The 69,215-nt window shown below is 53.2% G+C and overlaps 2 protein-coding genes across 2 annotated transcripts; one reads left to right on the top strand and one right to left on the bottom strand.

The window, feature by feature from the left end:
• Positions 1-13,740: 13,740 nt before the first annotated feature.
• Positions 13,741-42,396, top strand: KANK2 (KN motif and ankyrin repeat domains 2). Its single transcript, XM_060253223.1, has 11 exons — positions 13,741-13,777; positions 15,465-17,030; positions 18,624-18,716; positions 18,805-19,012; positions 19,336-19,563; positions 24,638-24,725; positions 27,440-27,659; positions 32,833-32,975; positions 33,814-34,014; positions 41,421-41,513; positions 42,346-42,396. Exons 1-11 carry the CDS (start codon positions 13,741-13,743, stop codon positions 42,394-42,396), a joined length of 2,928 nt encoding a protein of 975 aa, XP_060109206.1.
• A 4,861-nt stretch (positions 42,397-47,257) lies between these two features.
• Positions 47,258-65,923, bottom strand: LDLR (low density lipoprotein receptor). Its single transcript, XM_060253222.1, has 17 exons — positions 65,767-65,923; positions 64,505-64,627; positions 62,538-62,909; positions 62,210-62,332; positions 61,402-61,524; positions 59,861-59,980; positions 58,761-58,886; positions 56,719-56,890; positions 55,677-55,904; positions 55,389-55,507; positions 53,998-54,137; positions 53,183-53,324; positions 52,895-53,047; positions 52,574-52,807; positions 51,979-52,056; positions 50,367-50,524; positions 47,258-48,735 (listed from the first exon to the last, which is right to left on the bottom strand). The coding sequence occupies exons 1-17, from the start codon at positions 65,921-65,923 to the stop codon at positions 48,700-48,702; spliced, it is 2,604 nt and encodes an 867-aa protein (XP_060109205.1). The 3' UTR covers positions 47,258-48,699.
• Positions 65,924-69,215: the final 3,292 nt, after the last annotated feature.

The following is a 69,215-nucleotide window of genomic DNA, read 5'->3' as shown; positions in this document are numbered from 1 at the left end:
AGCCGGCAACTGAGCTGCTCTTCCCCTGACTTGCCTGGTGCGGCTGCTGCTGCTGGCGTCGTTGCCCAGTTTGCCTCTCTCTGCCTCTCCCCTGCAGCTTGGTCAAAGGGGCTTTGGAGGAGGGGCCTGCAGGCTTCAGCGGGGGTCACGGTTTGGAGGGGGGCTCTGACTCTGAGATAATTAGCCCTGAGATTTTGACTGGGGTTCAGTCTGGCCCTGCATGTTGCCTCCCTTCAAGGATTCCTCCACCCCCATCATGGTGGCACCTGCCACCCTCGGAGCCTGGCCACTGGGCAGAGGCTTCCCTCCTTGCGGTGTTGCTCTCAGCTTCACGGATGCTCTCAACCCCGCCCCCCCAGGTGTCTGTGCAAGGGTGGGGGAGAGGCAAACAGCGCTAGGCGCTTCATGTGAGTCTGCAGTTCTGCATCCACACCTCACCTTGGCCAGGGTGAGGATATGTGGAGGAAGGAGTATCGTGCTCCATGCTGTCTCACTCGGAACCAGACCTGTAGTTCTGCTTCTTGCTAACTGTGGAAAAGGCAGAGCTCAACGGGGCAAGAGGGCAGTGCCAACTTGTCTCTGGGGTAGGCGGGCAGAGGGGAGTCAACCTTGAGATGCCCCCTGGCCAACTCCTCTGCAGCTCTGGCAGGAAGTGGCTTCAGCCCTGCTGGAAACAAGGAGTGCGAGGGGGGGGCAGAGAGAGACCCCACACCTCCTGCTGCTGGAAGGAACCAGCCTTCATAATGTGATAGGCTAGCCCTGCCCCAAGAGGCCGCTCTGTCTCCAGCAGAGCCAAAGTTTGAACGGCAGCGGGAGGAGCTCTGATGTCTCTGATGCTTGGGAAGAAAGATGGAGTGACCCTTGAGGCAGATGATGACCTCCCTGCCCGAATGATCCCTGGAAGGGAATTCCGATGGTCATCTTCCTTCCTTCCTTCTGCTGCAGGGAGAGGCGACCTGAAAGCACAGAGCCCCCTCCCCTCCGTCCACTTCCTGCTCTGGGAAAGGCCTGGCTGCCAAAGCCCCTCCTGTTTCCTTTCTGTTTCCCTCCCCCTTCGCTGCCAGCATTGCTCGGCCAGCAGGAGGAAATTCTCATGTAGCCTCTTGCAAGCTTGTTTATTGTGGGAGAAAATTGCTTCCATATGGGGGGGAGGGGGGGCCAGGGTAGACCTGCCCTTCTCTCCAAGGATTCCCACCGGCTCCGCTCTGTGCCCCCTCCCTCCCTCCCCCCCACATGTGTGGCCACAACCTCCCCCTTCTCCTCTCTGGGGTGCTCTCGCTGGTCTGCCTTCTGCCCGTAGATGCCCTTCCACTGTGCTTCCTCCTTCCGGTGGGCTCCCTTCTTCCCCCCTCCCTGGCTGCTTGAGGGGTGGGGTCTGACCCAGCGCCAACGGCACAAATAAGCCCGGGGGCTGCTTTTGGAGAGGGCGGCAGTGCTGGGGGGTGGGGTTGAAGGAAGAAGGGTCCCACAGCTGAAGAGGCTGCTGGCTTTGTGGTACATTTCTTGGCTTACCCAGCATCCCCTCTGGCAGTGCAAGGGGTCCTGCAAGGCAGCCGTGGGGGTGGGGGTGGCGGAGAGAGACAGTTTGTGTGCTAGAGACGCTTCTCGGGCAGCTCGCTGTGTTTTCTGAAACTGGTTCCTCCCTTTTTGGGCCCAGATTCCCCAAAGAACTCTCAGAGGAAGCCAACTGGGAGCTTGGCCATGGCCTCCACCCCGAGACACTTGATCTCTCCGCTGTCCAGCCTGGTTGGTGGGGGCGGGGGGTGGAGGAGATGCTGGCCTGGCAGACACGGATCTCGGCTGTTGTCTGGGCCCAGGCCTGGAAGGGCCACTGGGGAGAAAGGGGCACGGCTAGCTGCCGTACCTGCCTTCCTGCCTCTGTCATGCTGGGTTAATCTACGCTTCATGGCCCTGCAGGGCTGTTTCGACCCACAAGAAGCTCCCAGCCTTTCCTCGGAGGGTCCGCAGCAGACAGGCCTGACACGAGGGAGGGAGGGAGGGGGAAGCGGGCCCAGCTGCTGTCTCCTGACGTGGTCCGTGAGGGATTCTTTGGTGGAAAGGAACCTTCGAGTGCCACGTGGATCTGGAAGGCTGCAGGGCCCAGGCAAGGGGCAGCCTGCTGGGGAACCAGACCCGCTCTCCTCCTCTTCACCGCGTTCCTTCTAAGCACTCGCTCTGCAGAGCTTCCTGGGCGTTGGCTGCTCTGTGAAGAGGGCGGGACTGGAGCTTTGGAGAGGAAAGGAGGACCAGACCCCTCAGGCCTCCCTTGTGCCTTTCCCAACATGGCGTCCACCCACCAAGCTTTTCAGAGAGTGGGGGAGGCATTTGTTCTGGGCAGCCTCTTTCCAGGTGGAGGGTTTTCCCTGGCTGGGGTAGCAGGATCTGGCCTGGGGCGTGCCCCCTTCCGGGGTTCTTGTGAGATCTGAGCCCCCCCCCCCCAGCCCACTACCCAGCTGTGACTTCTCCCCTTGCCCCCCAGCCATGGTTTCAGGCTGCCTCCCAGCTGGTGGTGAGTGGTCTGGGCTGCTGACTTGGGCAACAGGTGCCCAGGCTGGCCCCTCGCTGTGCCACCCAGGGTCTCTTTGCTTCCCTGATGGCCCTCCTTCCACCGCCCTTTGTGGGGTGGGGCCAGAGCTGCTGGCTGCAAGTGGCCCCTCCGGAGCGGGCCTCTCTCCCTCCCTCCCTCCCGCTGCTTGAGGTTTTGTGCCTCCGCCCCTCCTGCCCTTTGCTGCTATTTTTAAAAACTGTTGTTTTCCTTTTCCATTGGATGGTGGTTGTGTGTGTGTGTGTGTGTGTGAGAGAGAGAGAGAGGAAAGGCCTGGGGTCAGGGTGTCCCCCCACCCACCCTTCCTGGCATGGGCTCTTCTCCATCTCTGCCAATGGCCACGGGGTGCGGGGGGAGCCCAAGCTGCCTGCTCAGCTGTGGTCTGGGAGGGGCCAGTTTGTCTAGCTGCCCCCCCCCCAAATTTTTATTTAGTTATTTGTTTTGCAGAACTGCCTCTCTGAAGAGAGAGCTCCGTTTGCTTCCCATTCCCAAGAGGGGGAACGGAGATAAAACCATAAGCAAGAGGTCAGTTCAACACCCTGCCCCCCCCCCCAAGGATCCGGACAGCCCTTTGGGAACTGGGTTCATGTGCCTGGGGGCGGCTCAGCTCCAGCAGGAAACACTCAGATCTCACAAGAGCCCCCTGGGGAAGGGGGCAGGCCCCAGGCCAGGCAAGAGAGGGGGCTCCAAAGGCAGGCTGGGTGGGTGGGGAGATGTTGGCAGCCCCATCCTTTGCTCTCAGCTGCCCAGGCTGCTTCATCATCCTTGTCCTCAGAGGCCGCCTCTTCTTCCTCAGCCACAGCCGCTGCAGCAGCAGACGACAGGGCTTGTCCCTCCTTCTCCTCCCCCCACCAGCTGGTCACAAAGCCCTGGTGCTCCTCAGGCAATGACTGGAGGACTTTGACTCACACCAGGGGATCTTTCTTCCTCCCAGGCGCCATTCTCTACTCCCACTGGCCATTCTCTACTTGCAACCAAAGCCTCCCCCCCCCACCCCCGCTGCTTTGTCTTCCTCAGGCTGCTCTGCTGACCCATTGTGGAGCTGGTGGAGGTTGGAGGGGAGGAAGCCAGAGCTGCTGCTTCCCACGTTATGGGGGGGAGGGGGGTGTCACAAACTGTAAAGGCTGGGTGAGTGGGCGTCAACATGGCAGATGAGGTTCAATGTGGCCAAGTGCAAAGTAATGCACATTGGGGCCAAGAATCCCAGCTACCAATACAAGTTGATGTGGTGTGAACTGGCAGAGACTGACCAAGAGAGAGATCTTGGGGTCGTGGTAGATAACTCACTGAAAATGTCAAGACAGTGTGCGACTGCAATAAAAAAGGCCAACGCCATGCTGGGAATTATTAGGAAGGGAATTGAAAGCAAATCAGCCAGTATCATAATGTCCCTGTATAAATCGATGGTGCGGTCTCATTTGGAGTACTGTGTGCAGTTCTGGTTGCCGCACCTCAAAAAGGATATTATAGCATTGGAGAAAGTCCAGAAAAGGGCAACTAGAATGATTAAAGGGCTGGAACACTTTCCCTATGAAGAAAGGTTGAAACGCTTGGGGCTCTTTAGCTTGGAGAAACGTCGACTGCGGGGTGACATGATAGAGGTTTACAAGATAATGCATGGGATGGAGAAAGTAGAGAAAGAAGTACTTTCCTCCCTTTCTCACAATACAAGAACTCGTGGGCATTCGATGAAATTGCTGAGCAGACAGGTAAAAACGGATAAAAGGAAGTACTTCTTCACCCAAAGGGTGATTAACATGTGGAATTCACTGCCACAGGAGGTGGTGGCGGCCACAAGCATAGCCAGCTTCTAGAGGGGATTGGATAAAAATATGGAGCAGAGGTCCATCAGTGGCTATTAGCCACTGTGTGTGTTTATATATATATAAATTTTTTGCCACTGTGTGACACAGTGTTGGACTGGATGGGCCACTGGCCTGATCTAACCTGGCTACTCTTATGTTCTTATGAGCCTCCGGGAGACACAAAAGTCCCGTCACAGGCATTCGGCAAGGCTCTCCTGTTGCTTCCTCACCCCCCAGGACTGTGTAGTGCGTAGATGGAGAGGCTGAGAGCTGTTTTCCCCCTCCTGCCCAAAGGAAAGCACAGCTCAGATGGAAGCTCACAGCAGCAGGCCAAATCTGATGCCTCTCTGCGGATCTTGTGGATCGCAGAGTTTGGAAGCATGAAATCCACCCCTCCGCCTGCCTCATTCCAAGCCCCCCCCACACACACACACGCAGAGCACATGACCGAACCACATGGAATTTTGCTAGGAGCTGCCTGGCTGGAGCGCTGGAAAAACCTCATGCCTGAGTTGGGCAGTTTCCACATGGAGGTTTTTCTCTGCCTTCGCTTTAAAATGAGGGTGGGGGGGGGAGAAGCGTCCCCAGGATCATGTCACAGTCTCCCCTTGCTCTGTGCAGGTTTCCCCATCTCTTCCCCACCCCAGACTCTGTCCTTCACCCACTCTGCTGAGGCTTCAGGGGAGAAAGCAGCCTCCTCTCTGGACGGAGGGGAGGGCATAAATTCTCCAGGGATGCCCACAGGGATGTGATTTTGCTGCCATCCTGGTTGTCGTCGTCTCCACAGGCTTTTTAAAAACTGGTCATTGTGTGGAGGCTTTCTAGGGCTGGAACGGCTGCCAACCATTTCTGAAGCCCTCAAAACCTCCTTGTTTGGTGGTCTGCTGGGGGAAATGGCAGCCACAAGGAGCTGAGGGCAGGAAAATGCATCGGGAGCTCCTGTGCGGACGCTCTGCTGCCCCTGCCAGTGGGTGTCTCTGCCTCCTCCCCAGCAGCGAGGAGAGGAGAGGAGCAACGTGGTGGAGGCAGCAGCCCTCGCCTCGTCCCTGGCAGCTGCTTTGCCCGCCACCCCTGGCCTGGCCTGTGTGAGCTGCCACTGCTGCTGGGTTCGGATGCCTTCCTTGGCAGGCTGCCTGTCACAGATGTGCTTTGCTGGCCCCCAAATACCAGGCAAAAGAGCAGGAGCTTCAGAGTCCGGAGGCGGGGGGGGGGGGGCGGGGGTGTTTGTGCCAAAAGCCAAGAGGACTCAGGCACAGCCCAGAGCGGAGCGGGGACTGGGAAAGCAGCTGAAGTCCAGCTGTTCTAGATGGGCAGATGAAACCCTGGGTGCACGGAGGCTGCCTCCCCCAGAGAATGAAGCATCGACCCTGCCTGGAAGTCAGTCACTCCATTCTGATCTGTGCTTTCATTTGCACCTTCTCCTGTGCAGACACCAATTGCTTCCGTCTCCTCTGAGGGCCAGCTCAGAATCTGTCTAGAGGGTGGCAGCCACGTTGTCCTGCAGCTGCAGAAGTGCTGGATTCAAGTTCAGAAGCAGCTCAAGAGACCAACAAGGTCTGAGGCGGGGAGTCTTTCGAGAGTCAAAGCAGCTCTCTGATGAAGGGAGCTCAAATCTAGCCGGCAAAAATATTTTGTTGATGGGGAGAAGATTTGCCTGAGTAAGCCCCACCCAGAAGTGAACTTAGGATGAGCCCATCTGAACCCATCCAGGAGGAATGGGGTGCTTTAGCCTTCTCCCCGCCCCCAATCTGTCCGCTGTGTCCCCTGATGGGCTGGGGGTCAGAAGAAGGAAGCGCCAAGGCCTGGGGACTTTTCCCCAATGGGAAGGAGAGGAGAGGAGGCTGCCGGCCTGGGCTGGGTGGGAAATGCCAGTGAGTCCCCAGGGGTTGCCTTAGTGGGAAATGCTATTGTGGCTTTCAGTGCAAAGGAAGATTTATAATCAAATAAAAAGAGCACACACGTGGTCTGTTCACCATCAGGCTGAGCAGGGATACAAAGAAAAAGTGAAAACACGCAGTCCTCTAAACCTTAACTCTGTACCTCTAAACCCCACCTTAGGATATGTTAGTACTATTTGAAGTGGCAGCATTTAAAAGACTCCATTGCCTCTGTTCTCAGAGTTGGGATTTCTGCACCCTGGCCCTCAAGGCACAGTCCAGACAGAGTCCTGAGGGGAAGGTGTGTTGTGCCCATCCAGGAAGATCAACAAAGGAAAGAAAGATTCCTTTTCTGTCCTGAGACAGTCTGTCCCCCTCTTCTGGGGCCAGTGCTGATCTTCCTGGCCTGAGAGGAAGAAACAGGATCTCGGCTTGGTGGCTTTGGGGGTGTGGTGCTCTGGCAGAGATGCTGGTCGGGAGACCTTTGGTTCCGCTGAGGCCGGCTGGGGCCACGAGCATCTCTGACCCCTCTGAGCGTTCTCAATGCCTCGCCTCTTTCCCAGCTTCCAACTTCCAGCTGGACTTCTGTGCAGGGATTATCGAAATGCCAATGAGATCTTGAGGGTGGAGGGCAGTTCTTCCCAGCTGATATGATCAGTCTGGCCCCACCCAAAGGAAGGTGTCAAAAGATTTCCTGGGACCTTGCCTGCATGGCTCCAGAGGTATGTCTGGCCCCTTTTCTGCATGGCATTTCTCCCTCCCCGGACAAAGGGGAGCCTTTCCAGCATCACCCTTCAGCACCCCAAACTAGAAGGGGCTGCAGCAGCTGGCTTCCGTTCCAAAGGCTGCCCTCTCTCCCTCCTCCACATCTGGAGTCAACTCCGCAAGACCTTCAGCTAGCCTCTGCCATCCTCTACCCCCAGTGTGCAGGAGGGGAGACCCTGGTTCGAATCCCCTCTCTGCCACGGAGGCTGGCTGAGCCAGTCTCACCCTCTCGGGGGGGGGGGGGGAGGAGGGTATTCTGAGGCTAAAGTGGAGGCCAGGAGGACACTGTAGCTCCTTTGCGGCAGGAGAAAGGTAGGTTATCAACAAAGAAGACAAAGAAATGCCCAGCCGCCACCCACTCTGCTTTGCCAAGCAAACATAGAGCTGGTCTGCAGGCTGAGGACTGCATTTCAGCTGCAGATGAAGGAAATGGGCTGCCGTCCCTACAGCGGGAGCATTTCAGGCATGTGTTGGGCTCTTATTCAGCTTATTTGCCCGCTTGTCTGTTGTGAAGCCCTAAAGCCCTTTGTGCACTGTCTATAGTGCCGTGGGCAAGAAAGAGCCCCAGGATACCCTTGTGGAAACAAGCAGCCAGAGCAGCTGTTGAACCAGGCATAGGACTCCCTCCCTCGCCATGGGCTGCTGGATTTCAGCACGGGAGCTGAGCCACCTGAAACGCCCCCGTGGCTGCAGGGCAACATCCCTCTTGCAAGCAGTGCTGGACGGACGGAGCAGCCCCAAGGCATGGCAGGCGATGGCTGGGAAAGAAGGCCACCAGAGACCGTATGGAAGGTGGCTTCCAGACTCTGCTTCAGGGGCTTGTTTGCCAGCCCCCCCAGAAGTCTGGGCTCTCCCTCTGTTCCCCATTGGTGGCCAGTGAGATGTCTCCCTGTGGGAGCAGGACGGGGAGGCAAAGGCCTTTCCCTACCACACGTCCCCACCCTCCGGTGAGGAGAAGTGCACTGCCAGGTCCCCTCTGGAAACAGTGGCTCCTCCATGTAGCCATCGTGGTCAGTATGGAGCTGTGAGGAGCTCTGTGTTGGCGTGGCTAAGGAGAGAGCAATCTGGCGATAGCAGTGCATGGGCCGGCCTGGGGGGGGGGATGGTCTGGTGAACCCCCCGGAGGGCCTGCTGCTGGCCTGAGCTCTGTGCCAGGTGAGCCTCAGATGGGCCAATTCTCTTGCCTCATGGGAAGGAGCTGCAGCCTTGCAGACTCTGAGCATGCCCCTTCTCTCGTGAGGCAAACATAAGAACATAAGAGAAGCCATGTTAGATCAGGCCAATGGCCCATCCAGTCCAACATTCTGTGTCACACAGCGGCCAAATATATATATATATATACACACACACACACACTGTGGCTAATAGCCACTGATGGACCTCTGCTCCATATTTTTATCTAACCCCTTCTTGAAGGTGGCTATGCTTGTGGACGCCACCACCTCCTGTGGCAGTGAATTCCACATGTTAATCACCCTTTGGGTGAAGTACTTCCTTTTATCCGTTTTAACCTGTCTGCTCAGCAATTTCATCGAATGCCCACGAGTTCTTGTATTGTGAGAAAGGGAGAAAAGTACTTCTTTCTCTACTTTCTCCATCCCATGCATTATCTTGTAAACTTCTATCATGTCACCCCTCAGTCGACGTTTCTCCAAGCTAAAGAGCCCCAAGCGTTTCAACCTTTCTTCATAGGGAAGGTGTTCCAGCCCTTTAATCATTTTAGTTGCCCTTTTCTGAACTTTCTCCAATGCTATAATATCCTTTTTGAGGTGCGGCGACCAGAACTGCACACAGTACTCCAAATGAGACCGCACCATCGATTTATACAGAGGCATTATGATACTGGCTGATTTGTTTTCAATTCCCTTCCTAATAATTCCCAGCATGGCGTTGGCCTTTTTTATTGCAAACGCACACTGTCTTGACATTTTCAGTGAATTATCTACCATGACCCCAAGATCTCTCTCTTGGTCTGTCTCTGCCAGTTCACACCCCATCAACTTGTATTTGTAGCTGGGATTCTTGGCCCCAATGTGCATTACTTTGCAGTTGGCCACATTGAACCGCATCTGCCACGTTGACGCCCACTCGCCCAGCCTCAACAGATCCTTTTGCAGTTCCTCACAATCCTCTCTGGTTCTCACCACCCTGAACAATTTAGTGTCATCCGCAAACTTGGCCACTTCACTGCTTACTCCCAACTCTAAATCATTTATGAACAAGTTAAAGAGCATGGGACCCGGTACCGAGCCCTGCGGCACCCCACTGCTTACCGTCCTCCACTGCGAAGACTGCCCGCTTATACTCACTCTCTGCTTCCTATTACTCAGCCAGTTTTTGATTTCATTAAGCCTTGCTTTAATGCAACACAACCTATTCATTTTTTAACTTGTGGTTATGTTTGAATGGTGGTCAGGGAAATTGACAAATTGTTGTAAATTGACAAATGTTGGTCAGGGAAAGTTGGAGTGGAGGGCGGGATATACCGGTAAATCCAATATCATCTTCTTCTTCTGAAGGAGCTTCTGAAGGAGTTTAGCCTGGAGAGGAGGCGGTTGAGAGGTGATAGGATCACCATCTTCAAGTACTTGAAGGGCTGTCCTATAGAGGATGGGGTGGAATTGTTTTCTGTGGCCCCGGAAGGCAGGACCAGAACCAATGGGTTGAAATTAAATCAAAAGAGTTTCCAGCTCAAGATTAGGAAGAACTTCCTGACCGTTAAGAGTGATTCCTCAGTGGAACAGGCTTCCTCGGGAGGTGGTGGGCTTTCCTTCCTTCTGGATCAATGTTAGGAAGAACTTCCTGACCGTTAGAGTGGTTCCTCAGTGGAACAGGCTTCCTCCTCGGGAGGTGGTGGGCTCTCCTTCCTTGGAGGTTTTTCAACAGAGGCTGGATGGCCATCTGACAGCAATGCAGATCCTGTGAATTTAGGGGGAGGTGTTTGTGAGTTTAGAGCGGTTCCTCAGTGGAACAGGCTTCCTCCTTGGGAGGTGGTGGGCTCTCCTTCCTTGGAGGTTTTTCAACAGAGGCTGGATGGCCATCTGACAGCAATGCAGATCCTGTGAATTTAGGGGGAGGTGTTTGTGAGTTTAGAGGGGTTCCTCAGTGGAACAGGCTTCCTCCTGGGGAGGTGGTGGGCTCTCCTTCCTTGGAGGTTTTCCAACAGAGGCTGGATGGCCATCTGACAGCAATGCAGATCCTGTGAATTTAGGGGGAGGTGTTTGTGAGTTTAGAGGGGTTCCTCAGTGGAACAGGCTTCCTCCTGGGGAGGTGGTGGGCTCTCCTTCCTTGGAGGTTTTTCAACAGAGGCTAGATGGCCATCTGACAGCAATGCAGATCCTGTGAATTTAGGGGGAGGGGTTTGTGAGTTTAGAGCGGTTCCTCAGTGGAACAGGCTTCCTCCTCGGGAGGTGGTAGGCTCTCCTTCCTTGGAGGTTTTTCAACAGAGGCTAGATGGCCATCTGACAGCAATGCAGATCCTGTGAATTTAGGGGGAGGGGTTTGTGAGTTTAGAGCGGTTCCTCAGTGGAACAGGCTTCCTCCTTGGGAGGTGGTGGGCTCTCCTTCCTTGGAGGTTTTTCAACAGAGGCTAGATGGCCATCTGACAGCAATGAAGATCCTATGAATTTAGGGGGAGGGGTTTGTGAGTTTAGAGGGGTTCCTCAGTGGAACAGGCTTCCTCCTGGGGAGGTGGTGGGCTCTCCTTCCTTGGAGGTTTTTCAACAGAGGCTAGATGGCCATCTGACAGCAATGAAGATCCTATGAATTTAGGGGGAGGGGTTTGTGAGTTTAGAGGGGTTCCTCAGTGGAACAGGCTTCCTCCTTGGGAGGTGGTGGGCTCTCCTTCCTTGGAGGTTTTTCAACAGAGGCTAGATGGCCATCTGACAGCAATGAAGATCCTATGAATTTAGGGGGAGGGGTTTGTGAGTTTAGAGGGGTTCCTCAGTGGAACAGGCTTCCTCCTTGGGAGGTGGTGGGCTCTCCTTCCTTGGAGGTTTTTCAACAGAGGCTAGATGGCCATCTGACAGCAATGAGGATCCTGTGAATTTAGGGGGAGGTGTTTGTGAGTTTAGAGCGGTTCCTCAGTGGAACAGGCTTCCTCCTCGGGAGGTGGTGGGCTCTCCTTCCTTGGAGGTTTTTCAGCAGAGGCTAGATGGCCATCTGACAGCAATGAAGATCCTGTGAATTTAGGGGGAGGTATTTGTGAGTTTACAGCGGCTCCTCAGTGGAACAGGCTTTCTCCTTGGGAGGTGGTGGGTTGTCCTTTCTCAGAGGTTGTTCAGCAGAGGCTCGAGGGCCACCTGACAGCAATGCTGCTTGTGTGAATGAGGCCGGCCATGAGAGGGAGGGCAGGAAGGGCAGCACGAGGGCTTAGTTCTCGTGGCGTTTCTTACATGCCCAGAGATTTATCGATCACCACTTTGGGGTCAGGGAGCAACTTTTCTCTCGGCCAGTTTGGCTGGAGTCTTCTGGCCTGGGGCCCGCAGGGGTCACTTGGGGGTGCCTGTGTGTGGGGGAGGGATTTGCGAATTTCCCTGGAGTTTCCTTCCATCCGGATGGTTCTGTGACCCCCACCTTGTGTGGGGTGAGTGTGGCTCTCAGTGTGGCACAGGCCGGGCTATGACTGGCTTTGCTCCACACAGCCTGGGGGCCGACCAGGCAGGCTCTTTCTGAGCTGGGGGTGGGGGCCCTTCTCCATGGCCCTTCTTCCTCTTGCCCAGTAAACACAGCCAGGTTATCGCTTCTGGGCCCCTGTGTGAGCGTGTGCAACCCGTCCTGCCCACTCATCCAGTCCGAACCTCCAGGGCTCTTCTGCCAGGCCCTGGAATGTCCCCCTCCCCCACCTCCGCCTTTGTTCTCTCGCTGGGCCTGACAGAAGGGTCCTTGTGAGATGAAGAGCTGCCTCGCCTCCTTGGTGTTCCCGCTGCTGACAGGCTGTGGGGGAGGAGGCCATCCTCTTGCGGCTGGAGAGCCTCTCTCACCTTTTTGGAGGGGGCAGGGCGCCCTGCCACTGTGACTGGGCAAGGGAGGCAGGAGGTGGCAGCCGCTGGCCGGGTCACTGGCTCTCGTATGGGCCTCTACGGCGGGGGTTGCCATCTTTGGAAGGCTGCCGAGGGCGGAGGCGGCCAGGAACAAAGAACAGGCCTGGAGCGCTCCCCTGCCCGGGTTTTCCAGTCACAAACCTCTCCTCCTGGCACAATGCCCCCATTCCTGCCACGGAGCAGGGGGTGTTTGGAGGGCAAGGCTGCTGCCCCTTAGAAGAACTCCGGATTTCAGGCTCCTGGGATTGGAGACTTCAGCTCTGCAGCCCCTCAGGCTGAGCTGGGCCCCCCTCATTGACACCCCCTCCCCTGCTGACCAGTGAGGAGAGAGCCCCTTGTCCCTGGAACCTCAGAGGCACCACACCAGCCTCCTTCCCAGAAGCCCAGAAGGTGGGACAACTAATCCAAGATGCAGTAGAGAGAATTTTAGGTATCAGGCATTATAGCAACCAAACGAAAAAGTCAGCAGCTAAACTGTCTTCAGGTGCGCATAACACATTTAGCACATTGGAATTATCAGTTATCAAGGGGAGACTGGTCTTAGCAGTAGTCTGTGCGAAAAGGATCTAGGGGTCTTAGTGGATTATACGCTGAACATGAGTCAACAGTGTGATGCGCTGGCTAAAACGGCAAATGCAATTTTGGGCTGTATCAACAGAAGTCGAGTGTCCAGATCACGTGATGTGATGGTATTGCTTTACTCTGCTCTGGTAAGACCTCACCTGGAGTCTTGTGTTCAGTTTTGGGCACCACATTTGAAGAAGGATACAGACAAGCTAGAAGGGGTCCAGAGGAGGGCGACGAAGATGGTGAGGGGTCTGGAGACCAAGTCCTATGAGGAAAAGTTGAAGGAGCTGGGCATGTTTAGCCTGGAGAGGAGGCGGCTGAGAGGTGATAGGATCACCATCTTCAAGTACTTGAAGGGCTGTCATCTGGAGGATGGTGCAGAGTTGTTTTTGGTTGCCCCAGAAGGTAGGACCAGAACCAATGGGTTGAAATTAAATCAAAAGAGTTTCTGGCTCAACATTAGGAAGAACTTCCTGACTGTTAGAGCGATTCCTCAGTGGAATAGGCTTCTTCCTCAGGAGGTGGTGGGCTCTCCTTCCTTGGAGGTTTTTAAACAGGCTAGATGACCACCTGATGGCAATGAGGATCCTATGAATTTAGGGGGAGGTATTTGTGAGTTCCCTGCATTGTGCAGGGGGTTGGACTAGACCCTAGAGGTCCCTTTCAACTCTATGATTTTTACTTAATTTACGAGAGAGAGGATGAAGTTGGGGTGGTGGTGGTGGAGATTAATTTGCTGTCACAGAAATTTCTGGCTTCCAGCCTTCATCTGTGCTTGATAAGGACACACCCTCCAGATCTCTGTCATGTTTGACTACTGAGGTGTCAAAGGATTTCTCAGTTCTCACTCTCTCACACACAGTTAGCAAGCACAGCAGACATAATTTTAGCTCACTGATAAAAAGGTCTGGTTATCTCTTCCCTCCCAATAGACATGTGATGTTTGGGGAAACCTTCCCTTTCAGCTGCTTCAGAGGAAGCGAGAGAACAGGCTGCCCCCCCCCCCTGCGGATGTGAATTGGTGGTCTGGGGGCTCTTGAGCATTGGGACCTGTGATTGTCTTTGCAGGCCGCACAACCACCAAGAAGACTCTGCAGCTGCTTTGGATGCCCTCTCTGGATGTGAGACTAGGCTGAAGAATGGCGCAAGTGCTGCGTATGGATCCCGGCTTCCCAGGTGGGTTGGCCAGCTCAGGAGGGTGGGTGGGCAGGTGGGTGCTCACTCTGCAGCTGGGGCTATTAGAAGGCCCTCTTCCCTTGCTTTGAGAGACACGTCAGGGAAGGCTGCTTGGCATCCTTGTTTTGTGGATCTGAGGCGGGGGGGGGGGTGGTGCTGATGGGAGGTGGGATGGAGTCGGGGCTCTCGTTGTTCATGGACAGTGTAAACAGTTTGCTTTTTCACCCAGGGCTCAATAAAGTCCAGCTGCATTGATATCAGAGTTAGCACAGTGTGCCTGCTGCCTTGGCAAATGCTAAGCATTGAGTCTCCTTGGTGCTTCTGAATGCCAGGTAGCTGGATCCCGTCTTGGAGGCCCACCTGCTGAGCACATGCCCTGCTCTCACTTGGCCTGGGCACCACAACTCAGTGCTGTACTGAATCAGAAAAGGAACAGTGGCTCCGTGGACACTCCAGCGCTTTCTGTTTTGTACTGGTAGCTTGTCAGATCCCAATTGCGTTGATAAGAAAATGAGCAATTAACAAAAACAGCCCAATGAAAAGAGTTTTTTGCCGTTTCTGGAAGATACCTGGAGTTTGGTTGAGCATCTGGTTGAGGCAAATCCATAATTGAGAACTGGTCACCAAGGAATTAATGCCTCTCTATGTGTTACCTCATTCCTGACTTTGTGCATGAATGGGGAAACCTCTCTCAGGAGAGCCGTTACTAGGACTGTAGATTAAACAAAGCACCAGATCGATACTTTAACATTTACATTTGCAGATAATAACAGTTGATCTGCTAAGCAAGCAGAAATTAGGGGAGGGACGGTGGCTTAGTGGTAGAGCCTCTGTTTGGGAAGCAGAAGGTCCCAGGTTCAATCCCCGGCATCTCCAACTAAAAAGGGTCCAGGCAAGTTGGCGTGAAAAACCTCAGCTGGAGACCCTGGAGAGCCGCTGCCAGTCCGAGTAGACAAGACTGACTTTGATGGAGCGAAGGGAGTCTGATTCAGTAGAAGGCAGCTTCATATGTTCATATGAACAATGGATCTCCCAAAACCTTCAGGGGAGAGATGGTGGCTCAGTGGGAGAGCATCTTCTTGGGAAGCAGATGGCCCCAGGTTCAATCCCTGGCATCTCCAACTAAAAGGGGTCCAGGCAAGTAAGCGTGAAAAACCTCAGCTTGAGACCCTGGAGAGCCGCTGCCAGTCTGAGGAGACAAGACTGACTTTGGTGGACCCAGGGGGGTCTGATTCAGTAGAAGGCAGCTTTAGAGGCTCATATGTTCAGAATTGTAGGGCTTATTATATTATTATTGATGATTTATATTTTTAACATTAACATTTTGCTTTTAACATAAAATATACCATACTGTTTTTACTAAGTGATCTGCCTTGGGCATGTTTTTGGGAAGCTGGCAGTTGTTGCTGCAAGAGATCTGCTTTGCTTGAACAAAGATGTCCTCTGTTCATGGGGGGGGGGGGGCGGGGGAGATGGTAATGCCATAGAGGGTCCATAAACACCCCAGTTGCTCCTAACTTAAAACCCTCCATGCGCAACTTCAGTTTATTGATGTATTAAAACATTTGTGTCCCTCCTTTCCTTGTAGTTCTACATCATGTTCCTCAATCTTGACACAGGTTGCACAGAAGCACTGTGGGGTGCTGGGAATGGTGCCGCTGACCTCTTTCCTCTTTCTGTTGTGCAGGGAGAGCCGACCCCACCTCTGCTCTGTCCTTCCATGGGAAGGGTCCGGAGGCACATTATTCAGTGGAGACCCCCTACGGCTACCGCCTGGACCTGGACTTTCTCAAATACGTGGATGACATTGAGAAAGGCCACACCATCAAGCGCATCCCAGTCCACCGCCGGCCACGCTACAGCTCCCTGCCCCGGGGCTATGGCTACACTGGCTCTTGGTGGACTTCCACGGAGTCGCTGTGCTCCAATGCCAGCATGGACAGTCAGCACTCCTCCTATTCCTACTGTGGGCGCAGCTTCTACCCTCAGTACAGCCACGCCATGTCGAGCGGCTTCAATGCCCGTGTGGAGAAGACCTTGCTGGATGCCCGGAAGAAGCTGGAAGACCAGGCTGGCTCCGGCGAGGAGGACAGGCCCGGCGGCAGCAGCAGGGCGAGCGGCCTCAGGAACCTGGGCAGCAGCAGCAGCTTATCCGGATCCAGCAGCTCCTTGGTGGGAAGCCAAAGCCTGTCCCGCCAGGCTTCTTCCAACGGCACACAGCAAGGCACTGCTGGGCAGTTCACTCCGGTGGGTTCTGGGCTGTCCACCCCCGTCTCCCCGACCCCCGGGCACCTCCAGCACGTGCGGGAGCAGATGGCCGTGGCCTTGAAGAAGCTGCGCCTGCTGGAGGAGCAGGTGAAGATGGTGCCGGTGCTCCAGGTGAAGATCTCCGTGCTGCAGGAGGAGAAGCGGCAGCTCAGCGTCCAGCTCAAAAGCCAGAAGTTCCTGGGCCACCCGGGGGGGCTGGGCAGAGGCAGGTCCAGGGGGGAGCTCTACATAGACATTCCGGAGGAAGGGGCGGAGGGCAGCGCAAACAAGAAGGAGGTGAGGTCAGTGGCCGTGGGGAGGTCGGCGGAAGAGCCGGAGGGGGGCAAGTGTGATGTGGCCGTGGCAGTCAGGGAGGAGGAGCTGGGCTTGCTTCCCCCGGAGGAGGAGCGGCAGAGCCCGGTGGCCACACAGGCCTTGTCAGCCAAGATTGTGGTGCTGGAGAGGCAGCTGAAGAGGGCCCTCCAAGAGCTCCAGTCTGCCCACCAGAGGATGGAGCAGCAGGGGGCCAAGGAGGACAAGTGGACATCCACGGGGAGTGGCCTGAATGGCCTGCCAGAAGGGGGAGCTCCAGAGCAGCAGGAGGCTGGAGGGTCCCCCCTGAGGCACCCCCAAGAGGTCAGTGTTGAGGTTGTCCAGGTGGGAAGTGAGCCCAGGGTTGCCACGAGCACTGCCACGGGGCTGGACCACAAGGCACACAAGGCACAAAGCTTGGAGACAAAGGAGTCCGGCTCCAGCCTCAGCTCCTTGGCAGGCAAAGATCTGGGAGCCCAGGAAGCCACGATGCCGCTCTGCCCCACACATCACAGCAGAGAGGTGATGGAGACCACTTTCCCTGTCCACGCCGGCCCTGTGACCACGACGGCCACGTTCCACTCTGTGAAGAAGATCAGCATCATCAGCGCAGAGGAGGATCGGATGGGAAGGCTGGGAAGAGGTAGGGGAGAAGTCACAGGAAAGAGCGGCCATGTCTCCTCCCACACCCAGAGTGCTGAGAGATCCAGAGGGTAGGAAAGGGCAAGAGTGGCTGCCGGGGAGGGGCTCTTGGGAGTCACTGGGGTCTGCAGAAGGACGCTCCTCCCGGCCCCTAGCCTTGGAGGTGCTCCTGGCCGTGCTCATGAGACAGAAGGAGGGCAGCCTGGCCGTGTGGAACAGGTGCCCTGCCGGATGGCTCTGCTGAGCGGAATTCAACTTAGCCCCATCAGGGCTTCATCGCAGCAGCCAAATGCCCACCAGCCCAGGAGGCCTGAGAAAGATCCCACCCTTGAGGAGTCTCCAGGGCAGTCGTCGTCATCTTCCCCTTGCCTGAGCCCACCAGCCATCCATGGGGAGTTCTCAGTTCCACAGACAGCGAAGCCCTCTTTGCCAAAGCCCCTCCCCTCTGACAGGCTGCCCTGTGGGAAGAGAGGCTCCCAAAACAGCCTCTGAGGTTCCCAGGACGAGACCAAAGAATGTTAGTATGGAATCTCCTGGCCCTCTCCCGTTAGGGCCTCTCCTCTCCTTCCTGGCTGGGACTGGAAACCAGACCTGGGCTTCATTTGGCTGCTGGCTGTGGGATAGGGTTGCCAACCCCCAGGTGGGGGCAGGGGATCCCCCCGCTTCAGGGTCGTCAGAAAGCGGGGGGAGGGGAGGGAAATGTCTGCTGGGAACTCTTGTTATTCCCTAGGGAGATTTATTCCCATAGAAAATCATGAAGGATTGATCCGCGGGTATCTGGGGGGGCTGTTTTTTGGGGTAGAGGCACCACATTTTCAGTATAGCATCTAGTGCCTCTCCCCAAAATACCCCCCAAGTTTCAAAACGATTGGACCAGAGGGTCCAATTCTACGAGCCCCAAAAGAAGGTGCCCCTATCCTTCATTATTTCCTACGGAAGGAAGGAATTGAAAAGGTATACTGTCCCTTTAAATGTGAGGGCCAGAACTCCCTTTGGAGTTCAATGATGCTTGTCACAGCCTTGATCTTGGCTCCACCCCTAATGTCTCCTGGCTCCACCCCCAAAGTCTCCTGGCTCCACCCCCAAAGTCCCCAGATATTTCTTGAATTGGACTTGGCAACCCTTCCGTGGGATGAGCTGTCTCGAACTCGGTTTCTGGGCCTGGGATGTGGGGGGAGGAGGGTGCTGTTCAGTGCTCTTGGTGCTGTGCCAGGTTTTCGGGTGTGGTGGACCCACAGGAGGAGAATCCAACTGCAGGTCCGAAGGCCTCGGAGTTTGGGAGGAGGCGAGCCACACGTGGCCATGCCGTGTGCAGCTGCTGCGCCTCAGGTGTCGAGGGCAGGGCTGTAGTGGTTGCTGTGTCTGACACAGGAAACGAGGAGACAGCGTGTTGGCATCTGAGCCGCTGCCTGCCGTGGGGACTCCCCAGGCTATGTGGCCATCTGGTGGGGCTCCTCTGCTGCTCCAACAACATGGAAGCAGCAGGGAATGTGACGTGGCCTCAGCTGGGCATCCCTAGGAAAGGGGAGGGTGTACTAGTGAAAAGAGGGCCAGTCTTTGAGTTGAGCAGCTAATAACTGATTGTTCAGTTGACCAATTAAATTTTGCCTTGCCTGTAACTTCAAAAATGGCTTTCCTGTTTCAGAAACCCCCGACTCCCTCGGCATGGAGCAGGCAGCTCTCGGTCCCTCCCAGCGTGAGCCTCGCTCAGATGCACCAAGTGAGCAAGAGGACCGAGGTAAGGAGGCAGGAGGGGTCCCTTGGCCGTAGCATCCTCTGCCGCGGCCCCCTCTGACTGCTGCTGCCCTTCTCCCATTTCCCCATAGCTGCAGTCCCAGCAAGGACCCGGCCAGTCACAGAGGTGGAGGAGGTAGACGGCTCCACAGACCTTCCTGGGGGTTGCCAGAAGAACCTGCAGTTGGTGGGAGTCAATGGCAGGTATGGCAAAGCCTTGGTGCTGCAGCACCACCCGGGGGAGGCTTTCCGGTCCATTCCGGACTTCTGGAAGGGAGCTACGGCCTCAGGCTACGTCCAGTGGGCAGCTTCTCTCTCTCTCACACACACACACACACAGACACACATGCTCCTGGTGTCCAGTTGAGCCCTGAGCATGGCATGTGAGGCTTTGTGGGAGCTGGCTTGGCAGTTTCCTCTCAGTGCAGCTTTCAGACTGTGCCGCCCTTCCTCACGTGACGCCTCATCCTCCGTTCCCTCTGCAGGAGTTCCAAATGGACAGGGGAGATTGGATGGGCCAGAGCTGCTCCCTTGGGCTCTCCCCTCTGCTCTGGGCAAAGTGTCCTGGCCTTGTTTCCTGAGCCAGTCTGACCTTTCTTCTCACTCGCTGTTGCCCCTCCCAGGTACGACTCCTCCTCAGAAGACTCCAGCACGGCAGAGAATGTCTCAGACAATGAGAGCACGGAGAGCGAGTACCACGAGGCAAGCGACGGGCTCCTTGCAGTGCAGACCTCTGCGGCTGAACCCCCAACGTCCCCTCGGGCAGCTACAGAGCCAACTCCTCCGGGAGTCCCCACTGAAGGGGAAGGAAGACCAGCGACCAGAAGCAAGGAGCAATCCGGCAACACTGGGTAAAAGAGAGCTACCCTTTACTGCAACTGCGGCTTCCCTTGTGGTCTTCTGTGCAGTCCTGCCTTCGCCTGCACCCTGATGCAGGACTTCACAGAAGCCACAGTGACCATCAGCTCTCATGTTCAGGGCTGCCAACTGGACTCTCTGCCCTTTTCATGGTTCAGCCAGACGACCTGACTAACTGCTACATCTGAAAGGCCCCCTGCACATATGCCCAAAGGCATGGGTTCCTTAGGTCCAGGCTGTAGTGCATTTCTGATGCCAAGTGAAGAACAGCAGGAAAAGGAAGCTGGCTATTGTGAACTCTCTAAATTTTTATAGCTTTTCAAAGAATGCTGGAAGTCCATTTCTGATGGGTGGGAGGGATGGAGAGAGTTGACAAAGAGAACTTTCCTCTCCCTCTCCCAGAACACTAAAACTCGAAGGCATCCAATGAAGCTGATGGGCAGGAAAGAACATAAAAGAAGCCCTGTTGGATCAGACCAGTGGCCCCTTCAGTCCAACACTCTGTGTCACAGAAGAACATAAGAGAAGCCCTGTTGGATCAGGCCAGTGGCCCCTCCAGTCCAACACTCTGTGTCACAGAAGAACATAAGAGAAGCCCTTTTGGATCAGGCCAGTGGCCCCTCCACTCCAACACTCTGTGTCACATAAGAACAGAAGAGAAGCCCTGTTGGATCAGGCCAATGGCCCACCCAATCCAACACTCTGTGTCACATAAGAACATAAGAGAAGCCATGTTGGATCAGGCCAGTGGCCCCTCCAGTCCAACACTCTGTGTCACATAAGAACATAAGAGAAGCCCTGTTGGATCAGGCCAATGGCCCATCCAGTCCAACACTCCGTGTCACATAAGAACATAAGAGAAGCCATGTTGGATCAGGCCAATGGCCCAACCAGTCCAACACTCTGTGTCACATAAGAGAAGCCATGTTGGATCAGGCCAGTGGCCCCTCCAATCCAACACTTTGTGTCACATAAGAACATAAGAGAAGCCATGTTGGATCAGGCCAATGGCCCATCCAGTCCAACACTCTGTGTCACATAAGAGAAGCCATGTTGGATCAGGCCAGTGGCCCCTCCAATCCAACACTTTGTGTCACATAAGAACATAAGAGAAGCCATGTTGGATCAGGCCAATGGCCCATCCAGTCCAACACTCTGTGTCACATAAGAACATAAGAGAAGCCCTGTTGGATCAGGCCAATGGCCCACCCAATCCAACACTCTGTGTCACATAAGAACATAAGAGAAGCCATGTTGGATCAGGCCAGTGGCCCCTCCAGTCCAACACTCTGTGTCACATAAGAACATAAGAGAAGCCCTGTTGGATCAGGCCAATGGCCCATCCAGTCCAACACTCCGTGTCACATAAGAACATAAGAGAAGCCATGTTGGATCAGGCCAATGGCCCAACCAGTCCAACACTCTGTGTCACATAAGAAAATAAGAGAAGCCCTGTTGGATCAGGCCAGTGGCCCCTCCAGTCCAACATTCTGTGTCACATAAGAACATAAGAGAAGCCATGTTGGATCAGGCCAATGGCCCCTCCAGTCCAACACTCTGTGTCACATAAGAACATAAGAGAAGCCTTGTTGGATCAGGCCAATGGCCCATCCAGTCCAACACTCTGTGTCACATAAGAGAAGCCCTGTTGGATCAGGCCAGTGGCCCCTCCAGTCCAACACTCTGTGTCACATAAGAACATAAGAGAAGCCCTGTTGGATCAGGCCAATGGCCCACCCAATCCAACACTCTGTGTCACATAAGAACATAAGAGAAGCCATGTTGGATCAGGCCAGTGGCCCCTCCAGTCCAACACTCTGTGTCACATAAGAACAGAAGAGAAGCCCTGTTGGATCAGGCCAGTGGCCCCTCCACTCCAACACTCTGTGTCACATAAGAACAGAAGAGAAGCCCTGTTGGATCAGGCCAATGGCCCATCCAGTCCAACACTCTGTGTCACACAGTGGCCCAAAAAACCCAAAGTGCCGCCAGTGGGGCCAGGACACTAGAAGCCCTCACACTGTGCTCCCCCCAAGCACCAAGAATACAGAGCATCACTGCCCCAGACAAAGAGTTCCATCAATACCCTGTGGCTAAGAGCCACTTTTGGACCTCTGCTCCATATGTTGATCCAATCCCCTCTTGAAGCTGGCTATGCTTGCAGCTGCCACTACCGCCTGTGGCGATAAATTCCATGTGTTAAATACCCTTTGGGTGAAGAAGTACTTTATTTTATCTGTTCTAACCCGACTGCTCAGCAATTTCATGGCCCATGAGTTCTTGTATTGTGAGAAAGGGAGAAAAGTCCTTCTTTCTCTCCTTTCTCTATCCCATGCATAATCTCGTACTCAGGTGACGTTTCTCCAAGCGAAAGAGCCCCAAGTGCTTTAACCTTTCTTCATAGGGAAAGTGTTCCAAACCTTTAATCATTCTAGTTGCCCTTTTCTGGACTTTCTTTTGAGGTGTGGTGACCAGAGTTGTACAGAATACTCCAAATGAAGCTGCACCATTGCTTTATGCAGGGGCATTATGATACTGCCCCTGCAAGACACTGGCTGATTTGTTTTCAATTCCCTTCCTAATGATTCCCACCATAGCATTGGACTTCTTAATTGCAGTTGCACACTGTCTCGACATTTCCAGTGAGTTATCAACCATGACCCCAAGGCAGAGAGCCAGTACCAAAAGGAAATGCTACTTGTGGAATTGGCTGCCAGAAGATCTCTCTCTTGGTCAGTCTCCACCAGTTAGGATTTTTGGCCCCAGTGTGCATTACTTTGCACATGACAGATGACACTTTGCACATGGCCATGTTGATGCCCACTTGCTCAGCCTCCACAGATCCTTTGGAGTGCCACTCAAAAGGAAATACTACTTGTAGAATTGGCTGCCAGAAGATGCAGTGATGGCCAAAGGCATAGACAGCTTTAGAAAGAGAAATTAATAGAGGACAGGTCTATCAGTGGCTACTAGTCATGGTGACTAAAGGGAACCTTCATGTTCAGAGGCCCTAATCTTCTGAATCCCAGAACAGCCAAGAGGCAACATCAGGAGAACGCCTCAGCCGCTGTCCCTTCTTACTGCTCCTCCAGAGGACCTGCCTGACCACTCTGAGAGACAGGAGGCTGGACTAGAGAGAATATTGGTCTCATCTAGCTGGGCTCTTCTGATGTTCTTAAAACATCAGAGGAATGGTTGCTCACTGGCTTGGTAAGCAGTGGCTTGGCAAGTGGCTTGGTAAGCAGAAAGTGCCAGGTTCTATCCCTGGCATCTCCAACTAAAAATGGTCCAGGCAAGTAGGCATGAAAAACCTCATTTGAGACCTTGCAGAGCCACTGCCAGTCTGAGTAGACAGGACTGACTTTGATGGACCGAGGGTTGTATTCAGTATAAGACAGCTTCATAGGTTAATAAAAGAGGAAGGCCTCAGCCACTGGGCCCTGTTGTTGGCCCTCCAGAGGAACAGGTTGGCCACTGCGTGAGACAGGAGGCTGGACTAGATGGACCCTCACTGGTCTGACCCAGCAGGGCTCTTCTGATGTTCTTCTCAGGGGAAGGCCTTGGCCTCTCTGCCCTATTGTTGGCCCTCCAGAGGAACTGGCTGGCCCCTGTGTGAGACAGGAGGCTGGACTAGATGGACCCTCACTGGTCTGACCCAGCAGGGCTCTTCTGAGGTTCTTCTCAGGGGGAAGGCCTGGGCCTCTCTGCCCTGTTGTTGGCCCTCTAGAGGAACAGGTTGGCCACTGCGTGAGACAGGAGGCTGGACTAGATGGACCCTCCCTGGTCTGACCCAGCAGGGCTCTTCTGATGTCCTTCTCAGGGGAAGGCCTTGGCCTCTCTGCCCTATTGTTGGCCCTCCAGAGGAACTGGCTGGCCCCTGTGTGAGACAGGAGGCTGCACTAGGTGGACCCTCACTGGTCTGACCCAGCAGGGCTCTTCTGATGTTCTTCTCAGGGGAAGGCCTTGGCCTCTCTGCCCTATTGTTGGCCCTCCAGAGGAACTGGCTGGCCCCTGTGTGAGACAGGAGGCTGGACTAGATGGACCCACCCTAGTCTGACCCAGCAGGGCTCTTCTGAGGTTCTTCTCAGGGGTAAGGCCTCAGCCTCTCTGCCCTGTTGTTGGCACTCCAGAGGAACTGGCTGCCCACTGTGCGAGACGGGAGGCTGGACTAGATGGACCCTCACTGGTCTGACCCAGAAGGGCTCTTCTGATGTTCTTCTCAGGGAAAGGCCTCGGCCTCTCTGCCCTGTTGCTGGCCCTCCAGAGGAACTGGCTGGCCACTGTGTGAGACAGGAGGCTGGACTAGATGGACCCTCCCTGGTCTGACCCAGCAGGGCTCTTCTGATGTTCTTCACAGGGGAAGGCCTCGGCCTCTCTGCCCTGTTGTTGGCCCTCCAGAGGAACTGGCTGGCCACTGTGTGAGACAGGAGGCTGGACTAGATGGACCCTCACTGGTCTGACCCAGAAGGGCTCTTCTGATGTTCTTCTCAGGGAAAGGCCTTGGCCTCTCTGCCCTGTTGTTGGCCCTCTAGAGGAACAGGTTGGCCACTGCGTGAGACAGGAGGCTGGACTTGATGGACCCTCCCTGGTCTGACCCAGCAGGGCTCTTCTGATGTCCTTCTCAGGGGAAGGCCTCAGCCTCTCTGCCCTGTGGTTGGCCCTCCAGAGGAACTGGGTGGCCACTGTGTGAGACAGGAGGCTGGACTAGATGGCCCTTCACTGGGCTGATCCAGCAGGGCATGTAGCCTCATGGTCCCTTTGTGGGTTGGCTGCAGTGATCACGCAAATGGTGTCTTTGTCATGTAAGTCTGACTAGCTGCTAGATCCTAGAATCATAGAGTTGGAAGGGACCTCCAGGGTCATCTAGTCCATTCCCCTACGTGCTCTTTATTCTCTAAGGAGGAGCTGTGAACAAAAAGGTCTCCTCTTCCCTCAAGAAACCAGCCTCCCCCCACCTGATTTCCAGAGCCGTTTTGCGCTCCCTTCTTCTTTCCGCACTCTTTACAACTCTCCCCTTAAAAAGCTGTCTCCTGGGTCCTTTACCCTCTTCCTCTCCTCTCTCCCCAGGATGGGCCTCAGCCAGGAGCTGCTCTCAGCCTGTCGATGCCTGCAGAAGTACCTGGAGAGCCCGGAGGCATCCACGGAGGAAGCCACGGTATTTTGCTCTAGAGTTTTCTAAGGTGGTAAAGCACTTAGCTGTTGACGGTGGGACTTCCCTGGGTGGGTCTGGGGGAGATATTCCAGCAGGCAGCAGAGAGAACGTGTTACCTTGGAGAGGAGACCTCCTTTCTCCCCCTCTGCCCCATTTCCCAGACCAACCTCCTGAAGCAAAATTTCCTCTGCAGTGGGGCAGCCCCAAGGTACTGTAGCTCTCCCTCTGGAATGGGGGCCAGGGCCTGTCTCCCAGGCAGCAAAGTCCCCTTTGAGTTAAATTAAGCCACAAAGTGGCTTAGCATGTTCTGTTTCATGGAGGTGGTGGGCTCCTTTCCTGGGAGGGTTTTCAGCAGAGGCTAGATGGCCATCTGACAGCAATGGGGATCCTGTGAATTTAGGGGGAGGGGTTCGTGAGTTTAGAGTGGTTCCTCAGTGGAACAGGCTTCCTGGGGAGGTGGTGGGCTCTCCTTTCCTGGGAGGGTTTTCAACAGAGGCTGGATGGCCGTCTGACAGCAATGAGGATCCTGTGAATTTAGGGGGAGGGGTTCGTGAGTTTAGAGCGGTTCCTCAGTGGAACAGGCTTCCTCCTTGGGAGGTGGTGGGCTCTCCTTCCTTGGAGGTTTTTCAACAGAGGCTGGATGGCCGTCTGACAGTGATGAAGATCCTGTGAATTTAGGGGGAAGGGTTTGTGAGTTTAAAGGGGTTCCTCAGTGGAACAGGCTTCCTCCTTGGGAGGTGGTGGGCTCTCCTTCCTTAGAGATTTTTAAACAGAGGCTAGATGGCCATTGGACAGCAATGAAGATCCTGTGAATTTAGGGGGAGGCGTTTGTGAGTTTAGAGAGGTTCCTCAGTGGAACAGGCTTCCTCTTTGGGAGGTGGTGGGCTCTCCTTCCTTGGAGGTTTTTCAACAGAGGCTAGATGGCCGTCTGACAGCAATGAGGATCCTGTGAATTTAGGGGGAGGGGTTCGTGAATTTAGAGCGGTTCCTCAGTGGAACAGGCTTCCTCCTCGGGAGGTGGTGGGCAATCCCTCCTTGGAGGTTGTGGAGAAACGCCATCTGAGAGTGTTGGTGCTTCATCCAAAAAGGCAGGGATCAGTAAATCCATTCAGCAGGCTTTGTAGCCTTCCCCTCACTCCCCCCCTCCCTTCCAGAGCCAAACCAACAACGCTAGGGGGAAAGTCTCCTAGAGAGGCAGGAAGTGCTGTGGTTCTTGCCATGTGCTAGGCAGGAAGAGAAGTTCAGTTTGCAGCTGGCACTCGGGAAGAGAGGTGGCTTGCCTGTGAGCTCCGGCCTGTGGGGGAGGCCTGCTCAAGGAAATGAGGCCTCCAAGCAGCAAGACAAAGTAAGTCATCAAGAAGGGCAGAGTATGTTTAGAGCAGGGCCAACCGGATGCGTTTATAATCAACTTTTCTTTGTTATGCTGTTTGCTGTGCTGTGCTGTGCTGTGCTGTGCTAACTTTTTAAATGCAACTGTTTTTGTTTTGTTTTTCTTTCCCTATCCTTTTCCTTTTTTAAATAAATATATTTTTACTGTTTAAAATGCTGGCAGTCAAACTCTGTACCACATAGATCCCCAGACCGCTTTAGACCACGCTGTTTTTGGGAAGGGGGCCCCAGGGAAGGGGGAAGGCATGCAGTTGGATAAGGTGCCAATCCTCCAGGGGTGCCCCAAAGAAGTGCTGAGGTCTCTGTGAAACCCAAGTACAGGGTGGCAGAGGACCTGGAGGCCTGGCCTCACAGCTGGAGAGGGGGATTGGGAGTCCTGTTCCTCTCAATCTGAACCCCGGGACTGAGCAGGTGGTGGCAGCGCGCCCAAGGGGCAGGAGGAGAAATAGCTCCCTCCAGGAGTTGGCGACTCAATAGGGAGCTGACGGGACCGGGTCTGAAGGCAGAATCGGGCCGGTTCCGCCACAGAGGTTTTTAAACAGAGGCTAGATGGCCATCTGACATCAACGAAGATCCTATGAATTTAGGGAGAGGTGTTTGTGAGTTTAGAGTGGTTCCTCAGTGGAACAGGCTTCCTCCTCGGGAGGTGGTGGGCTCCTTTCCTGGGAGGGTTTTCAACAGAGGCTAGATGGCCATCTGACAGCAATGAGGATCCTGTGAATTTAGGGGGAGGGGTTCGTGAGTTTAGAGCGGTTCCTCAGTGGAACTGGCTTCCTCCTCGGGAGGTGGTGGGCTCTCCTTCCTTGGAGGTTTTTCAGCAGCGGCTAGATGGCCATCTGACAGCAATGAGGATCCTGTGGATTTAGGGGGAGGGATTTGTGAGTTTAGAGCGGTTCCTCAGTGGAACAGGCTTCCTCCTCGGGAGGTGGTGGGCTCTCCTTCCTTGGAGGTTTTTCAGCAGAGGCTAGAGGGCCATCTGACAGCAATGAGGATCCTGTGAATTTAGGGGAGGTATTTGTGAGTTTAGAGTGGTTCCTCAGTGGAACAGGCTTCCTCCTCGGGAGGTGGTGGGCTCTCCTTCCTTGGAGGTTTTTCAACAGAGGCTAGATGGCCATTTGACAGCAATGAGGATCCTGTGAATTTAGGGGGAGGAGTTTGTGAGTTTCTTGCATTGTGCAGGGGGTTGGACTAGATGATTCTGATTCATGGTGACTGGTGTCCCGCCCCACCCGCCCCCTGGCAGCCTTCCCCAAGCCCTGTCCCCGTCACATCTCTGGCTGCAGCCCTGCCATTTTGACAGTGGTTGTTCCCTCCCCTCCTGGTTGCAGAAACTGGCCTATACGACCGTGCTTCACTCTTGGCTGAGGCTTTCCTGCCACAAAGAAGCCAGTCCGGACGGGGTGTCCCAGCACTTGGACGCTTTCCGGGCCCTCTCCCCCCAGCTGCTGGAGTTCGTTATCAACATGGCGGATGCCAACGGGAATACTGCACTCCACTACACCGTCTCACATTCCAATTTCCCTGTGGTGGCGGAGCTGCTCAGGACAGGTACGTGGAGCGGCCTGGGGTCCCCTTGGAGCAGGACAGGCCCACCCGGGTGCAACCGGCCCTTCTGCCACGGACAAAGGGGCTCTCCTTTCCTAGCCACCCTGGCCACTGGGGCTGTAGCTGCTCCGCCTCAGAGCCCTCCCACCGGCCAAGGTCTTGGGAACTCTGCAGTATTTCCCCCATCCTGTAGGGTGGAAGGGGTGGGGATGGTCCAGAACTGGCTGCTGTCACACACTCGTAGTCTTCCTCAGTAAATACAAAGGCCTGGCCCATGTGGAGAGCACAACCACACAATGAAATCCACCGCAAGATCTCCTGCCTCCACCATTTTGACCCAAAGCCCTCTCAAATGAAAGCAGCTGTAATGGCCCTTGGAATAGACAGCTTTGAAGGGTGAATCAGATTCATGGCAGAGAGACCCATCAGGGCAACTAGTCATGGGAGCTAAGGGGAGGCTCAGAATCTCAGTGCTGGGAGACCACATCAGAGGAACTGGTTGGCCACTGTGAGACAGGAGGTTGGACTAGATGGACCCTCCCTGCTCTGACCCAGCATGGCTCTTCTGAGGTTCCTCTCAGGGGAAGGCCTCGGCTTCTCTGCCCTGTTTCTGGCCCTCCAGAGGAACTGACTGGACACTGTGTGAGACAGGAGGCTGGACGACATGGACCCTCCCTGGTCTGACCCAGCAGGGCTCTTCTGATGTTCTCAGGGGAAGGCCTCGGCCTCTCTGCCTTGTTGTTGGCCCTAAAGAGGAACTGGCTGTTCACTGTGTGAGACAGGAGGCTGGACTAGTACCACAAGTTAGGAAAGGCACAAACAGGCATAAGAAAAGGCCTTCGTGGTTAACAAACAAAGTAATGGAAGCTGTAAAAGGTAAGAAGGACTCCTTTAAGCGGTGGAAAACCAGTCCAAGTGAGATTAGTAAAAGGGAACACAGGCTGTGGGAAATCAAATGCAAGACTGTGATCAGGCAGGCAAAAAGGGACTATGAGGAGCATATTGCAAAAAACATAAATAAAACTTTCTTCAAATATATAAGAATAATAAATTAGAACAATAAAACTTTCTTCAAATATATTAGAAGTAGGAAACCAGCCAGGGAGGCAGTGGGGCCCTTGGATGACCATGGGGTAAAAGGATTACTGAAGGAGGATAGGGAAATGGCTGAGAAGCTAAATGAATTTTTTGCCTCCGTCTTCACTGTGGAAGATGAGAACTTTTTGCCCGCCCCAGAACCACTAATTTTGGAAGGGGTATTGAAAGACCTGAGTCAGAATGAGGTGACAAAAGAGGAGGTCCTACAACTGATAGACAAATTAAAAACTAATAAGTCACCTGGTCCGGATGGCATACATCCGAGAGTTCTGAAAGAACTCAGAGTTGAACTTGTGGATCTTCTAACAAAAATCTGTAATCTTTCATTGAAATCTGCCTCCGTTCCTGAGGACTGGAAGGTAGCAAATGTCACCCCCATCTTTAAAAAAGGTTCCAGAGGAGACCCGGGAAATTACAGGCCAGTCAATCTGACTTCAATACCGGGAAAGTTGGTAGAAACCATTATCAAGGACAGAATGAGTAGGCACATTAATGAACACGGGTTATTGAGGAAGACTCAGCATAGGTTCTGCAAGGGAAGATCTTGCCTCACTAAACTGTTACATTTCTTTGAGGGGGTGAACAAACATGTGGACAAAGGAGACCCGATAGATGTTGTTTACCTTGACTTCCAGAAAGCTTTTGATAAAGTTCCTCATCAAAGGCTCCTTAGAAAGCTTGAGAGTCATGGAGTAAAAGGACAGGTCCTCTTGTGGATCAAAAACTGGCTGAGTAATAGGAAGCAGAGAGTGAGTATAAATGGGCAGTCTTCGCAGTGGAGGACGGTAAGCAGTGGGGTGCCGCAGGGCTCGGTACTGGGTCTCATGCTCTTTAACTTGTTCATAAATGATTTAGAGTTGGGAGTGAGCAGTGAAGTGGCCAAGTTTGCGGATGACACTAAATTGTTCAGGGTGGTGAGAACCAGAGAGGATTGTGAGGAACTCCAAAGGGATCTGTTGAGGCTGGGTGAGTGGGCGTCAACGTGGCAGATGCGGTTCAATGTGGCCAAGTGCAAAGTAATGCACATTGGGGCCAAGAATCCCAGCTACAAATACAAGTTGATGGGGTGTGAACTGGCAGAGACTGACCAAGAGAGAGATCTTGGGGTCGTGGTAGATAACTCACTGAAAATGTCAAGACAGTGTGCGTTTGCAATAAAAAAGGCCAACGCTATGCTGGGAATTATTAGGAAGGGAACTGAAAACAAATCAGCCAGTATCATAATGCCCCTGTATAAATCGATGGTGTGGTCTCATTTGGAGTACTGTGTGCAGTTCTGGTCGCCGCACCTCAAAAAGGATATTATAGCATTGGAGAAAGTCCAGAGAAGGGCAGCTAGAATGATTAAAGGGCTGGAGCACTTTCCCTATGAAGAAAGGTTGAAACGCTTGGGACTCTTTATCTTGGAGAAACGTCGACTGCGGGGTGACATGATAGAGGTTTACAAGATAATGCATGGGATGGAGAAAGTAGAGAAAGAAGTACTTTTCTCCCTTTCTCACAATACAAGAACTCGTGGGCATTCGATGAAATTGCTGAGCAGAAAGGTTAAAATGGATAAAAGGAAGTACTTCTTCACCCAAAGGGTGATTAACATGTGGAATTCACTGCCACAGGAGGTGGTGGCGGCCACAAGTATAGTCACCTTCAAGAGGGGTTTAGATAAAAATATGGAGCAGAGGTCCATCAGTGGCTATTAGCCACAGTGTATATAAAATTTTTTGCCACTGTGTGACACAGAGTGTTGGACTGGAGGGGCCATTGGCCTGATCCAACATGGCTTCTCTTATGTTCTTATGACGCTCCCTGGTCTGACCCAGCAGGGCTCTTCTGATGTTCTTCTCGGGGAAAGGCCTCAGCCCCTCTGCCCTGTTGCTGGTCCTCCAGAGGAACTGACTGGCCCCTGTGTGAGACAGGAGGCTGGACGAGATGGACCCTCCCTGGTCTGACACAGCAGGGCTTTTCTGAGGTTCTTCTCAGGGGAAGGCTTGAGCCGCTCTGCCCTTTTCTTGGCCGTCCAGAGGAACTGGCTGGCCACTGTGTGAGACAGGAGGCTGGACTAGATGGACCCTCCCTGGTCTGACCCAGCAAGGCTCTTCTGATGTTCTTTTCAGCGAAAGGCCTCAGCCTCTCTGCCCTGTTGCTGGCCCTACAGAAGAACTGGTTGGCCCCTGTGTGAGACAGGAGGCTGGACTAGATGGACCCTTCCTGGTCTGACCCAACAGGGCTCTTCTGACATTCTTCTCAGGGGAAGGCCTCAGCCTCTCTGCCCTGTTGCTTGCCCTCCAGAGGAACTGGTTGGCTCCTGTGTGAGACAGGAGGCTGGACTTGATGGACCCTCCCTGGTCTGACCCAGCACGGCTCTTCTGATGTTCTTCTCAGGAGAAGGCCTCTGCACTGTTGCTGGCCCTCCAGAGGAACTGGCTGGCCACTGTATGAGACAGGATGCTGGACTAGATGGACCCTCCCTAGTCTTACCCAGCAGGACTCTTCTGATGTCCTTCTCAGGGGAAGGCCTCGGCCTCTCTGCCCTGTTGCTGGCCCTCCAAAGAAACTGGCTGGCCACTGTGCGAGGCAGGAGGCTGGACTAGGTGGACCGTAACTGGTCTGTTCCAGCAGGGCTCTTCTAATGTTCTTATGAAGGTCTTGGCCTCTCTGTTCTGTTGTTGATCCTCCAGAGGAACTGGCTGCCCCTGTAAAAGACATGAGGCTGGACTAGATGGACCCTCCCTGGCCTGATCCAACAGGGCTCTTCTGATGTTCTTCTCAGGGATAGTCCTCGGCCTCTCTGCCCTGTTGTTTGCCCTCTAGTGGAACTGGCTGGCCCGTGTGAGACAGGAGGCTGGACTAGATGGACCCTCCCTGGTCTGACCCAGCAGGGCTCTTCTGATGTCCTTCTCAGGGGAAGGTCTCGGCCTCTCTGCTCTGTTGTTTGCCCTCTAGAGGAACTGGCTGGCCCCTGTGTGAGACAGGAGGCTGCACTAGATGGACCCTCACTGGTCTGATCCAGCAAGGTTCTTCTGAACATGAACATATGAAGCTGCCTTATACTGAATCAGACCTTTGGTCCATCAAAGTCAGTCTTGTCTTCTCAGACTGGCAGCGGCTCTCCCGGGTCTCAAGCTGAGGTTTTTCATGCCGACTTGCCTGGACCCTTTTTAGTTGGGGATGCCAGGGATTGAACCTGGGACCTTCTGCTTCCCAAGCAGATGCTCTACCACTGAGCCACTGTCCCTCCCCAAATGATGTTCTTATGAAGGTCTTGGCCTCTCTGCTCTGTTGTGGGCCCTCCAGAGGAACTGGTTGGCCCCTGTATGAGACAGGAGGCTGGACTAGATGGACCCTCCCTGGTCTGACCCAGCAGGGCTCTTCTGAGGTTCTTCTCAGGGGAAGGCCTCAGCCTCTCTGTGCTGTTGTTTGCCCTCCAGAGGGACTGGTTGGCCACTGTGTGAGACAGGAGGCTGGACTAGATGGACCCTCCCTGGTCTAATCCAGCAGGACTCTTCTGTATTCTTCTCAGGGGAAGGCCTTGGCATCTCTGCCCTGCTGTTGGCCTAGAGGAATCTGCATCTCCAGATTCCAGAAGAAAACGCAATCTATGTGCCAAAGCTCCAAGGCACTTTCTGATTCCGTCCCTCCAGGATATCTACACGTATCTTCAGCTGCATCAGCCCATGCCCATTGCAGTCAGACTCCACTTTGAGGACAGAGGCAGCCCTACCTGGATACTTAAAAAAAAATTGGCCCGATCATGCAGATGTTCTCCCTAGAGATAATGCTAAGCCAACGGGGAGAGGGTGTAGTGCGCTGCCTGGGTGATGGGGGAAGTTCTGTGCTGGGAAGCTGAGAAGGACACAAGTCATTCAAGAGCTTCCTAGGAACGAAATGCAACCTGCCCTCTTGGAGGGTGTTTCAGACACGGTCTGACAAGCGCCTGCCATGAATGCTGCTGCTACTCAGAGCCTGCCCTGTCTCGGACCGCAGTGGCCCCCCTCCCCCACTGGGTTCATGCCTTCAGTTCCAAAAGAGGGCCGGGGAGGAGGCAGGTCTCCCTCCACTGATTCCCTCCCTCTTCCAGGTGTGTGTCACGTGGACCAACAGAACAAAGCGGGTTACACGGCCATCATGCTGACGGCACTGGCTGCCACTCGCTCCGAGGGAGACATGGAGACCATTCTGCAGCTGCTGCAAAGGGGCAACGTGAATGCCAAAGCCAGCCAGGTATCCCGAATCTCAGGGGCCGCTTGCTGGGGTGCGGCTGGACAGGTCTGCCGAGGGAGCTGCACGAGGGCTGCTTCTGCCAGTGCCCAGGTTGCTTGGACTTGCCAACTGGCCCACCTGGGAGGAGAAGGGCACACACCCATCTTCCAGATTTTAACACCAGTTCTCTTCTTGGCTTGGCTCAGATGGTTTGTCCTGGAAGGACCATATTTCCAGTCTCCACAGGCTCAGCACCCCACCCCCACCCCGCAGTGAAATTTCAGAATTCAGGCCTCGCTGAAGTTAGTTGTGTCCATCCTGGCCAAGGAGAATCTGTGCTCTCCTGGAATTTAGGGTTCTAACCCAGCAATACATGGGGGGGAGGGGGTATGTGACCAGCTCCTTCCCAGGGCAGACTGGCTTGCCACAAACCCAGAAACAACTAATTGTTTAGCTGCCACACAAGGTGGGAAAATCCTGGGTTGCTATTGCATCTGAATCAAGCCCCCCCGCCCCCAACTGCACTTGTGTGTGCCTCTCTCTCTCTCTCTCTCTCTCCTGCACACCCAACCGTAGCAACCTACCCCATTGGCTGCTTTTGAGTGAGGCTTCCTAACTCAGTCCATTGCTCCAGAAGAGGAACTTGCCAAAGCCGAGCACTTTGCAAGACCACTCAGTTCTTTAGTCCAGCTGGTTGGCTCCTTAAGGCATTTTCTGCAAGCAGCGGGAGCAGGAGATCCTGCGGATGTACAGCCTTAATGTTTCAAGGTGTGGGGCTTCGTAGGCACGAAAAGTTTCTGTGGGGCTTCTTCCCTGCCCCCCCCCCCCCAGGGTTCAGCTCCGACATTTCCCTCTGCAGGCTGGGCAGACGGCCTTGATGCTGGCGGTCAGCCATGGGCGGCAGGACATGGTGCGCGCCCTTCTGGCCAGCGGAGCAGATGTCAATGTGCAAGACGATGACGGCTCCACGGCACTGATGTGCGCCTGTGAGCACGGCCACACCGAGATTGTCCGCCTGCTGCTGGCCACTGCGGGCTGTGACGTCACCCTCGCCGACCAGGTGAGTCCTGCTGCCCGCCGCTGCTCCCCGGAGGTGGAGGAGGAGGGAGGCCCCTGGCCTCGACTGCAGGGCCTTCTCCAAGAAAGACCTCCCTGCCTGGACCTCCACGCCTGTTTATGCGCTCCAACTGGGGCCTGGAAATGAGTGTGTCATTCAGAGTCTGAGGCCAAATTCTGCAGTGAGAATAGGAGATTGCCTTGCATAGAATTATCGAGCTGGAAGGGAACCCCAGGGTCATCTAAGTCCAGCCCCCTGCACAATGCAGGAAACACACATACCTCCCCAGTGGCCATGCCCAGAAGATGGCAAAACCCTCCAGGATCCCTGCCCAAAGTGGCCTGGAGAAAAACTGCTGCCTGACCCCCCAAAGTGGCAACCAGCATTTCCCCGGGCGTTTAAGAAAGAGCCATGAGAATTAAGCCCTGATGCAGCCCTTCCTGCCCTCCTTCTTATGATCTCTGCCTAAGAGAGCAGCTCTGAGATAAGCTGAGACAGCTGAGTTGTGGTAGCTGGGGAACTGCTGTTTGTTTGGTTGAGTGGGCTGAAGGTGAAGGTGATTGAAAGTGACTGTTGCTGATTGCTTAGGAGTGGCAGTGCTCCCCACCCTCTTTGCATTTTAAGCTGCGCCTTGCCAAAAGCACGAGCCTTTGGTGCGAGCCGAAGGGCGAGAGTGAAAGGGCTCTTGGCTTGGGGGCTCTGTAAGGACCAGGAACCCAGATCCCTAATTTCCTCGTTCTCCCAATAAGGTAAGTTGACCCTCCAGAAGGGGAACCACTTAAACAAACAGGATTTAAAGAGGACTGTATATTTTTTTTAAAAAGCTATCATGAAGGTAGAATGCCAGCAGGGGGATGGGGGCTTTCCAGTGCTTTGCACTGAGTGTCACATGTATGACTATCTGCCCACAGGACAGAAGTCTTGGGTGTGTGCTCGATGCAAGGAGCTCCTGGTCCTCAGGGAACGAGTTCATACCCTTGAGGCCGAGGTGGCTGACCTGGAGAAGCAGAGACAGTCAGTTAGGCACTCGGAGAAGACTCTCAGGGGCGTATTAGGTGAGCCCCGCTCTGAACGTGGCAGCCCCGTTGCTGCCAGGGAGCGTGAGGGTCGAGAGGGAACAGGGCACCGGGCTGAGGATAAGGGGAATGCGCCCTCAGAAGGGACCTCTACTTCAGTTGGTGAGTGGGAATCCTTTCGCGCCAAGGAACAATCCCTGGGCAGGGAGAGGGGGGGGGGGGTCTTGGTAGTTGGTGATTTGATCCTTAGGCAAGTAGACAGCTGGATGGCAAAACCGTGTACTGACCGTATGGTGACTTGCCTGCCTGGTGCGAAGGTAGCAGACATTACGCGTGCAGTAGATAGGCTGATAGACAGTGCTGGGGAGGAGCTGGTGGTCGTGGTGCATGTTGGCACCAACGATGTGGGGAAATGCAGTTGTGAGGTCCTGGAGGAAAAATTTAGGCTGCTAGGCGGGGGACTTAAGGCCACGACCTCCAAGGTAGCCTTCTCAGAAGTGCTACCTGTTCCATGTGCAGGGCAGGAGAGACAGGCACAAATTAGAAGTCTCAATATGTGGATTAGACGATGGTGTAAGGAGGAAGGGTTTAAGTTTGTTAGGCACTGGGATGCTTTCTGGAATGAGCGGGAGCTGTACAAAAGAGACGGTCTCCACTTGTCCCCAGATGGAACCAGGCTACTGGCGCTTAAAATCAAAAAGGTGGCAGAGCGGTTTTTAAACTAAATCTTGGGGGAAAGCCGACAGGAGATGAAATGTCTCTGGTTTGGGAGGACTCATCTTAAAGAGTTGAAGGGTTATAGCTGTTACTTTTCTACCGGGTAATGGATCAGAGTTGTCCGCTGTGATGGTGACAAACAGTATGGACTGTCTGCCAAAGTCTCGAGGCGGCAGGAGGAAGGTTGCGGGCCTAGCTTGCCTGGGAAATTATAGATGTTTGTATGCAAATGCTAGAAGTGTTCGAAGTAAAATTGGTGAATTGCAATGTTTAGTGTTGGGAGAAAACATAGACATTGTGGGAATTTCAGAAACTTGGTGGAATGAAGAGAATCAGTGGGACATGGTGATTCCTGGATATAAGTTATATCAAAAGGATAGGGAGGGAAGGGTGGGAGGTGGGGTGGCTCTGTGTGTCAGAGAGAATATACGGTCCAGTAAGACTGAGGTCAGAGAATTAGATTCCCTTCTAGAAATGCTTTGGGTTGAAATAGAGGGCCCAAAAGGAAATTTAACAATGGGAGTTTATTATTGCCCACCAAATCAAAAGATAGAGGACGATTATAATAAGAACATAAGAACATAAGAGAAGCCATGTTAGATCAGGCCAATATCCTTTTTGAGGTGCGGCGACCAGAACTGCACACAGTGCTCCAAATGAGACCACACCATCGATTTATACAGGGGCATTATGATACTGACTGATTTGTTTTCAGTTCCCTTCCTAATAATTCCCAGCATGGCGTTGGCCTTTTTTATTGCAAACGCACACTGTCTTGACATTTTCAGTGAGTTATCTACCATGACCCCAAGATCTCTCTCTTGGTCAGTCTCTGCCAGTTCACACCCCAAATATGATGGAAGGATTAAAGATAATGGCTAAATGTAAAAACTGTGTCGTAATAGGTGATTTTAACTACCTGCAGATTGATTGGGTCAATATGTGTTCTGGTCGAGAGAAAGAGATTGAGTTTCTTGATGCTCTCATTGACTGTGCTATGGAGCAGATGGTCTCAGAACCTACCAGGGGTGGGGCGATCCTGGATTTGGTCCTAAGTAGTGCCCAAGATTTGGTGGGAGATGTAAAAGTGATCACACTGCTTGGGAGCAGTGACCATAACATTATTGATTTCAATGTTTGTATAAATAGGGAGTTTCCCCAAAAGACCAGCACAACCACGTTTAACTTTAAAAGGAGTAAATTCTCTGAGATGAGGAGGCATGTGAAAAGGAAATTGAAAGGAAAGGTAAATACGGTCAAAACCCTTGGGGAAGTTTGGAGGCTATTTAAAACTACAATCCTAGAAGCTCAGATAAAACATATACCACAAGTTAGGAAGGGCATAAACAGGTATAAGAAAAGGCCTGCATGGTTAACAAACAAAGTAATGGAAGCTGTAAAAGGTAAGAAGGACTCCTTTAAGCGGTGGAAAGCTAGTCCAAGTGAGATTAATAAAAGGGAACACAGGCTGTGGCAAATCAAATGCAAGACTGTGATCAGGCAGGCAAAAAGGGACTATGAGGAGCATATTGTAAAAAACATAAAGACCAACAATAAACATTTCTTCAAATATATTAGAACCAGGAAACTAGCCAGGGAGGCAGTGGGGCCCTTGGATAACCAAGGGGTCAAAGGATTACTGAAGGGAAATGGCTGAGAAGTTGAATGCATTTTTTGCCTCCGTTTTCACTGTGGAAGATGAGAAGTGTTTGCCTGCTCCAGAACTACTGATTTTGGAAGGGGTGTTAAAAGACCTGAGTCAGATTGAGGTGACAAAAGAGGAGGTCCTACAACTGATAGACGAATTAAAAACTAATAAGTCACCTGGTCCGGATGGCATACAAGTTCAACTTTTGGATCTTCTGACAAAAATCTGTAATCTTTCATTGAAATCTGCCTCCGTTCCTAAGGACTGGAAGGTAGCAAATGTCACCCCCCTTTTTAAAAAGGGTTCCAGAGGAGTTCCGGGAAACTACAGGCCAGTCAGTCTGACTTCAATACCGGGAAAGTTGGTAGAAACCATTATCAAGGACAGAATGAGTAGGCACATTGATGAACACGGGTTATTGAGGAAGACTCAGCATGGGTTCTGTAGGGGAAGATCATGCCTCACTAACCTGTTACATTTTTTTTGAGGGGGTGAACAAACATGTGGACAAAGGAGACCCGATAGATGTTGTTTACCTTGACTTCCAGAAAGCTTTTGATAAAGTTCCTCATCAAAGGCTCCTTAGAAAGCTCGAAAGACATGGAGTAAAAGAACAGGTCCTCTTGTGGATCAAAAACTGGCTGAGTAATAGGAAGCAGAGAGTGAGTATAAATGGGCAGTCTTCGCAGTGGAGGACGGTAAGCAGTGGGGTGCCGCAGGGCTCGGTACTGGGTCTCATGCTCTTTAACTTGTTCATAAATGATTTGGAGTTGGGAGTGAGCAGTGAAGTGGCCAAGTTTGCAAATGACACTAAATTGTTCAGGGTGGTGAGAACCAGAGAGGATTGTGAGGCACTCCAAAGGGATCTGTTGAGGCTGGGTGAGTGGGTGTCAACGTGGCAGATGAAGTTCAATGTGGCCAAGTGCAAAGTAATGCACATTGGGGCCAAGAATCCCAGCTACAAATACAAGTTGATGGGGTGTGAACTGGCAGAGACTGACTAAGAGAGAGATCTTGGGGTCGTGGTAGATAACTCACTGAAAATGTCAAGACAGTGTGCGATTGCAATAAATAAGGCCAACGCCATGCTGGGAATTATTAGGAAGGGAATTGATAACAAATCAGCCAGTATCATAATGCCCCTGTATAAATCGATGGTGCGGTCTCATTTGGAGTACTGTGTGCAGTTCTGGTCACCGCACTTAAAAAGGATATTATAGCATTGGACAAAGTCCAGAAAAGGGCAACTAGAATGATTAAAAGGTTGGAACACTTTCCCTATGAAGAAAGGTTGAAACGCTTGGGACTCTTTAGCTTGGAGAAACGTCGCCTGCGGGGTGACATGATAGTGGTTTACAAGATAATGCATGGGATGGAGAAAGTAGAGAAAGAATACAAGAACTCGTGGGCATTCGATGAAACTGCTGAGCAGTCAGGTTAAAACGGATAAAAGGAAGTACTTCTTCACCCAAAGGGTGATTAACATGTGGAATTCACTGCCACTGGAGGTGGTGGCAGCTACAAGCATAGACAGCTTCAAGAGGGGATTAGGTAAAAATATGGAGCAGAGGTCTATCAGTGGCTATTAGCCACTGTGTGTGTGTGTGTGTGTATTTGGCCACTGTGTGACACAGAGTGTTGGACTGGATGGGCCATTGGCCTGATCCAACATGGCTCCTCTTATGTTCTTAAGTTCATAGAATTGCTGTCAGATGGCCACCTACCTTTGTTTAAAAACCTCCAAGGAAGGAGAGCCACCACCTCCCAAGGAGGAAGCCTGTTCCACTGAGGAATCGCTCTTAACGGTCAGGAAGTTCTTCCTAATGTTGAGCCAGAAACTCTTTTGATTTAATTTCAATCCATTGGTTCTGGTCCTACCTTCTGGGGCTACAGAAAACAAGTCTGCACCATCCTCCAGATGATAGCCCTTCAAGGACTTGAAGATGGTGATCCTATCACCTCTCAGCCACCTCCTCTGCAGGCTAAACAGCCCCAGCTCCTTCAACCTTTCCTCATAGGACTTGGTCTCCAGACCCCTCCCCATCTTCGTCGCCCTCCTCTGGACCTGTTCCTCCTTGTCTATATCCTTCCTCACATGTGGCACCCAAAACTGAACACAGTACTCCAGGTGAGGTCTTACCAGAGCATAAAAAGCGATACCATCACTTTGCATGATCTGGACACTAGACTTCTGTTGGTACAACCCAAAACTGCATTTGCCTGCATCACACTGCCAACTCCTGTTCAGTGTATGGTCCATTAAGACCCTTTTTGCACATTCTGCTGCCAAGACGTGAGCATGTGCAGAGTGCCTTTCCCTTGCCTCTGTGGAATCACAACAAATCTCATGCTTTTGACAGGCTTAAGCCTCAGCACTGAATGCCAGGGGTTGAACCTTTGTAGGAGAGCGAAGGCTGCAGCCATGAAATGCTGAGAAAGGAAGGGAAGCCCGAGGGAAGGAGAGAACATGGGGAATAAAAGGAAACTCCCTGGGAGCCACTCTGAGCTTGGAGGGGCGGCTGGGCTCTGCTGACGCTGCAGCTGGGCTTGGAGATGCTGCCAGACGCCATGGAGGATGGAGAGGTGGAGAAAAGGGATCTGAGGGCTCACTGGCCAAGAGAAGGCTTGTTGCTTTCCAGGCACCCTGATCCTCCAGCGGCCACAGAAGGGATTGCGGCTGTGGAAAGTATCATCACGCCCCTGTACAAATCGATGGTGTGGCCTCATTTGGAGTACTGTGTACAATTCTGGTCACCGCACCCCAAAAAAGATATAGTGCGATTGGAAAAAGTGCAGAAAAGGACAACTAGGATGATTAAAGGGTTGGAACACTTTCCTTATGAAGAAAGGTTAAAGTGCTTGGGGCTCTTTAGCTTGGACTGAGGGGTGACATGATAAGAGGTTGACAAGATTCTGCATGGGATGGAGAAGGTAGAGAAAGAAGTCCTTTTCTCCCTTTCTCACAATACAAGAACTCCTGGGCACCCCATGAAATTGCTGAGCAGTTGAGTTAGAAGGGATAAAAGGAAGTCCTTCACCCAAAGGGTGATTAACACACGGAATTCACTGCCACAGGAGGTGGTGGCGGCTGCAAGCATAGACGGCTTCAAGAGGGGATTGGATAAACATCTGGAGCAGAGGTCCATCAGTGGCTCTTAGCCACAGGGCATTGTTGGAATTCTCTGTCTGGGGCAGGGATGCTCTGTATTTTTGGTGCTTGGGGGGAGAATCAGTGGGAGGGCTTCTCGTGTCCTGGCCCCACTGGTGTCCTGCCTTTTGCAAAGCTTGCTGCCCTGGCCCAGAGAGAGGCTGCAGACTCCAGTTGCAAGAGAAGCTGGTGCACCTTGTAGAGACCATTCCCCCCTCCAGAGCCTCTGGGTGCTCCCCAGCAAGCCCGGGGGGGGGGGGGTGGCCTTTCCCCTGTGGTTTGCCCCCACCGCTCAGCCTTTAGCTCTGATGACTCACAGGGGCTGACGACTCCCCAGAAAACGGGCTCCGTTACAGGCAGCCCCATCGGCCAGCCTTCCAGGGATGAGGACTCAGGCAGCATCAACAACAACAGGGAAGTTTATTATTAGTGCTTTAAAACAACAGTAAGTGGGTGGTAGACTGTTTAGTGAAACAGTTTATTTGAAAACAGGAAAGGTGGTACAAATGAACAGAAGCCCCCCTGATGCGTTTAGCTAAACGTCCCCTTCCTCTGATGCCAACCTCACCTCTAGGGCCAGAGATCCTCTCCAGCCCAGCCCCTTCCCTGCCTGGCCTTGGTCCTTCTGTGCTCTCCTCTGGGCGGCTTCCCCTCCAAACCCTGGCCACGCAGTCAGGGGGACAAGAAGGGAAAGTGGAGGCTTTCCCCAGTAACTCCTAGGCAGGCTTCTCCCTGCCATTTAGGCCGCACTGGGCCTCCGATCGTGACAGGCTGCTGGCGCTGCACGGCATCCCTTCCGATGTGCGGGGAAGGGGCAGTGCCGGGACAGGCCTCCCTCTGTGCTGGGGCTGCAACCGCTTCTCCTCCTGGTCTCTGGCAGGATGGCAGCACAGCTCTCTCCATCGCCCTGGAGGCCGGGCAGAACGACATCGCCCTCCTGCTCCACGCCCATCTCAACAAACACACCTCTGCGGTGAGTGGCGGGGGGGGGAGGGGAGGGGCCGGAACCAGAGGCGGCAGTTATTTTATTTATTCAACTTTTATCCCGCCCTCTCCGCAAGCGGACTCAGGGTGGCTCACAACATTTGTTTACACGATTTAAAACAATAAGTCAATAAAATCTATAAAACATTAATACAATTAAAATTTAAAAACTATTCCACGTTGCTGTACCATTACTATGTTGGCAGTTCTGCTTTTCAGACGGTTGGTCACCGGGAACTCTAGCTGATGTCCGGTGGCAGCTCTCTGTTTAAGCATCGAAGGCCTGTCAAAACAATTTTGTCTTACAGGCCCTGCAGAATGTAGGAAGGTCCCACAGGGCCCTTATGGCCTCCGGGAGAGCATTCCATAACTCTGGTGCTGCCACCGAGAAGGCCCTGGCTCTGGTCACCCCATGGCCAAAACATAATGATATCAACACCGCCCCCCCCTTCACCCTCTTCAGTTACTGCCACTTTTCCTTGCCCAGTTTGCTAAAGTGGGAGGCAAAATGTTTCAGTGGGAGGCTGCCTTGTTCCTGCCCCAGCTGCCCCAGAGAACCCTGTCCCATCCCTTCAAATGGGCGTGAGAAAGGAGCCGAGGAGAGACCTCTTTCAGATTGCTCTGTGGCTCCGTCTGAGGACCCCACCAGTACGATCCTACCTTCTTTGGCGTGCCATCGTTGTTTTTCCCACCACCAGGGAAACCAGCATTTCCTTTTGGTAAAAAGTGGACTCTGGGGGAGGCGTAAGAAAAAATCCCGCTAGCCCAGGAAGGCAGGGAAAGGAATGGCACGAAGACTGATCATGAAATGCCCTTTTTAGGGGACTTCGAAGCCTGGAGATGCCACGGAGAGGGCCCACAATGCTCAGTAGTCCAGGCGCGCCTGCCAGAACATCTTTGGAGCACCAGAGGTTTGTCTCGCTGACTTGTGTGCTCAAGGACCAAGGAAGCAAGCATCTTCCGCTACATTCCGCAGGTGTGTTGGGTTCCTAAGGACTGCTGCAGTTTCTTGGCCTTCCACATACAACCCAACCTTGGCAGACGGGCTGTCTATATCTTGGGGTGGTTGGCCTTCCAAAAGGAAGTGCTTCAAATACTGCCGTGCAGCCGGCCGGCCTTCCTCAGTCGCAGTTCTGCTGGTTGGTGAGGCGAGGACCCCTCCAAGAGAAGCCAGGTGGGCTCTGGGCATGCGGCCTCTGCCCGTCGTCCCGTTTCCTTCCGCTCTTCTTCCCTTGGTAGAACACGGCTGGCAATCCTTTTCCCAGAGGCCACTGAAGGGCTGTCTCTTTAAAGCAAGTCCATTGAGAATAGTTCTTACATTTTTTTAAAAAAAGACATCCTTTCTTAATCGTGAATCTACTTGAAATGATTTTTGGATGCTCGTGTGCCTTACCTTGTTTGTCATTGAAGGTCAGAGAAGCTTCATCTGTGGGGACTAGAAGGGTTTCGAGTTTTGTTTTGGTTAAAATTGCAACAAAGAAATTTTGTAATAGAACTGAAATGAGTATTAAGTTTAAAATAAATTCAATCAGTTCTTCTTGTACGTGGCAAATGAGCAAGGGAACAAAAGAACAATTATTTTAAAAAGTCAGGATTTTAAGGGGTCCTGCCCCTGCGAAGATTTGCTTTGGTGCATTGCCTGTCCCTGGGCTCTTTTTTGTTCCATTTGCTTTGCAAGTTGTAAAACCTTCTCTTCGTTCTTGGGGTTCAAAGTGCCAAAAAATTTACTGCTGTTAGTAACCAGATGGGGAGGGCAACAGTACAATAGAGACTTTGGTGGTTCTTTTAAAAGCACCATGCTTGAAGGGGTATGCCAGTGAGAGTATTCATGTGTGCATGCACTTCTGGTACACTTTGGTGAGGGATTCCAGAGGTGCCAAGATGCAAAATGTGGATCCCAGGATCCCTAAGCCATCGGAAGCCTTTACTGCAAATTTGCTAGCTGATCTCTTTGCACAGTTTATAGTCTGCCTTCAGCAAAAGCTAGTAGACACTTGTTGGATTTAAATTTTTATTTACAGCCAAATTACTCTTGAGGTGTTCAGAACACACAAGAGGTATATAAGCCTCTCTTCCTGACGGCTGCTTTTCTTTAGCTGCCCCCAAAGGAGAGATTATGAACTGTTTCAGAAATTATGTCTTTAGGTTCCCCTGAATTGTATTTGGAATATTGCTTTATATACATATAATCTATTTTATGATTGTCATATCTCTACACTTTTAAAATGAAGTTAATGTAATTTGTAACCATCAAAAATAAAGTTATCCTGTTACTCTATCTGCCTCTTGTGTTGGTGGAAGTGTTCCTGGCTGAGGAAAGTTTGCAGCTGGCAAACCATCTATGCCTCTGATTTTCCCCCAAACATTCCCACGGGGCATCAAATGAATTGAGCCTAAGGGCAGCATGGAATATTAAGGCCCAGCCCATCCTTGTGAGTGCAAGCAATTAAATAGTGGCACCAAGGACTGGGTTTGGGGAAGACAATTTTCCCACAGGACAGGGAGTGCACAATGGTGTTGGGATGACACAATTGTGCATTTTATTTCTATTAGTTTGGTTATTTCTATTAGTAGTAAAGTGTGCTAACTCTTATCTGGGAGAACCAGGTTTGATTCCCCACTCCACTTGCACCTGCTGGAATGGCCTTGGGTCAGCCATTGCTCTGGTAGAGATGTCCTTGAAAGGGCAGCTTTTGGAGAGCTCTCTCAGCCCCACCCACCTCACAGGGTGTCTGTTGTGGGTGAGGGGGAGAAGGTAAAGGAGATTGTAAGCCAATCTGAGACTGAGATTCAGAGTGGAGGGTGGGATATAAATTCAATGTTGTCTTCTTCTTACATTGTAATATATAACAAAATAATTCTACAACTCATGGCCCGGTTGCTAACAGGCCATGGACCTTTAAGACCAAAAAGTGGCCCAGGGACCTCTGAATTAGAAGGCCTCTATTAGCCTGGTTTGAGGATCTAGAGCAAGGGTGTCAAGCATGCCCTTCAGGGGCCGAATCAGGCCCCTGGAGGGCTCCTATCAGGCCCCCGAGCAACTGGCCGTCGTCTGCTTCCTTCTCCCTCTCGTTTCTTTCTGCATCACAGTTTGCTTTGCAAGGCTTGCTCAATTGCACAGAAGCTACAGAGCAAAACCTCTGTTGTCTCCATTGGCTGAGGCTCCTCCATTGGGGAGGAAGAGGGGACAGCAGTTTGTTTTTTCCAGTCTATCTTAATCGTACAGCAGAGCTAAGCCAAGCCTCTCTTCCTTCCTTCTCCTGGTCCCCTGGGGAGGGATGGAAAGAGCCAGAGCTTCCTTTGCCCAGTTCCCTGGATCCCAGGGGAGACATACAAAGAAAGCACATTTAAGACCAAAAAGTGCTAATGTTGAAAGCATGTTTTAAGTTTTTTTAAAAAAAATTGTGTTCATCTGCATCCTTTACAAAGTTTATCTCTCTGCTACCTAATATTAAATAGGTATACACATGGCCCGGCCCAACAAGGTCTCATTTGTCAGATCTGGCCCTCAGAACAAATGAGTTTGACACCCCTGCTATAGAGGTTTTCTGCTGGTTCCATCTCTCCTTTTGGAAGTCACAGAAGAGGGAGTCCTCCTTAGCGTGTCAAGATGGCCAAGAAACCTACATAGTCCCATTTGTGCTTGCACAGAAGCCTCAGCAGTGCAGCACCGGTAGGCAGGGAACAGGCTGAAATGGGAAACCCACTTTCAAAGCTTCACCTTCTTACTGCACCCATTTTGGAAGGGGGAGTCATGATTCTGAGTTTTAAGAAATCCAGCACGGCACAAAAAACTTCACAGGAAAGGCTGCCCACTTTGGATCGAGTTCAATCTGTAATAGCTATAGGAACTCAAGACTTTGCCTGGCCAAAGGGACTTTTTATGTGGAAACTCCTGATGCTTTGTAAATACACCCCCACACCCTCCCCAGTCCCTCTCCAAAATCCATGGCCGCCGACTATACTAGGCCGGGGCACCGGGGGGGGGGGGGGGTTGGATTTTTCAGGCACAGACTAAGAAGAAAAACACAAGAAATAGTTTCAGTGGGTTTCAGGTTTTATTAAACTTACATCACATCCGGGGGAAAACCCTTGAGATTTTAACAATGAGAATTTTTTTCCTTTTTTGAAGCCCGAGATCTCCTCAGTGCAGCTGCAGGAACCGGCCTGTTCCCGGAGAAGCAGGAGCTGAGAGAGGTGGCGGCAGCAGCAGCAGCGTCTCTGCCCAGTCCCCACAGGCACAGACCAGCCCCCCCAGGGGCCTAGAAACGAAGGGTGCCCAGGAAACAGGGCTTCAACTTGGCTCCCCTCTGCCTCTGCCAGCAAGGACAGAACACGACATGCACCCCAGGAGAGAGGAGGGGGGGCCTCAGGACATCCCATAAGGAATCCTGTCAGTAAGACGCAAAAGCTCAAGAAATGCTTCCTTGCGCAGATGAGCCTCAGCAAGGCTTGGGGGGGGGGGGGGGCGCTGATAAAACCATTCCTTGAGAGCTGCAATGAGGCTCTTGTAAACTTGCTGCTTCACATGCCTCAATCAAAGCCAGCTGGGCCCAGCAGGGAAGGCGGCTGCTCTCACCTTGTGAGGGCCCTTCCCTCAGCCTCAAGGGCCTCCGCCAAGTAGCAGGACAGGGCCAGAGCTCTCCCACCTCCTTTGCAGAAATGCCTCGCATTCAGAACCCAGCCCTGTTCCAAATGGCTGCCCCATTTTATCAGCCTCAGGCATCCTTGTGTTCAAAAGGGCTTCCCTGCACAGGCTCTGCGATGTAGACGTAATCAAGACTACAGATCGGCATCATTTGGCTTTCACCAGAGAGCTCCCGCGTTGATGGCGTCAGTCACTCTCCCAGGAGCTGGAAAGAGGGCTTCCCGCCCCCTCCTGGGGGTCATGACAGCCCCCCAGTCCTCTCCTTGCTTTAACGTCTTGGCAAGCACAGCTGAGGAAGGGACCTTAAGCCAAAAGGCGCTCCAAAGCAACGCCCAAGAGCCCTTGGAGGAGGCTCTGTCTTGCACTTCATTTGTCTATAAGTAAGGAAACACTCACTCATTGGGAAGCCCGCCCCCAAACACACAAGAGAACTGATGAGAGCAGCCTTTTCTGGGGGGGGGGGGGAGATCAAAGCAGGCATTTTACAGATGTTTGGAACACAGAAGCTGTTCATTTAAAAATAAATTCTGTAGGGCTGCAGAACCAGCTTGGACTGGTGACAACAACAGAGAAGATGCAAATATGCGCTGAAGGCATCAGAGAACCAGTCAGTTTCAAGCCGGCTCCGCTCACATGAAGAGGACAAAAACGTGCCATGCCCAGAGGAGTGAGAGAGCACCCCACCCTCCCGTGGGCACAAATACTGCCAGAGACAGAGAAGACAGTGGCTCTTCGGGGCTCCAGGCCCCCTGCCGTTCATGCTAGCAAGAGCACCAGAGTAAGAAGAGCCACCCAGGTCTCAAACCACCAACCAACGAATCACACGCGATTATTCTAATGGGGAGCGAGAGACGAGATGTTTGAGACTGAAGGGGAAGAAACATGACCTAAGATACACCTCTAGAAAGGCATGGATCGCCCCGCCCCCCCCCCCCCCATTCACACAGTGGGGCTGACTCCAGATTAGCGCAGTCACAGCTGACTGGACTTCAGTCTCACTCGTCCAAATTTCAGAATATTGCCCCCCCAGCCAAAACAAAAAGAGGGAGGACAAAACAAAGCCAAATTAGAAACCATAAAAAATATAACCTTAGAAATAAATAAATCATGTATTTTATAAACATATGTACAAATCCACAGTAGAAGGCAACTTTTATGCAAAGGAAGTATCTCTCTCTCTCTCTCTCAACACTGTACAGATAATTTACACCCTTCAGGAGAAGAGGCTGGACAGGCCAGAAGGGTCTGAGTGCTTCTCCTTAGTGGACGGACAGTGCTTTCCCCGCCCCCCTCCGGGGAGAGAGAACAGGATGTGCTTGGCCAGGAACCGAGTCCCCCCCTTGCAAAGGAAGGCTTGGCCTGGCAGACCCATAAAGGGGGGTTGACTCAGGAGAGCAGAGGAGGCCAAAGGGGGGGGGGGGCTGTCTACCTTGCCTGCCTCCGGGCCGCAAGAGGAGGAGACACCAGGGCCACAGCACCCCCGCCCCCTCCAAACATGCTCCTCCCCACCGTGATGCAGAACGGGAATCGGTTAGCCATTCTGCATTTTACCCTAGAAGCCCCTTCCCCAATTAGTAAAGGGAGGGGTGAAATATTTAAAAAGTGAGGCAGAGTTGAAAACAGGCTCCCCGGCTGAAGGAGACAGAGGTTAAGGCAACTGGAGCCCCGCAGTCAACACAGAATGCAGGATGGCTTTGCAGGGTCTTGGCCAGCACCATCTCACCCTTGCTGGCTCCATCAGCACCAAAGGCACAAACTGTGCAACGAACTCCCTTCCCCACCCCGTCATCCTTGGTCTGGGCTTCTCTCTTGCCACGTGTGACATGAGACAAAGGAGTCAAGTGCAAAGACACCGAGACAGACACGTCACGAGGAGGGCTCAAACAAAGGAACACCAAGTGCAGGGGAGAGGGGAGGAGCAGGACCTGAGCAAGAGACAGTCTCTGGAGTTCTTTTGCCTTTGGCCCCAGTGAGTGAACCTTTGTTGTGGCAGCACTGGCACAGGTGGGATCACTTCAGCAGCTTCTGCTGCTGCTCCTTGGGCTTGGCTTTGAAGGCCCTGCCGAGGGGAGGGTCCGTTTCCCAGCTTGCTCCACAGCTGCCTGTTGGTTCTTGGAGTGCAGCGAGGGGGAGGGGCAGAAGGGCCAGCCCCCACCAGAGGCTCCTGAGGTTGGCTGCCTCCCCTTCCCACACAGGAGGACCAAGAACCCCCTCCCCCTGCTGCTGCTCAGTTTATAAAGAAGCCTCAGATGTAGCAGCAGCAGGAGGCCTCATCAGCATCTTTGTCGACAAAAATAAATATGCAAACACATAAAAACCCAACCTGGTCAGGACGACAAAGACCCCAGGTGAGCAAGGCACTGTCTGTGGGAGAGCAGCAGCAAGGGCTCCCTGGTCACTCCAGAAATGGTGGGGTGGCTCCGACAGCTGAGAGGGAACTGAAGCCAGAACTCAAAAGGTCTCTCTCTCTCGCTCTCTCTCCCAGTTAAGTGAGCAGCAAAGGCAGGTGAAGAGGGGAGCCGAAGGTTCACGCCGCGTCATCCTCTAGACTGACCATTTGTCTCTGTTCCAGAAGAAGATGGGAAAGGAGAGGTTAGTGGCCACACAGGCCTTGGGTGCAAAGCAGTGCCGACGCTCTCGCAAAGCTCGCCTTCAGCGCACCAGCTGCCCTACCCCAAAGGGTGTGAACAGGGCCCAGAAAACCCAGGCAAGGCTATTTCCTGAAAGGTGCTGCAGCAGCAATTTGGGTAAACTCGGCAGAATGGGAACGGCACAGCCAACTAGCATCTCATCGGAGACTAAGCAAGATGTGGACAGCTCCCTGTTCAGTTCAAAACCCCAAACCACATCTGGCTACGTGGAAAGGATTTAAAGGACACATCCATCGAAGGCTCACCCTGAAGTAGCTTCCTTTGCTCTCCGTAACTTTTGTCCAGTGAGTATTTTGTCACCCCCCCCCCCCCAGCTTTCCTCTGAGGGGAGGAGAGGATCTGTCAGCCTCTCCCTTCCTCCACGTTCCCCATCCCCCTTCTGGCACGGAGGGGAGGCTGAGAGTGGGGCAGAACCAAGGGAGCGGAAGCAGTTGCTTTCTGAAGTCCCTAACTTCAGAAGAACAACTCCTTGATTTCCTCCACTGAGCCAGAAAACTGGCCTCCTCACAGCCTTTCTTTGGAGGTCTGAAGGCGAATCCTCCTCGCGGCCTGGCTGGCTGCTGAGAGACCAGAAGTCTACAATGGAGCTCCTCGGAGGCGACAGGAGCGCTCTCTCGGAGGGTGTCATCCCAGGGAGGAAGCGGAGCCTTTTCAGCAGATTTCTGACTGTGGGACACGGCCAGCACCCAGCCCGAGGCTGCTCCTCCCTGGGGACAATGCTGGGAAACAAGCGCACACTGCACCATCAGCATCAAATGGCTCTTGTGACTAAATAGCAGGCTTGCTCACAAATAAGCTATACTTAAAAAGCAGTTACAAGCTTTGAGCTTTAAAAATCAGAAAATCTCACACAAAGATTCCCAGTTGTTCTGACTGCTGCAGCAGTCAAAAGACAGCTGAGTGGGAAGGCACTTCCTCCCCACCCCCTTCCTGAGTCTGTGTTGTGCCCCCTGGCCGAGGCCTTCCCAGGCCTAAAACCCTGGCTCCTGAGCTGCAGCTCTGCCCAGGCCCAAAGGCCAAGCACAGCAGCTGGGGCCTGCAGACAAAGCAGCGCAGCGAAGAAGGGCACGCGGGCCTCACTCTGCAGCCCTTCCTTGCCAGGGACAAACACAACCGGCGGGGGGGGGGGGGGGGGCGTAATTTGTTTTATGAGCAAAACAGCACACTTTGGGGGAGGGAGGCAACCCTGCAGTAGCACTTTAATGCTGCACTGCAAATACTCTCATCTCCTCAAAGGATGGCCACGTGCTTTTGTGGCAATGCTGCTTCACATCCAAAGACTGGCCATTCACTGCGAGGAGCCGCCACAAGGACTGTCCTGAAGGCCCTCTCCCTCGGACAGCAGCTTCACCCAGAACTCAAATGCAGCATCCCATCTTCACCTGGCAAAGGAACCGCCCCCCCCCAGGGGTCCTGACCACTTCTCTTTGCATGGGGGGAGGGGACGCCCTTCCAGGCCCCTTCCGGTCCCCCTCCCCACTTCGCTGAGGGTTCCCCGAGCCTTCTCAGACTTCAGCCGGCCTCAGCACCCCCCACCACTCACCGACGGGTACGTGTAGCCTTCCTGACTCCGACAGATGTGGACCTCGTCCTCGGTTGTTTTCTGATAGACAGGGTTATCAAAATTGATGCTGTTGGTATTCTTGAGGCGCCAGTTTTTCCAAACCAGAAAGAGCCCAAAGGAGATCAGGCTAAGCAGCACTGAAGAGAAACCCAAGAAGAGATGTCATTCAACCAACACTCAAAGCAACAGCTTGTTCCATTGCTAAATATACAAATCCTAGTAAAAATAAAATGTGCTTAATCTGTTGAAGAGCACTCCAACCAAGTGTAATAAACGTATCTGTCCCCATAAAGAGCAGCGCACCTCCCCTCCAGGTGACACAAAGGTCCATCTGGAGCAGAGGTCCCTCAGTGGCTCTTAGCCAGAGGGTCTGGCTGGACCTCTGTCTGAGGCAGGGATGCTTTGGGGGGGGGCAACACTGGGAGGGCTTCTAGGGTCCTGGCCCCTCTGGTGGACCTCTTGATGGAACCTGGGTTTTGGGCCACTGTGTAATGCAGTGTTGGACTGGGGGGGCCTGATCCAACATGGCTTCCCTTATATTCTCTCATGCTTTCCTTCCTCCTCTCAAGGGTTAATGGGCGTAATATATTTATATTTATGGATCACCCAGTCCTTGAGTTCACAGGGCTCTGGGTGATGTACAAGGACAAAATACGATATAAACATTATGAGAATCCAATAAAATCATTTGGCGTCATCTTAAAACCATTTCCAGATGCCCTGCAGGAGTCAACTTGTTTTAAGCCAGTTCCGGACTGTGTTGCTGCCTCGTGGGAAAAGGAAGGAGGCCGGAAGAAGGAAGAGACAAGGTGTGTGTGTGTGTGTGGGGGGGGTGCCAGCCATGATGGAGCCTGTCGCTGTCCTCACCCGAAGCCCCTGTGGAACTGCATTAGGCCCGCGGGAGGGAGGGTGTTTGGCAGAGGCTTCCACCCGGCCGGACACCTTTGGGGCTGGGGATTCCCAACAAGTTGTCCTCAGCGGAGCAGTCCCAAAGACAGAGATCCCTGGCCACTCACGGCCTTAAAGGTTGGCACCAAAACCTTGACCCTGATTCGGCACTCCACCGGAAGCCAGTGTAGCTGGCACAGCACAGGTGGAAGAGGCGCCGTCTGTGATTCGCACTGTGACATTCTGGGTCAGTTGGAGTATCGGGTTTGGCCTTCTTTGCTGGGGCTTGCTGCTAACTGGCTTCTTCGGCTGCCTGGCACCTGTAGCTCTTTCCCCCCTTGATGGAACAGGCCAGCTGAGATCTCCTTTGACAACAGGCCTCAGACTCTGCTTTGCAACTGCTGGATACAGAGACTGCGACACTGACAAGGGGCCTTGATTTTGGGCCGCCTTACAAAGAAGGGTGGGAAAGCTAGCTGTCTTGTGTTATGCATCACACAAAGTAAGACAATATTTGTTGGCTGTGTTCTTTCTTTTGTTAACTTCTGAAATAAACTTTTAACAAATGACCGCTGAGTACAAGGTGCGATATAAATCCAATATCACCTTCTTCTTAAACGTCCCCTCTCTCCCCCGGTCTCGTGCCCTTTCCCAGGGCGGGGGTCAGCCTGGGCCCAAGTGGAGGCCCAGACCAGCTGCTTACCCAGCGGAAGGACAACCGAGAGCGCCGTTCGGCCACCTTGTGTATCACCACCCGTTTCTGCAGCGATGCCATTTTGAGCTGGGGAAAGAGACAAAGCGCTTAAGATGGGAACAGCCGGGATGAAGCCCCCCCTCTCCCACTGAATCACTGCAACCCCCTCCGCCCCCACAGCAAGTTGTGCTTTGCTCAAGTGAGCTCTAAACCCACAGCTGGAACCACCCACAGCCTCAGCTCTTGTGACTCTTCTACGCCACTCCCTCCCCCGCCCAGTATGAGAGCCAGCCAAGGGCAGTGCTGGTCCCCATTCCTCCTCCTCCCCATGCAGCCCAGCTGGTGACCCGGAGCTAGCCCCAGCTCTCCCTCAGCCCCCCTCCCGCGGGGAGAGGAAGGGAAGGTGATTGGAAGCCCCTCCGGGTAGTGAAGGGTGGGGTATGACTCCTCCTCTTCCTCTAAACACCAGACCCCCCAGAGGGGCGAGAGCAGAGCAGGTCTGATAGGAGGCGAAGCCTTCCGGAGTCATCAGCCAACATTCCCAAAGGGAACCGAGGAGCAGGATGGGGAGGAGGGAACGGCTGGAGCAGAGCTTCTCACTCACCTTCCTGAGACAGGGTGACCACAGCTGGCGTGGTGCGTCCACTTGGCACAGTGGGGGCAGCAGGCAGGTGCCCGGGTCTGTACCTGGCTGCATCAGGGAGGTGTGGCATTACAGGACCGCTCGGCACGGTGGGGGCAGCAGGCAGGTGCCTGGCAGGATCCGTAGGGCGTGGCAATACAGGGGTGGTCCTCGTGGGAGGTGGCACAGTGGCTGGACCACCAGGGACCAGGTTATCTGTACAGGGCAAGAGAACAGCCATCAGTGTTTCAAGGCTGGGGCCGGAGGAGGTGCCTGACGGCTGCTGGAGCTGCCTGCCTGTACCTGTGGTGCAGCTCCTCATGTCTGGGCCCAGGTGCAGGCCATCGGGACAGGCACAGGTGTACTTGGCGGAGTGCAGAGTGATCTGCGGGGCAGGCAGACACAGGTACTGGCAGCCTCCATTCGGGCTGCCATTCTTCTCGCAGTGGTTGATGCCTGCAAATACAACGGGAGGGGAAGCGTCAAGAGCAGAGCTTGGGAGCTCACAGGTTGGCAAGCATGAAGAGCAGAGCTTGGTTGTCTCCAGCAGTGCCGAGAACAAAATGCTCAGCAGGGGAAGGAAACAAATACCTTTCGGCTGGCGCACATTGTGATAGAGAGTCATCGCATCAGGGGAAAACAGGTTCTCCGCCACTTTGATGATATCTGAGCCGGTGATGCGGTTGGCACTGAAAATGGCTTCGTTCTGCACGTCTGTCCAGAATACTTTATCCTGCAAAAGAATCCCAGCCCGAAAGTTCAGCTCAGAACCTTGCTATCTGCCAGCTCTTTCTTAATCCCCAGCCAATGAGAGAATCCCGTTTGGCAAAGAGGGGCACGTCTGGAATGAAGCCCACGTTGACTGAGGGAGGGAAGAAGCAACACCCAGAAGACCGCAACGCTGGACTCAGCAGGAAGGAGTCAGGCGTGGATGGGATTGCCTCTTCCCTGTGTGGTTTTATTGAAATCTACTCTATATGGCAGAGGAGGGAGACCTGTTGTCCACAGAGTCATGCTCTCCTCAGCTGTTCCTAACCTTCAACAGTGGGGAAAGCTGCAAGACAAGCTCATCCTCACTGCTGGAGCTACCACAATCTGTGCTCAAGCGCCTGTACAATTTGCCCTTCTGCCCAGGGGAACATCCTTCAGTTTGCGCTCACTCTAGAGAGAGCACACCCAGCAAGGGGAAGGAAAGGCAGGTGTGTTCAAAATGGCCCTGGACACGACAGGCACACATTCCTCCTCCTCCCCCTGGCGAGAACAGGAGGGCTGCTTTGGCAATGGCCAGAGGAAAGAAAGGCCAGAGAGCAGCATTCCCCATATCCCAGCTGCCATCTCTGGACAAGAAGTGCTGGACATCTGCCCCCGCTTGATGCAGCCGCCAGCTCTTCCTGAAGCTGCCTCACCTCAAAGACGGTGATGGCAAAGGGGTGGGCCAGCTTCTCCTCGTCCACCAGGATGGTCTTCCTGTTCTTCCCGTTCACATCAATGCTGGAGAGAGTGTGGAGCTTGGAGTCTACCCAGTAGAGGCGCTGGCTGGCCATATCTAAGGCGGCAGCAGAAAACAGGCACTGAGGAAGGAGGCTGCTGACCCACAAACCCATAGCAGCTACAGGTGGAAGGAGGATCAGCAAAAGGGCCAGGCAGATTCTCTTCCCTGACCTCAGGCATGAGCTGTTCCAGGCCAGGCGGGGAGCTGTGGTGCTGCCAAATGGCAGAGTTTGACAGTGATGTGCTGGAAGCATGCTGTGGAACATATACCCAGCTGCCAAAAGGGTGTTCTTGGCTCTTCCCCTCTGCTCCAAAGCCATCCCCTCCCTAAGGGGGCCAACTCATCGTTGCCTGGTCTGCACTTGCAGCTGCTCACCACAGAGCTAGTTCCCACGGGCCTCCCCTCCCCTCCCCCAGGAGAGATAATGGAGGTCACCCAGGATTGGGGCAGGGGTTGTTACATCCCTGGCCAAGGCACCATCTTTGCAGAAACATCTCAGAAATTAAACATAACAAAAACTGCCGGCTGCGCATTTTAAAAACCCCAAAGTGGAAAAGCAGTTCCTGCATCTGTGGAAACTGCAACACTCCTCCCCCCGCCAGCAATGCCCCCCCCCAGGAGAGAGAATGAAGTAGACCCAAGAGAGAAGGGGGGAGGGAAGAGGAAGCCAGGAAAGGACAGGCAGGACCCAGATAAACAGACAGACCGGGGGAGGGGGGCAGATTCCGGGCAAGGTCCCCCGCTCTGGTGCTGCCTTCCCCAACTGGCCTTCTCAAGAGGAGACGTCTTTGAACTCTCTTCTCATAAATCCCCCAAATGGTTGTTTTTTAAATAAAAATCTGACCCAAAAGTAGCCAAAGTTAGATAATCTTTCAAACACAGGAGAGCATGTCTAACCCTGTCTTGAGCCTGCACAACCGTCTTTGACCCACGAATACATGGATGGGCCTGCTCCTTCCTTCCTGGCTCTCTCCTCTCAAGCCAGTGAGGAAGGCGGCAGAGCAGTGCCTGGATTTGCAGCAGAAAAGTGAACAAAAGTCTGGATTTTTGTAACTTTTAGATGAGCAACAGAATGCCACCTGGAAAACCAGAAGATCCCAGTCCTGCCCCTCAGGTGGCATCATGCCCGCGTGAAGGTGCTTCCCCATGCCACAGGTGCTCCCCCCCCACAAGTCCAGATGCACTGCCGCAATGAGAGAAGGTGCAGAGACCGAGTTGCTGCTCAAAGGAGAGTTTTGTCATGAGCCTCACAACCTTTTCCAGCAGCAGAGGACCCCCCCCCCCCCCGTTGCTACCCAGGCTTACCCAGGGTGATGCCGTTGGGCCACTGGATGCCCTCCTTCACCAAGGCAAAACTGTCAACTCCATTCAGGCCGCTCTTGGCAATCTTAGCAGAGGATCCCCAGTCGGTCCAGTACATGAATCTGACAGGCAAGGGAAGGAGGAGGGAGATCAGCTGATGCCACTTCCCAGCTGGGCCCACCTTCTCGGGGCAGCAGCGGGTGGGGGTGGGGAGCTCCTGCTCTCTCGTTCCTCGTGGGGGGAGAACACACAAGGCAGGCGCCTTCCCTTCAGCCCCCCAGGGGTACCTACCCGTGCACCGGGTCCACCACAATGGCTCGTGGCTTGGCCCCCTCCTCCTGGATCAGGGTCTTCCTCTTCTGGCCTCCGGTGCTGGCAACAGAGATGGTGCCCAGGCGCGAGTCGGTCCAGTAGAGGAGGCCGTGCACCCAGTCCACCGCCAGGCCGCCTGGGTCCTGAAGGCCGCTCCTGATCACCGTGGAATGATGGGAGTGGTTGCCAGCCAGGTCGATTGGGGTGCTGTGCGGAAGGAAGGAAGGAAGCCGACCATGAGCTCCCGCCCCCTCCCACGGAGAGGCACCAGCAGCTGGGGCAGAGAACTAGCAACCAGCCAAAGAGACTGGGCCAGCTTTGCCACAGCAACTCATGAGCAGAAAAGCTCCCAATGCTAGTTTTAAATCCCCATCATCAGACACTCACCCCCAATTCCTCCTGCATAAATGGAGACCCAGGTTAGTTTAGAGCCCCTCACAAAGCCTGCAGGGGGGGCAAACATGGGACTTCTTCAGTGGGGCCCGCGGGATGCCCTTCCCCCTTGTGACATGGCTTGCCTGTTGCTTGGACCAGAGTCTTTTAGATGCCAGGCCACCCAGGCTTTTAACTAACAAAGCCAATCTTCTAAATATCTTTTTTTTTTAAAGCCTAACTATTTTGAGTCTCCTTTTAACGTTCTCATTTGTTTTGTGCAGTTTTTATGCACCTGACTCAGTTTCCAATTGTCAGATTTTACAGGCAGCACAGATGTTTTCTAAATGAAGGTCAGTTGCTTGTAACAGACCACTCTGAATCCAGAGGCGCGTTTACACTGCTTGCATTTACATTTGTTGGTAGCTGAGCTATGGGGGAATGGCCCAGGACAACTGAGATATCCACACATCTGTCAAGTGGACAGACCCATCCTCTTCCCTCCCCAGAGGTTAACGTGGGTTTGCAAGGTCCAAACCAAGCCTTCCCCCCTCCCCACCACCTGCCCCAGAACCGACAATCCCTGGCACTAAAGGATCACTTGATCCTACTGTCTGCACAAGCAGCAAAGACCCCACAGCCAGCTTACCTGTATATTTTCTTCTGAGAGAGGTCAGACCAGTAGACGACATTTTTGGCAATTTCCATGTCCAAAGCGACTGCATATTTGAGACGGGGTATCAGGCTGGTGTACTCGCTGCGATCCAGGGTCATCTTTCTGACTTCATGGCGGTTGGTGAAGAACAGGTATGCAATCGTGCCTGGAAATGCGGCGGGAGGAGAAGGGGGCGTTGGAAACTGCAGCACCTTTCAATTATCACACTCTCTTGGGCTAGAGAGAAGACAAGCACACTCCAGACCCCAATCGCCAACCCCGAGAAGGTCTGATATACACTCCACCGTGCTTGGCCTTCCCACAGCACAGGGTCAAATCTGGATGGGCCATTCTGCTGCCGCAGCAGGCTCTTCTCCTTCTCACCTTCCATCAGACGAGATTTTGCCTCACCTGGCAGCAGTTATTATTAGGGCATTTTCCTGTGCTGCTTTACGAGGCAGCAACTGCACGTGTGCCCAGCTGGCACCTCCTTCAGGTGGCAGGGAAAGCACAGGAGGGCAAGGCTTGGGAGCTGCTGCCCATGGCCCACTAGGCAGGGGAGACACTCTCCAGGCAGAAGGCAGCCAGTGCTAACGGTGGGCTGGAGGAATGGCAGGCAACCTGCCTCCCACCTTGTGAGGAGGACTGTGCACAGCAGGAAGGGAGTATAGATGGAGAGCTGGGTCCTCGGACCCTTTCAGTCACAGAAGAGCCACCTGGCTGGCTATACACTGCCTTTTTTGGAAACCCTGCCTCCTCCCAACATCATCTATGCTAGCCAGACTCCTCTCAGCGGGAAGGACACCTGCACAGAAAGCCTTTCGGTTCTGAGTCCTGCACGCAAGCATGGATGCACCTGGAATACTTATTACAAGGAACTGCACTCAGATATTGCACTCTACTATTTGGTTCTGTGGATTTATTCACACTGAATTTGAAATTCTAGACTCAGGATTTTAACCCTGAGCCCTCAAGAACAACTGAGCTAGAAAGATCAAAAGCTTACAATGTTTCATTTTGTAATTTACTGGCTTTGTATTATTTTAATTGCAAGTCATCTTGAGTCTTCTTGAAGACAGAGTACAAATGCTGTAAATTGAGCAACTACTCCTAGCAGTCCTTAGAATGCACCCAGGGCAGCTTCAGAGTCACACCCCAGAAGCAGGGAGGAAAGGAAAGGCTGCAAAGTCCAGCACAGCCACTTAAGAACATAAGAGAAGCCATGCTAATAGCCACTGATGGACCTCTGCTCCATATTTTTATCTAACCCCTTGCAGAAGGGAGGGAAGCCGCCCTGCCTGGGTGGCAACTAGACAGCTGCAGCTGCCATGACAGACCCCACCACCTCAGCTCCATCTGCTCTACGGGAGGCACAAGAGTGCAGAAAAGGAATCTTCTCCAGTCCAAACCAGAACCACAAGTTTTCTTAAGCAAGCACTCTGTGTGTGTGAGTCAGAGGCTTCGGGGGGCAGGGCTGGCACATCCCAGTCCGCCAGGGGAGAGGATATACTGAAACAGAGGCTGCCCCGCAGTGCCCCGCTCTTGGCTCATAGGATCCTAGAGTTGGAAGGGACCTCCAGGGCCATCTAGTCCAACCCCCTGCACAAGGCAGGAAACTCAAACCACTCCCCCTACATTCACAGGATCTTCATGGCTGTCAGATGGCCATCTAGCCTCTGTCTCAAAACCCCCAAGGAAGTCTCCAATAACAAGCAAAGGAGAAATCAAGAGTCTCTCCCCCCCCCGCCCCGGAAAGCCCCCACTAACCGTTGCCTGGTTGCCCCAAAGCCCTGCAGCATCACAAAACCCCAAACTTTATCTTCATTAGCATTTTAGATCACAGCATAATTTATACCTATAATTTTTAATTTTTTACTTAAGTTCATTGTTATTTGACTTGGATTAATGTATCCTTTTAACTTACCATTTGATTGTTTACTGTATCTCAATTTTACATGTCACTGTACAACCTTCTGGATCTTTTCAATAAAGTTTTAAACTTAAAACAAAAAACAAACACAAGCCCCTGAACGTACCGATGGCTTTGCAGGTCTTGGTGGCCGGGTCGACCTGATAGCCTTGCTGGCATTCACACTTGTAGCTGCCTTCCAGGTTGATGCAGATTTGGCTACAGGTATCAGGGCTGCGGCATTCATCAATATCTACAAATCCAAGACCATGTTACTTTGCACCTGATTAAGTGGTCCAGCTTACAGTTAAGGTTGTGAGTACTGATTGTCAACAAGTCTATGTTCTCCCACGACTAACCGTGCCAACTTGCCCGCCATCTAATTCTTCCCAGAGGTGATGCAAATGTCTCATATCTTGCTTTGCAGCACATTTTGCTCCTCCTCAGGCTTTATACCAATGGCCCCCACCGCCCCTCGCTCACACAGTGTTTCACCTGCCCTTTAACAGCTCACTCTCAGAAGGTGGGCCATGGCAGAGAACAAAACATTGGAGCGTATCTGGAGGTTTCTTCTCTTCCGTGGGGTGAAGTCATCCAAGCTGGTTAGGCCCCGCCTCCTCTCCCTCCCTCCCACTGTCTCATCCACTCTGGACCTGTCACTTTCCTCTAGGGCTCAAACACAACTCCAACCACCACGGCTTTCCAAACATTGGTTGATTCAATTGACATGCTGCCTCCTTAGAAACTATCGGAGGCAGTTTACTAAGTAAAAATAAAGGCAACCAAAAAAATAAAAGTAGGCCCCGGACAGGCCTTGTGGGAGAGGTGAGCTTCGAAGGCCAGGTGCAACTTTTGCAAAATGCTGCTTTGGGTCACCACCACCTGCCTCACCTCTGCAGGGCTTGGAACTGGGAGGGAGGTGGCAGCCCTTCAGGCACTCTTCCCCCCCCCCCCCACGAATGCCAGGCCCAGGCAGGAATCAGACCTTTCAGCTGCATCCCCAACCACCCAGCGGCCTGCAGCATCAGTGGATAGAGGGCACTCTCTCCTGCCCACAGACCTGCGCCTCCCACCACAGGCCAGGCTCCACAGGCCCTCCCTCCAGGCCTGCTCTGCTCAGCCTCTCCTGACTGGAGCGCCCCAGGCCTTCAAGTCCATCTCACGGCCTTGTTTCCCAGCAGGCACCAGACTTGGGGATGGTCAGGGACACACTCACCCCCCATTTACCTTCACATCTTCTCTGATCCACCAGCTGGAAGCCCTCCGGACACAGACATTCATACCCAATCTTCAGGTCATTGCAGATGTGAGAACAACCCCCTTTGTCGGCCAGGCATTCGTTGGTTCCTGCAGGCAGACACAACACAGGAGTCACACCAGGCTCCTCCTACAGAAAAGGCTTCTCTGTCTTCCCCGCTAATCAGGCAAGAGCTTCCAAGAAAGCAGACCAAGGGCCCTGCCCCGCAAAGTCATGACTAACAGCACTGAACCAGTGGCCATCAGTCCTTCCCACGACCTCCTGTCCTGTTGTGTGTGGAAGGACTGGCTCCCTCCACTTTGACAGGCACCTTTTGCAGCAGACAGCCAGGATCCCGCTGTAGAGCCCAGGGGACAGGTAGAGAAGCCACCCCCTCCCATCCCCCCCTGCAGGAAGCTGACAAGGAATCTCCCCCCACCCTGCATTCACTTTACAGAAGGCAAGAGCCCCCCCCGCCCCCCCAGTAGATGAGCCTTGTGTGTTCGGCATCCAGAACAGAAACCAAATGCCGTGCTTCTAATTCCCCATCACGGTTGGTGGGTTGGAGTCCTGGAAACAGCCGTCTCAGGGTGAGACAGAAGTATAGCTGGGCTGGCCCAGACCCTTCTAGTCCAGTCTCCTGTTCCAGATGCTTCCAACTAAAGCCCTCTTCTGCCTTCTCTGGGGAGAGGGGCAGCTTGCACACAGAGCATTTGGGTTCTTAAGTCCTGCACAGACATCTCAGCTCTTATGTCTAAAAGACCATGTCTGTGCAAGGGAGTTATTTCCCCCTCTGTTCTTTCCCTCCTTTCTAGAACAACATTTGCACTCAGATAGTCCAGAGTCCCGCCCCCCTCCAGAACGGCCCCTGCAACAATCCAGTCTGCCCACGCTAGCCTACCTTGTGGGCCTACTGGCAAGCTTTCTCCAAAAATGCTTTGGTCTCCATCCCGCACTCCAATTACTGCTTATCCTTTCCCCACCCTATTTGAATCCTGGAGTTGTGGAAGTCCACAACAATCCCTACTCCATTGCCACTTGGGAGTACTTGGATTGCCAGAAGTAGCTGGGCTGTGTTATTTCAAGACCACTTTGCCTGGCAAATTCCTGCAAGATTTTCCTAGAAAGTGCAGAGTCTGTACTAGCAAAGGTCTCTCTCTTGGCAGCAGTCAGGGTGCTGGGAGTGGAGAGGCTCAACCAGAGCTTCCTTAAGTGCAATAATATCCCCCCCAGGGGCTCCCTCAGAGTAGTCAGGATGACAACCAGGCATCCATGGCGACTCCCCAGTTCCCATGCTGGCCACCTAGGTGGGGTAGCTGACTCTGACTGAGAAAGCCAGGGCATTCCTGCTGTTGACACCTGCAGTAGAGGACCAACCGCACTGTTCTTACAGGTCCCTGGGACACTGAGAGGCAGTGGAAACTTCTAGCGGGAAGGTTCAGCACACCCCCCATAACGCTTCAAACAAGCAAAGCAACACAGCAGCTGGTAGCGGCGGCCCTTGAGCAAAAGGATGGAATTTAATTCTTACGGCACTCCTTGACCGGCTCGTCCGACCAGTCGCTGCAGTCTCTCTGCGAGTTGCAGACCTTGTCCATCGAGATGCACTCCCCAGAATGGCATTTGAAGGAGTTGGTTCCTTCACAGGTTGTCACTGTTACAAAAAAAGGGGGAACATTCTTCATTCAGCATCACACTTTGGACCATTTCACATTTCACTGCCCTGTGGATTCTGTTAAAGGCACAGAAGGCTGTGAACCATGAGCAGCTGGGCCTTAACGTCCTCACTCCTGCAAGCTTTGACTAGTCTCAGAGGCCAGCAGCGAAGGAGGAAGTGAGGTTGGATGCCTGAAGCCAAGGCGCGCTCTCTCCTCTACTTGCCCTCCAAGTCCCACCCCCCACCCCCATTGCTTTGAAGTCTGGCAAATATTTGGATTGAGCAGAGACTGTCTGGAAATGTATCTGGTCACAAACTGCTGCTTGGAAGTTCATGCCAACTGACTTGCCACAAACTTGAATTCGAGAACAACTGTTGTTAGCACTGAGCCTGTTAGGGGAGGGCGGGATATAAAACTGATAAACAAACAAACAATAACCCACCCATATTTGTATGGTTTGTATGTATTAAGTGTTGCTAAGTGAATACAACAAATGGTACAATTTCTACAAAAAGTAGAATACTCAACAGTAGACAAAATACTGGAACATATCTTGACTGCACTAGTATGTTTAACCTACAGCTGTTGTCATTGTTGTTCTTACAAGGTAAACTTAAAGAAAAAAAGATCGGAGGAGCAGCTCAGCCAGAGCAGAAGTCAGCCCAGCCTTCTCCTCCTTACCGTTGACACAGCCAACCTCGTCGCTCAGGTCTTTGCAGTCGTTCTCCTTGTTGCACTGCCGGCTTCCGTGGATGCATGTCCCGTCATCGCAGCGAAATTCATCCGGGCGGCAGGTGGCTTTCACTACAGAGAAAGACTTTTCAGAGAAATACCTCCAGGCTGATATACAGCTCAGCTCGATTCAAGTGCATGGCTGGGCTCGTGGAATGCACTTACCCCTCCCTCATCCCCCAGCCCACTCCTGCTATCTTGGCCTACAAGAGAGGAAAGACTCAAGCCCCACTCTTGCTACGGCTGTCACGCCAGCCTTCCCTCCCCAGAAGCGTACCACAGTCGGCCTCATCTGACTTGTCCCGACAGTCGAAGCTGCCATCGCATTTCCAGCGCTGGTGGATGCACTCTCCGCTCCCACAGTGGAATTCCAGCGGGGAGCAAGGCCGGGTCTTCTGGGCCCCTCCTCCGCAGTGCTCCGGCCACTCGTCTGAGCCGTCCTTGCAGTCAGCGTCCTGGTCGCAGGCCCACAGCTTGGGGATGCAGGCGGAGTCGTTGCACCGGAACATTTCCGAGTGGCAGGTGGGGGCTGGACAGTGGGCTTCGTCACTCCTGTCCCCGCAGTCATCCTCTTGATCGCAGACAAAATCCTTAGCGACACAATTCCCATTCTGGCACTGGAACTCGCTGGCTGCGCAGCTCTTAGGGGCTGTACACAAGTCAATCAAAGAAAAATGATTACACTGGAACACTGGCCAGGGGCTTTTCGTTTTCTGCGGGAAATTTTTAATTTTTGTTCCATAACATTAGCCATAAATTAAAGTCTCCATAAAATCCAAGTTTTAAAAATCAACTGTATATATACCTCCCAAGCTGTGCACATCCCATCAAAACCAAAACTGAAGTTCTTCTATCTGTGTCTCTTCTCCTCTAGCAGCAGGGAGCTTGAAATCACTAACCTGCTATGAAGCTACCTGGGCAGGCCAAGAAAGAGGCGCCCTCCTCGTGAGGTGAGGGAGGGGCATGCCCACAACCTGCTAGCCAGGAGGCCCTGTGGCTGGGCTGCAAGCACTCGGTTTGGCAGCAGCTCTTCCCTTCCATGTTCTTCTTAAATTTAACTAAGAGCACACAATGCTGTCCTAGATGCAAGGCTTTGGACTTTTCAAAAAATGGTAAAACACGCTTCATTTGCTTATTTTCCTTGTCAAGTATTTCAGCTCAAATATTTGACACTACTGGGACATAAAACATGGGGTACTTAAAAATCAATGAGTTTGCTAAATACAGATCAGAGTGAAGTATTTGGTTGAGGACAGCGACAGCTCAGCATGCTGTCTGGTCCTCTCATACACTCCATTCTCTGCAACCCACCCCAACCCCAGGACAGGAGGCTGGAAAATCCAGAATTTTTTCTCTCCATTCTGGAGTGGATTGTATGATTAATGTATTTATTATGCATTTTACTGAAAGATTTTAACTTTTAGCTTTTTATTATTATGTTCTTTTAGCTATAAGCTGCTCTAAGACCCGCTTGCAAGGAAAGGCAACCGAAAAAAAATCTAATACAAATAACAAGCTAAAACCAATCACACTGTATTTAAGGCACTGGTAACTTGCCGAAGGATTTTCCAATTGTTATTTTTCTGAGAAACCCACATCACTTGGTATGCAGCTAAAGCAATCCACATACCCCCTCCACAACAAGGGTTTATGGTAAGACCACGGGGGGGGGGGGAGAGAAATAGCCTCAAGGAACAAATTAGCATTGTTCACCACTTTGGGGTCAGGCAGCAATTTGTCTCCAGGCCAGGGATCCTGGAGGGGGGGGGTTGGGAGGGGGGCATCTTCTGGGCATGGAGCAGGTGTCACTGGGGGTGGGGGTTAGGTATTTGTGAACTTCCTGCATTATGCAGGGGTTGGACTAGATGACCCAGGAGGTCCCTTTTAACTCTACGATTCAAAGCGCATCTACAATGACCTGCTCAACCAGCTTCACCTCGCCTGGGGATGAGGACCAAACTGCCCTTTCAAGAACAACTCCTGCCAGAGCTATGGCTGAGCCAAGGCCATTCCAGCAGCTGCAAGTGGAGGAGTGGGGAATCAAACCCAGTTCTCCCAGATAAGAGTCCGCACACTTAACCACTACACCAAACTGGCTCACCACAAGGTCTCACCCCCGGACTCCGAATGCACATATTCTATAGAAGAAGCCTACAGGCATCTGGTCCCACAGTATTCCAACTTCTGACACTCCCCCCTCCTCCATTCTAGAGAGTAGCACAGCACTTCTTTAGTCCAACTTACGACAGTTCTCTTCATCCGATCCATTTTCACAGTCCGCTTGCGAGTCACACACCCAGGACATGTCAATGCAACGATTTATGCGGCCCCCACAGCTGAACTGCCCCGGATCACAAGTCACAGATCCTGAGAAGACAAACGCAACGCTAAAAGGCCACAAGAGCTGGATTAGTGCCCCGTGCTGGTTGTTGCACTAACAGCACCTGGTGCTCTGAGCCAACACTCTAGCGGAGAACACCTGCCAGCCATCCGTTTCAGCTGCTCAATTTCCTCCTCTGGGCCAGTTAGTGTGATGCAGCAACCAAAAGCACTTGGGCAGGGAGGGGAAGAGAGAAAGCACAAGATTCAGACTGGGGAAAAGCAAAGTTGCCCACAGCGGCTGGTCTGTGTGGCCCCTTGGGCACAGACCTGCAACCGGCTCCTGCTTCTGACACGGGATCTGCCTGACTCACAGAAGCTTACGGAAAAACTTGTTCTCAGTCTACAAGGAGCTCCGGGATTTCTGTTTCATTTAATTTAGCACCCCAGATCTCTTCAGATCTCGGTTTATTTTAGTTAAAACATGGTACCTTGCTTTCCCTTCCTTAAGAGTCAAGATTGTTCCTATGCCAAGGACTCAGAATACATAAATTGAGACGGGTTCCCCTGAAACATCACTGGGAAGCAGCCACTCTACCTGGCAGGCCAGGCGCAGGAGAGAGCTCTGGCTGTCCTCATGCCACTGCAAAACTGTGGCACCACAACGAGCACTGGCCAGAGCTATACCAACACCTTACCGCCTATGTCTGTAAGACTGTTTACTGTGCTAATCCTGTTTCATAATGTCTGCTTTTATATTATTTTAATTCTGTTGTTTACTGTTGTAAGCAGCCCTGAGCCTGGGATAGGCTGGGACATAAATCTAAAAATTAAATACGGCATCCTGCCACACCTGGCAGTCATCACACAGACCACGACATATTTGAAGGCAGGTGCCCTCCGGCTCTTGGAGGGAGACCCCAGCTTTCTAGTAGACCTCCCCCCTTGTGCCTGGAAGCAGGAGAGAAATTAACAACATCACTCCGCAGGTCTTTCTCAAGGACCTGATCAATGCAGCCGTTTCCTGCCCAGTCATCCTCTTCCCTCGGACTGGCACCTGACATCCTGTTTCTTCCCCACCAGATGGCGGACTTACTGAGCGCGCGGCTGCTACTGCTTCACAAACTGCTACCGTTCTGCACCAGCAAATGGGCACGGGGAGAGGGGAAGCAGGTTAGTTAACTTACTGCAGGCCTCCTGGGATTCATCTGAGCCATCCCGGCACTCTGCCTTGCCGTCACAAATCCACTTGTAAGGGATGCATTCGCCAGTCCGACACTGGAACTCGTTCCGCTCACACTTCTCCACACCTGCCGGCAGAGAGGCCACAGCGTCAGCCCCCATCTCATCACTCCTCTCGCTCCAGAGGCAGAGCGGAGTTCAACTCAACTGCATGGCAGCTTTCCCCATGCAGGCATTCTCTGCAACAGGGGCACGTGCTGCTAGTATGACTTTTAGAAGGCATGGCAGGCACACTATACCACTTACGGCTATGTCAGAACATGAGCAATCTTTTGGGTAGAGTAGACCTCATATCAACGAAGGCTACGCATAGAAAGGAATCTAAACCTCTTGGGAATACGCTGCTCAAACAGCTTTATTTTCATTCCTTCTTAGACTTCACAAATCTATATTTGGGAACTGCATTAATATGCATCTTGGTACCTCTAAATTAGCCCTCTTGGGTAGATTGCAAGGTTAAGCTAAAACAAGGGTGGCTAAACTGACTGGGGAGCCACATGTGGCTTTTCCACACATTTGTGTGGCTCCTGAAGCCCTCACCACCTTGTCAGCCAGCTTGGAGAACACATTTAAAGTTGCTTTCTTTCCACCTCCTCCCCATCTATTTTTACTCTGTTCTTATCTTGAGGCTCTCGAACATCTGATGTTTATACTATATGGCTCTTACATTAAGCATGTTTGGCCACCCCTGACCTAAAATAATCAACAGAAGCTCCTAGAGCCCCATAAGACTGGGCCTCTTGCTCATGGAGTGAGTCTAAGTACTAAGTTGAAGTTGAATCCGGCGAAGACTGAGGTCCTTTGCGTGGGCCGCGGCGGACCAGGAGGGGAGATCACCCTACCGGATTTTGACGGTGCGCCACTGATACCAGTGCGCAGGGTCAAGAGCCTGGGAGTGCTACTGGAATCCTCTTTATCGATGGAGGCCCAGATAGCTGCCACTGCTAGATCCGCCTTCTTCCATCTTAAGAGGGCGAGGCAGTTGGCTCCCTTCCTGGAACGCAGCGACCTAGCAACTGTGATCCACGCAACGGTTACCTCGAGATTGGACTACTGCAATGCCCTCTACATGGGGCTGCCCTTGTACCGAACACGGAAACTCCAGTTAGTGCAGAACGCGGCGGCCAGGCTGTTGGTGGGACTACCTCGGTGGGAACACGTACAGCCTGGGCTGCGGGACCTACACTGGCTGCCGGTTGTGTACCGTGTTCGCTACAAGGTGCTGGTTATTACCTTTAAAGCCCTACATGGCCGAGGACCTGCCTACCTTAGGGACCGCCTCTCCCCATATGTTCCCCAGGGAGCACTGAGATCTAGCTCTCAAAATCTTTTAAAAATCCCTGGGCCAAGAGAGGCTAGACTGAAGACAACTAGGGAGCAAGCCTTTTCAGCAATGGCCCCTCGATGGTGGAACCAACTTCCAGAGATGGTGCAAGCCCTGCAGGACCTGAATCAGTTCCGCAGGGCTTGCAAAACCTTTCTCTTTCAGCTTAGTTTAAGTTAGAACCTGGCTAAACCAACCTGTAGCCATCTAGCCATCTTATGTATGATTGTGATCTATAGCACCTTATAGTACCTGTTTTTATCTATTTTAATTAACTTATGTAGTTGAATTGTATTTTTAAAACTCCTGTTTACATTGTATTTTATCCAAATCATGGTATTCCATGTCTGTGAGCCGCCCTGAGCCCGCCTTTGGCGGGGGAGGGCGGGATAGAAAAATAAATTTACTTTACTTTACTAAGTCTAGTACTTATTTACACAACCCTTCTTTATATGAGGACACAGCTTCATACTACAGAATTACAATGGATTACCCCTATTCCATAAGATACCTTTGATCTATGCTGTATTTTCTTCACTAAAGCTATTAAATAACATTTTTAAAAAAAAAATCTACCTTAAACGTTTAAAATCATCTTATTTTGTGTGGTGCTTTTTACCTACCCTGTCTAGCACCAAAGCCTCATTAATGAAATGGGAAATGAAGCTTCTGGAGAAAGGGAGGGAGAGGTGCCATGCAAAACCGGTGCCTGAGGGCTCTTCGATCCCACCTGTGGATCAGGGCCAAGAGCAGCAGCAGCAGGCCCTCTCTCACAACCCTGGGCAGAACGCCCCTCCCTCCCTCCGAGCTGTAAGGCCAGAAGGGTCTCCTCTGAGCAATTCTCAAGCAAGATCCTGCCCGCCTCCGAGGGGAACCCTGTGGACTGAACTTTTTAGCACGGCCTGATTCCTTTGGGAGCTGACTTGTGGCTTGGGCAGGACTTGAAATCTCCATGGGGTGCCTGGGATTTTATACCCCAAATTCAGTCCCCGTGCTGCTGGGCTCTGTGATTCCCATAAGCAGCCCAGGCAGGCCAATGCTCCAGCCGCTGCACACAGCCTGGCGTCCCTTCCCCGGAAGCACGAGCCCATGCAGCTCTTGCGGGTGCTCCCTGGGCCTGGCCAGGGGAAGAGGAGCACCCGCAATGAGGCTTCCCGGGGAGTTGCGCCACTCTCCGCACCGGGCAGCGCTGGGTGGGTGGGTGGGTGCGCGGCGTCCCTGTGCCCAGCAGGTGGCGGCGGCCTCCTCTCCCCCGGGAACCCGCCCCGCACGCTGCCCGGCCGGGGGACAGGGGGGGCCTGACGCGCAGGGAGGGGCCCGCACACACCTCCTCCCTCCCTCCTCCCCGCGCGGCTCGCGGGGGGTCCCTGTAGCGCTCCCACCCCCCCCCCCCCGCAGCTGTGAGCGGCGCGCTTCTTCCTCCACGTGCAGCTGCAGCCTTAGCCGGCCCCGCCGGGCAGGGAAGGAAGAGGGGCAGCCGAGCCCAGCCCGGGAGGGAAGCGAACCCAGGCGGCACCCCACCTCCTGCTCCTCACCGTGGGCGGCGGAGCCCCTGGGCACCAGCAAGAGCAGCAGCAGCAGCGGGGCTCCCGGGCACGGCGGCATGCTCCTCCACTCCTCTCCTGCTTCTGCTGCTCCCGCGGAGGCACCGCTCTGCCCTCCGCCTCCCTCGCCCCGCCCCGCCCAGCCGGCACGGGGCGGCGCTTCCAGTGGGGTGATTTTCAAACCTCGCCACACAACCGCCAAGGGGAGGGGCCACGCCCAACGCGCCATCTCGCGTCACCCCGGCCTCGCCTGACGGGCGGCCGCACACGACACGCCCCCTCGCCTCACCGCCACGCCCCGCCCACCGCCCGCCCTCCGCCCGCCCGCCTCGGCCACGCGGAGCGGGAGACAGAGCAGCGCTGAGGCCGCGGGCACGCGCTTCCCCTCCGGCCCAAGACCCACCTATGCTGCCTGGCCCCGCCCCAACCCCAGGACCCCGCCTCCCCCACCCCTGCTGCCCTCAGGAGAAGGGAAAAGGGGCCCCCTGCCTGGCCCCCGCCCCCAGCCCCTCCTCCCCGACCCCTG

This window comes from Heteronotia binoei, chromosome 13 (assembly GCF_032191835.1).
Source record: "Heteronotia binoei isolate CCM8104 ecotype False Entrance Well chromosome 13, APGP_CSIRO_Hbin_v1, whole genome shotgun sequence".
Lineage (NCBI taxonomy): Eukaryota > Metazoa > Chordata > Lepidosauria > Squamata > Gekkonidae > Heteronotia > Heteronotia binoei.
The sequence above is the reverse complement of the archived record's forward strand: the minus strand, read 5'-3'. Positions and strand labels throughout refer to the sequence as shown.

Bases quoted from the DNA above. Each gene is read 5' to 3' on its own strand.
- KANK2 (XM_060253223.1), top strand. From the start codon at position 13,741: ATGGCGCAAGTGCTGCGTATGGATCCCGGCTTCCCAG. The intron at 27,660-32,832 runs GTACGTGGAGCG...TCCCTCTTCCAG, and splicing joins GGCGGAGCTGCTCAGGACAG to GTGTGTGTCACGTGGACCAA. The intron at 41,514-42,345 runs GTGAGTGGCGGG...TGCCCTTTTTAG, and splicing joins TCAACAAACACACCTCTGCG to GGGACTTCGAAGCCTGGAGA.
- LDLR (XM_060253222.1), bottom strand. From the start codon at position 65,923: ATGGGGGCTGACGCTGTGGCCTCTCTGCCGGCAGGTGTGGAGAAGTGT. The intron at 62,910-64,504 runs GTAAGTTGGACT...ACTTGTGTACAG, and splicing joins ATCGGATGAAGAGAACTGTC to CCCCTAAGAGCTGCGCAGCC. The intron at 50,525-51,978 runs GTAAGCAGCTGG...GTTTCTCTTCAG, and splicing joins CTCGGTTGTCCTTCCGCTGG to TGCTGCTTAGCCTGATCTCC.